Source organism: Lactuca saligna, chromosome 8 (assembly GCF_052625555.1).
Source record: "Lactuca saligna cultivar CGN05327 chromosome 8, ASM5262555v1, whole genome shotgun sequence".
Lineage (NCBI taxonomy): Eukaryota > Viridiplantae > Streptophyta > Magnoliopsida > Asterales > Asteraceae > Lactuca > Lactuca saligna.
In genome coordinates, this window is record NC_136424.1 from 183,162,774 (window position 1) to 183,234,862 (window position 72,089).

At 37.2% G+C, this 72,089-nt stretch overlaps 1 protein-coding gene across 1 annotated transcript; it reads left to right on the forward strand.

Annotated features, from left to right (window-relative positions):
- The first annotated feature begins 17,941 nt into the window (after window positions 1–17,941).
- LOC145011538 (alpha/beta-Hydrolases superfamily protein) lies at window positions 17,942–20,028 on the forward strand. The gene is made up of 2 exons (XM_078970275.1): window positions 17,942–18,214; window positions 18,778–20,028. Exons 1-2 carry the CDS (start codon window positions 18,075–18,077, stop codon window positions 19,796–19,798), a joined length of 1,161 nt encoding a protein of 386 aa, XP_078826401.1. The 5' UTR covers window positions 17,942–18,074; the 3' UTR covers window positions 19,799–20,028.
- The last annotated feature ends 52,061 nt before the right edge of the window (window positions 20,029–72,089 follow it).

The following is a 72,089-nucleotide window of genomic DNA, read 5'->3' on the forward strand; positions in this document are numbered from 1 at the left end:
AAAAATTAGGGTTAGGATCCAACAATAACATTTTCGTATTAGAAAAGGGATGCCGTAATCTAACATGAAAATAAATTGAAGGTAAGTGAATGACGATTCACTAATTCTCCATTACAAAACCTAGACTATTAGTCCTAAGTGTATTGAGAATTCCTAGGTTCGGATGAGATTCATTGAAACTATTCAATGGCATGTTTAAATCTCGATATGCCCCTCTTGTTTGTGACTGGGATGCCGAAGATCACAAAGCGGGTGTGAATTACCATGCAAATTCACATGGTGCCTTCATTGTAACGATCACCTATTCGATGTGCCGGTAAACCACACACGCTCCATCGAACTATGATAAACAATGAATCACCCTTTGCCACCTTTGCTTAGAACCAATTAGTGTGCCGGTAAACCACACACGCTCCACTAACTTCTTAGCAAGGGTGCAAAGTGTAATTTCATGGGATTGCATCAATTCACTTTTCCTAAAGTAACTAAGATTGGGAAATTTTTTAAAATGTGTAGTTACTTTGTATTACTTATTATACTTTTAATGAGAGGATGAGGTTGCCCTATCCTACCCGTTCGGCTAACGACCCTCCACCAATCAAGCAAGCGGTGGGTGTGAGTGTACACCCATTAAGCGCCATTTTATAGGCCGCAACCTTATACCCACCTTATAGATCGGCTTCGTGAATGAGGCCTACTAACGGTAAGACTAGCAATTAGTTATACATATATATATTATTCTTGTAATATCATATTAGTATAAGGTTGTGTTTTAAACCTTTTAAAACGTAGGGTTTGAAATTTAAGCTGTCTAAATTAAAACTTTTTAATCACAAATATAAATTTCAAAACTTAAGGGCAAGTTTTAAACATTTAAAACATGGAGGATCAAATAACAATTAATTCCAATTAACAATTAATATCCTAATTATCTATATTTGATTTATCCAAGATTTCTTTTAAGATAATTATGAAAATAATTAATCAATTATCATATAAGGAGATTAAATATTTTATTAGATGATAAATATCTTTAATTAGATCAAGATTATAGTCATATATATCAAAAAATCAGATTAGGGTTGATCTAATATGATTAAGGTAAGTTTCCATAAGATAAACATGAAAAAATCCCGGTTTTGGCTAATCCTGACGCCCGGACTCACCGAGTACACAAAGGGACTCGCCGAGTCAGGCCTACTCGCCGAGTCCACTTTGGAACTCGCCGAGTCCATGACTCAGAACCCAAAAAATAAAATTTTGCAGGTTTGTTTCAGTTAATCAAGCAACAATTTAAAGAAAACCAAGCAAGGCTCTGATACCACTGATGGGTTTTAGCCATAAGAACTTTCCTATGTGCGCATGCAAAACCCTAATGCTCGAATCTAGGCTTTCTAATTAAACATGCTTTGAATCGAAGACTTCTAATGGCTAATTAGGTTAAATAACAACATTGAAACATATCTAGAACCATACCTTTGATTTCCTTGTTGATCTTGTTGTCTTGGAGCTTCTTGAGTCACAAATGTCACTCCTCTAATGGCTTACAAACACCAATAGCAAGAAAGATGATTTAGGAGAGAGGAGGAGGGAGGAATTCGGTCAGATTATCTCTACTTTAGATGATGTATAGAATTCCCTCACCCCTAGGGTCTATTTATACTTGTAGACTCCTTAAGGATTACAGCTTTAACCCTAATTGGATAACTTAGACTTTAAGTTAATCCATATCCTTTCCTTGATAACCCTATGGACGATTTTGGCTTATCCAAGCCCTAGAAATCGTCCAACCTATCTTGGATAAGGATTTATAGTCTAAAGTGTAACTATCAAACAATTGACAGTTTATACCCTCTTATTTAATTAATCTCTTTAAGTCACCAAATTAATTCCAATTAATCTATGACTTATATTAATCAAATATTATTCCTTATAATATTTACTCTCTCTTAACAAATCATCCATCAAGTTGCTATGGTGAAGGAAACCCAAAAGGACCATGCACAACCAAGTCAAATACTTGCCTAATATAGTTGCAGCCTTAGACACTATTCCAACACTTTTGTGCATAGATCAAGCAAGGTACTCATCTCTACTCCTTGTGTGCATCTTCTGTATCATTTGTGAGTTCTCAAGTTTTCATCTTGATGATGTTTACCTTATAGATCTAAGTTATTTGGTATGTTTTGGTTTATAGTTAAGCTTTGGATGGTTGGAAGAGATAAATTTTGCAATTTTATAGCTCAGTTTGGTCCATTGGTCATCATATATTAAGGATCTATGAATTGGTAAGGTCTTGTTTCCATGCTTAAGATGTTGACCTCTTTTTCACCTTCTTGACCTAACCTAAGCCTAAGACTTGCATAGGACATGCATGTCTAAAAAGGAATGATTTTTAGGATGTTTTAAAAGTATGAGTGGCTTCTAAAAAGTTTGGATATGTGGGTCAATCGATTGAGGACAAATTGATTAAGCTGTCTTAAAGACAGTGGTCACGACTTTGCAAGATGATGCCACAACGTAGCAAATGTGTTATCCACAATCTCTCTGTCTGGTGCACACCACAGTGTGGTGATGGTTTGGACATAGTGTAGAGGAAATCTGAAGCTTAGATTGGGCTTTTGTTTGTTAGCCACGATGTGACCATGCGCTGGCCAGAACATGGAGATGAGCTGATGATGGATTTGACTGATGACCTTGAGGGTTGAATTTTGACTTGGTTGTCTTTTGGCAAATTATTAGTTTTAGAAGGTAGACTAACGATTTACCTTATATGGAATGATAGGAGATGTTAGCACCATTCTTCGGTTGTGGGTGCTGTTAGATGTGGTTTCATCTGCAAGGTGAGTTCTGTCACTATACTCATGGGTTGAAAGCACCAATGCCAGCCCATTGGATTATGTTTGCAGCATGATTGTTGTCTTTGTGACACTTACTATTATGCATGTATTTGCTTGTTGTCTTTGTGACTCTTGCTCATATGATTATATGCTTAGATGTAGGGTGAATTAGACCCGATACCGGTTGAAATAGATCAAAAGGGGTGAAATAGACCCAATACTGATAGAAAGAGACCAAAGGGGGTGAAATAGATCCAATACTAGTTGAAAGATATTGAAGGGGGTGAAATAGACCCAATACCGGTTGAAAGAGACCGAAAGAGGTGAAATAGACCTACTTATATTTTGATTGTTATGTATGTATGTTATGGGGTATTTTAGGGAACTCACTAAGCTTTGTGCTTACAATTTATGTTTAAAATGTTTTCTGGTACTTCTTGTTTCAAAAGGAAGGGCCAAACTTGATCGCACTGCACACCCTGTAGATTTATTCCGCATTGACTATTTTTGATTGTACTATTTTGTTTTGAGAATACTTTTATTATGGTTACCTTTTTGGGATAATGTATTAAGGATTTTGACTTATCTGAAATGAAAATTTTACATGGAAATTTTGGGACGTTACAAGTTGGTATCAGAGCATTGGTTTAAGGGATTCGGGCACACTCTCGGGTGAGTCCAAAATAAAACTGAGGATTTCTAAAATCTTTTAAAAGAAAATGATTTGATAACGAGGGTTTTAAGAAAAATGGGTGTGATGGATGCAATCAGCCGAGCTCAAGTAAGTTTTCCCAAAGTACCCATACATGTGATATGCTTATTGTTTTGGTATGAGAATGTGAGAATTGCATGCTAGATCAGGCTATGGATTTGCTCAGGATTTGCATGATAGAATGCTAGGAGAGATGCCTTTATATGCCTGTTGATTGAGATTTTGGAAATATATGCTAGTATAGATGTTAGATTGTTTGATAGAATAGCCTCTTTTAAGTGAGGTATTGGTTTAGATTACTCGATGCTTGAATTCTGCCTTCTTTGTGATTTTAGAGTCCTACAATATTGGCTAACGATTAAGCGAATACGTTAGGTTACATGTTGCAGGGATTAGATAATTTTAGAAGGTTAGATTTAACTTTATTGCGCAGCTCTTGTTTGAGTCCAACTGTTGTAGTGTGAGACCTTGCACTCTAAGAATTTCTAGTACTTGTGGTATGCAATTGTATTCGTGAGGTAGTTATAAGGTATTACAGGGAGTCTCTTTTGTAGCTGATGGCGGAGAATGGTGTGAAGGGACCATGATTCATTGTAATGTGTTTCTGTCTTATTTTGTTTATCAATTATGTTTGTTCATGATAAGGAAGGGCGTGATGAATTGCTTGGGCCTTTGTGGCCATGTTAGTTTGGTTTTGAATGATGCAGAACTAGATGATTCCGTTGATTTTAAGGTCTCGAGACGCCTTCCTCGGGGTAGTGTCAGTTGAGTCGCGAGACTCAAGAAGAAAGTGATTGTGATGATCGGCTTGAGGATTTCGGCAGGAGGCTATGTGATTGGTACATGGATTAGGATGTCACAATATACGATAGAGATTATGTTCTTCTAACTTTTCGTGTTCGGAGGAAAGAGAGAGATTATGTTCTTCCAGATTTTCGTGGTTTTTGGTGGCAAGTATAAATCAAGGGTTGCCTTGAGATTAAATCAAGGGTTTGCTTTCTTTGGATTTAGTTAGGTCAGGTGCTAGTAGATTGTTTCAGTTAATGAATTAGGTGAAATAGGAATGGCAAATTTTGTTATCACTGATGTATACTGACTAAGAGAATGATGCTTCATATATTTATGAGTAATGCCCGCAATGAATTGTTTGCTAGGGATTTATAAGCGAGGTGTATGGTATTCCATTTTTTAGAGGCGGTTATGATTGGGAGATTTTTGAGGTCTCCATCCGAGATTCTAAATATTTTTGAGTGTTCTTGGTCTTTATCAGGAAGATCATATTCCATTGTGTTATACATTCCAAGAGTTACGGATGGTATGTATATGTTGAGTCAGTTTAAGTATTGGGTTGCTGCAATGTCATCGAGTGGTAGTTCAAATCCCAAGTGAGGGAGAACTAAGTATTCTGCTTGGGGGATCATCGATCGGTTAAAGTACATGGTTTCAGAAGGATGGGTCATAAGGATCTACGGTTTGGGTATGGGAGACTTTGGCTCAAGATATGGTCAAGTCGAGGATGCAAAGTATGTTGTTGTCAAATGTATGTGCTTAGGAATGCATGAGTTGTCTTTGGGGCAGGAATTTGTTGGAAAAAGAGCTTGTTGTAGCCATGGCTTACTTCCAGGGTGTTGAGAAATAGATCAAGAGGTGTTTAGGACGCTCGGTTTGGGTATTGGTTGTTGAGGGATTCGTCAACTTGTTGTAAAGGTTGTTATCTATAGTCTGGGTTGGGTAGTTATTGATCGGTAAATAATATTCAGAGTTTGGTGTGCTTAGTTCAGCATGGATTTTGGTTCAGTGGTGTAATTGATGATTGGATCCGTTGTTAATATATTCTCGATCGTTGGTCATTTCGTTCATTATCAACGGTTGGGGGGTTCTTTGAAGGTTTCGAGTTGTATCGATGGAAGTTTAATGGATGCGTCAACCTATTGTCAATCCTGTACGTTGTATATTTGTTTTCTGGGTATGGGTACCCTCAATTGTTGGTTATGGAAGTATTTTTCATAATGGGCTCGGGCTCAACAACTATCTTTGGTTATTTGGACTTCGTATGTTAGGGTAGTGTTGTTAGTTTTTCAGGTGTAACTCTACATCAACATAGAATCCAATTTTGGGGCATTTCAAGTTTAGTATTTGGATTGATCCGACCCGGTTTTTACTACAATCTTGATAATTTTGGAAGTTTTATCGAGCTAGTTACATATAAGTGGGATCTGTTCAGTTTCAATCAAGGTGTGGGATCTTGTATCGGTTGTTCATGATGTTGTTTCTACTAACAATCGAGGTTTGTAATTTCATTAGATCTGCTAGTACCTCACCGTTTAGGTAAGGTTGTGAGGAAGAAGGAATGCAGTAGATCCAAGGTTGGTTATGTGTCTACCCTTGGGGGTGTACATTGTGGTTGTGCCTTGATTATGGTCATGAGGTAGTGTATGTGGAGTGAATGTGATTGCATGAGAGCACTTGATTCAGATTCTTGGAATGGTTCTTATTTTGTTTATAGCTTTTGAATTGGAACAAGAGTGTGACCTCCTTTGTCATTCTTTGTTTTTCTGTGACCATGTTTTCGTCTGATTCTACATTGATAACAACTTGTACTATGAAATGAATTATGCGTTACAGAAAGGTATGCCTCGTGTTGTGGTTGGTTAGTGTTGAGAAGGATATTGATTGGGTTGCTGCAAGTTAGTCTGTTGGTAGTTGAATATCTTTAGGCCCCTATGGTGTTGGTCGTGAGTCTTCAAGATAGTGATGTAATAACGGCTAGATCGGCATAGTATTGTGAGCTAATTGTTCTAGTGGCTATAGGTTTCCATGATGTATTGTGGACCGGTGGATGTATGATTCATTTGGGTGGAACCTGGTAATCATTTGATTGAGACTCTTAGGTCTCAGATCGTTAGTCTTGTTGGCATGTTTGGGTGTTAGTGCATTGTTGAGAGCCAACTAACTCAGTGACCAACTGTTCTGGATCATATGGCTACTAAAAGCTTATTTGGAGTGTTAGTTGTGCGTCGAGAGTCTCTTACTGAATGTTTGCATTATTAAAAAAAATTTAGGTGAATTGTTTATTTAGAATTTGGTTACCAACATTGAGCTTTGGTTCAGAAACTTTAGGTCATGAAGTTCATGGTGAAATTCTCGAATGGTTTCGTAGATGGATGTACACCTGAGCATATGAAGAATTTGTTGAAGTGTGATATTCTTAGATTGACTTCTTTTATGCTTGTGGGAGAAGTGGATTAATGACGACTTGTTAGGATGTCAAGTGTGTATTTCAAGTTTTAGGCTCAATTTCCGTATTGGGATTGGTTGAAGTTCATGATCAGAATGTTTTGAGTATTCATTATGTATGGTTCGGTGATATTCCTAGTTAGGGGCTAGGAATAGGTTTGAAAGATGGATAATCATTAGTATTAGGGTATGGTTTATGAAGTATGACTGATGGATTCCCGGTTTTGAGTATTACATTGATGGAGTTGGTTTGTATTTGTGGTTTCGAGAGTTACCTGACTGATTGGTTTTGCTATGAGTTGGGTAGAGAATGATAGTTGTTGCAGTGGATTGTTTTCAAGTTATTGGGTTGATTGTTGGTAGTTGTGAGGTTCCGAGTTGTCTTTTGGGTTATTTTTTTAGGGATACATGCATTGGTTTGGTACAAATGGTTGAAACATGGTTTGAGGGTCAATTTTATAATTGAAGTAGGATTTTCGACATCGGTGACTAATCAAGGTTTTGTTTCTCCAAGTTATCAGTGAGATGATCCCAAGGTCGGAGGAGTTTGTTCAATTCAGGTTTTTGAGTGGAGTCATTATGGATATGGTTTGGAATGGTACTGTCTGTTTGGAAGTTAGACATGATTCGAGGTATTTAGTTTTTGGGCAGGGTAGTTGGACTTTCTATCTGATAGTTAAGGGTAGCATGCTAAGTGTAACGACCGAAAATTTCAACACAATTTAAACTTTTCACAAACAACCCATTTTGATAATGTTATTACAAAAAGGTTTTCAATACATTTATTATCAGAGTATTCCTAGAACCATGTCATAAAAATAAACACGAGGAGCGGTACGATCACGCCTTCGCCTTGCCACAGTCTCCTGAAGAACCTGAAAAACATTTAAACCACAACTGTAAGCCCAAAAGCTTAGTGAGATACCCCCAAAATACCAACCACATATGCGCCCTTCCAGGCTACGACCTTCCGGTCCAAAACATATTGCCTTCCGGCCCATAACATATTGCCTTCCGGCCCATAACATAAATAGCATACATAACATAATAGAACATAGAACAGCCATGCATATCGGGTCTACTGTGTGAATGGTCCGCCGCATCGGCCTTCAGTCCACCCTCCGTGTCTAGTCATGTCCTTCGAGTCTGCAGTGTGGTTGGTCCGCCCGCACCGAGCCTTCAACCCACCTGGTCTACTCTCTGAGTCTACAGTATGACTGGTCCGCCCGCATCGGGCCTTCAGTTGGCTGGGTCCACTCTCCGAGCCTCGACACGTCTGGTCCGCCCTCGTGGGGCCTACAGCCTATCCGGACCACTCGCTGGGCCTTTGGAACAACCGGTCCGCCATGGGTATCTTGGCTTACAGCATAAAGCAGGACCCGCCTCAACCCAACTCCAATCCAAACAACCATGTGCACATAACATACAATCATATAACAGTTCATAGTCAACAAACCGATCAACTAGATCACATAACATATCATTACCCTAACCAGGATACTGACCTAACCGGTCACTAGCATAGCATCACTCTACATATCGGGAAACCGACCTTAGCCAGGTCTCTAGCATATACCATCCTAGCTACCAGGATACTGACATATCAAAGCAATATCATAACAACAATATCCGAATCTTAATCCCATAAAGGGCCGGCCTTGGTGCCTTAGACCCTATCGATATAGTGAGGATAACTCACCTCGCGAATGTCGATACTCTGAACTGAAGAAGCAGACTCTTGAATCACCAACTCACCGCAAATCCCGAACTAACCATCATAACAAAATAAACATTAGGCCAATCATACATTCACTTATCGGGCCAAGACCAAAGTCCAAATCTCATACAAAGTCCAATATTGGCCCAATTTACCAAATTGGGCCCACCTCACCAAATGGGCCTAGATCCAATGTCATAACAATAATTGGGCCCAAAATACTCTATTCATAATTTCCAGACTTGGCCCAAACACCAACAACCCACAAATGCCCCAAACTCAAAAGGCCCAAAATTAAAGTCCTCATAGGGGGAGTACGTTGGGCGTACCCCCTTGGTACGCGGGGCGTACCCACTGAAACGCAACTGAGGATCGGGGCTTGGCCCAGTACGCGGGGCGTAATCAAGGGCTACGTGGGGCGTAACTGCAATACTCATTAAGTCCTTCTAACCTCTTAATGGCTTAAGCTCTTAAGCCGAAACTTCAAATCCATAGGCCAAATATGATTAGAATTCATAAAGTCTCAGACTTTATCACTTGGGACGTCCATAAGCTCTTAATCCAAGGTCTTAATCCATTAAGACCTATATATCTCACACATGGAACAACTACAGCCCGTGGTACCTAATTTTTCTCACTCAAGACCTCTCCAAAGGTCTGAAAGGACAGGTAATCTTGACTAATTTGATACATGCAACAAGGTGAGGACTTTTGGGATAAGAATGGTGACAAAGCTTCAAAATACATAGATCTACACAATATGAAGGTCAAGCAAGAAGCTTTATACCTCAAACAAGCTCCAAAGGATGGTATCTCTTCAGATCTACAAGCTCCAATTGTTCCTCTTCTTCCTTGACAACTTCTCTTTTCTCCTTCAAGCCTTTCTTTTGCCAAAATAAGCTTTCCAAGGTCAAACACACCCAATAATGGAGGGAATACGAGTTTTAGGGTTTTCTGAGGTTAGGGATGAGCATAAGGAGGCTAAGGGGTGAACCATCATGTTCCTTATATAGTGGTTGACCCTAAAATTAGGGTTTGGAGTTTCTGATAGTACGCTAGGCGTACTCACCCGTCCACCTGCAACTTCTCGCCTCTTTACGCTGGGCGTACGTCCAGCTTACGCTGGGCGTTCCCAGCCAGACTTCACAAATAATTGCATGCATGCATGCCATGCATGCATGGGACCATTTTCCTCATATTCCACAAAGAGCTAGAACAATGATTAACTTCAAAACACCGCAACTCCTCTAATCTAAACCCGCTCCCAAATAACTTATCATTTATACGAGAGTGACGAGAAGCCCAATGCTTTTAACACATACATCAGCCTGAAACCTTCTCAGATTAAACTCATTTCTCGTAAAAGGACCAGAATTACCCTTCCTCTTAAATCTCAGGGACTCATAATTACACACTTAAAGAACGGGGTGTTACAATTCTCCCCCACTTAAATTAGGCTTCTTCCTCGAAGCCTGCGACAACTCTACTCCGAAACTATCCCTGCAATGCATCGCCTGACATTCACCGAACCAGGCTAACCAAGACTCAACCATCGAAATCCGAAACCCAGCTTACCTTCTTGCTGTCAAGATGACACATGATTCAGCCTCAGAGCAACTCCCACGAGTTCTCTACCGCAAATCTCATAACCGCACCGAACTAGCTCTAGTGTCCTCTGGTTAGGAAAACCTCGATACACTGATGACACTTCCCAAACATCCTTTTGGATGAATCTTCACCACATAAAACAAATCTATCTGGAATTCCGAGATTCCATCCATGCATTCCTGTCGAGCCTTAGCAACCATCCAACCCGGATGTGATCCCATACTACTGCCGTAATCTCGCTGCTCAATGACCATAATTGGACCACTCCTATCATAACCCTGCGCTGCTACTTCCACTTCCGTGAGTTTACATTCCCTTATAGCATAACCGCTATCCACGCAACACACATGACCTGAACCTCCTCGCAAGGACCCTCGAGCCCATGCACCATCTCCACTAATCACAATCAATACCCGGCCAAGGTGGAGGCCGTGATGAGATGGGAGGTTCCGAAGTCTCCATCCGAGATTCGGAGTTTCCTAGGATTAGCAGGCTACTATCGGAGATTCATTCAGGATTTCTCCAAGATAGTCGTACCCCTGACATAGTTGACTAGGAAATCCGTGGTCTTTCGATGGGGGCCTGAGCAGTAGGCAGCGTTCGAGATTCTGAGGCGGAGATTGTGCGAGGTGCCAATCTTAGCCTACCCGAGGGCGTAAAGGATTTTGTGGTTTACTGTGATGCATCTACCTCAAGTTTAGGCGCGGTGTTGATGCAGAGAGGGCATGTCATCGCCTACGCTTCATGACAGCTGAAGCCTCACGAGGCGAACTACCCAACACATGATTTAGAGTTGGGGGCGGTGGTCTTCGCCCTCAAGATTTGGCGACACTACCTCTATGGAGTTCGGTGTACCATTTACACGGACCACAAGAGTTTGAGGTACCTCATGGATCAGCCGAATCTGAACATGAGACAACGTCGGTGGTTGGATGTGGTGAAGGATTATGATTGCGAAATCCTTTATCACCCGTGGAAGGCATATGTGGTGGCCGATGCGCTTAGCCGTAAGGCGGCACTGATCAGGGAGGTGTGTATGAGGATGACGGTGGTGACTACACTGTTAGAGCGGATTCGGGAAGCTCAGCAGGAGGCTATGAAGGAGGAGCATCGGAAGAGAGAGCGAATAGTAGGTCAAGTCGCCTCCTTCGATTATAATAGCCGAGGATTATTGACACTACATCGTAGGGTGTGGGTGCCGTATCACAGAGGCATGCCCCAGATCTTGATGGAGGAGGCGCACAAATCCCAATTCTCTATTCATCCAGGGGCAACGAAGATCTATAGGGATCTTCGTCTAGACTATTGGTGGCCCTGCATGAAGCGGGATGTGGCTTGGTACGTCGAGCGATGCTTAACCTGCAGGAAGGTCAAGGCCGAGCATCAGAGACCACACGACAAGATGCAGCCGTTAGATATCCCGTTGTGGAAATGGGAAGATATTACGATGGATTTTTTCACAAAGCTTCCCAGGACTGCGCATGGAGTAGATTCGATTTGGGTCATCGTGGATCGATTGACCAAGAGCGACCATTTTATTCCGATCCAGGATAGCATCTCGGCCGAAAAGTTGGTCGATATCTATATACGAGAGATAGTGGTGCGGCACGGGGTGCCGATGTCAGTGATATCAGACAGAGATGTGCGTTTCACTTCCAGGTTTTGGAAGAAGTTTCATGATGAGTTGGGCACTCGTCTGCATTTTAGCACAGCCTTTCACCCACAGACGGATGGTCAGAGCAAGCAGACCATCCAGACTTTGGAGGATATGTTGCGGGCATGCGTGCTAAACTTCGGTGGTAGCTGGGATACCGATCTTCCCTTGGCTGAGTTTTCGTACAACAGCAGCTACCACGCGAGCATGGACCGCCCTCCTTTCGAGATGTTGTATGGACGGAGGTGTAGGACCCAGATATGTTGGAGTGAAGTTGGCCATAGGGTCATGGGGAGCACAGAGGTGGTGCTCAAGATGACCGAGAGAATCCAACAGGTTCGAATTAGGCTTCAGACTGCGCAGAGTTGGTAGAAAAGTTACGCCGACAAGCGTCGATCAGACCTGGAGTTCTAGGTCGTGGATATGGTACTCCTGAAAGTGTCGCCTTGGAAGGGCATCATTCGATTCAGGAAGCGGGGCAAGTTGGGCCCAAGATACATTGGTCCGTTCAGGGTTGTAGCCCAAGTGGGCAAGGTGGAATACCGGCTGGATCTGCCAGTCGAACTCAGTCAGATCCACAACACCTTCCATGTCTCCCAGCTGCGGAAGTGCCTAGTGGATGATTCTGCAGTGGTGCCATTAGAGGATATACAGGTTGATGACAGCCTGAATTACATTGAGCGCCCAGTCGCAACCCTCGACAGGAAGTCGAAGGATTTGAGGAACAAGAGGGTGGAATTAGTGAAGGTGCAATGCAGCACCGAAAGGGTTCAGAGTGGACTTGGGAGTCGGTGGAAGAAATGATGGAGCATTACCCTGAGCTGTTTCAGGATCGAGTAGCGGACTTCGAGGACGAAGTCTAAAATAAGTGGGGAGATTTGTAGCACCTGGTTCCTGGTACGTAAAATTTATCTAAGTATTTTGCATTTTTAGCCTTGGACTCGGCAAGTTGTAGGCCCGACTCGCCGAGTAGAGATGGGATATGGAACACGTTTAAGTTGGCAACTCAGCGAGTCCATATTCTGGACTCAGTAAGTCCCCGTTGTCTGGTAAAACCCTAATTCTAAGGGTTTGCACCCTATTTAAACCAACCTTATGCACCCCAAGCTCGCCCCCTTCACCCTCATAGACCCCTATATCGTTCTAACATCGTTCTTGTGAGATTGAAGTGCTTGGTGTGATCTCTTGAAGACTTTGAGAGAGAAAAGAGAGTAGATCAAGAGGAGGGGAAGGAGACCATACATCTTGGTGTTATTTCAGAGATTTCCTTGAGGTATAACTCAATTTCCCCCTGTTTTCATGCTTATAGTCCCTTAGAGCTCCATTAAAGTCCTTCTTGAGCCATTTCCAAGCTTGGGAATGATTTAGGATCTGTAATAAGCTGATTAACCTTTAGATCTAGGCATGTTTGAGCTCCAGGAGCTCGGATCCATTGCCTTTATGAAGCCATATTGCATGAAAGACCTAGATCTACTCTTTTAGTGCATTTTGAGCCCTAAAACCTTCATCGGTGTTTATTTACACGTAAATTTGGAAACTTTACGTGTTAATCAAGCCCTAAGAACCCAGATCTATGTATGGCATGAGCTAGATTCAACCAAAATCGAGTATATAGTATTTGCATGAGAAAGACTCGACGAGTCGAGTCGCGAGTCCCCGAGTTTTCCCCCTTTTCGTGTTTGCTAGGTGGAGTAGTGAGTCATAGGGTGTGACTCAGTGGGTCGGAAGCCAGACTCGCTCATGAAGGAACCCGACGAGTCAATGACCTGACTCGGCGAGTTCAAGGCAATCTTCTTGCCTCAAGAACAGACTCGGCGATTTGTTCATTCAACTCGACGAGTCTCAGCATAGATTGTTCTTCGAATGAAGATGAACTCGACGATTTGTTCATACAACTCGGAAAGTAGGATGAAGGACTATTGGATATCAGTTTAGAAGGAAAACTCGTCGAGTCAATGCCTAACTCGTCGAGTAGAGACAGGATTATGGTCAATCGAATGGATAGGGACTCGACGAGTTGGCGAGCCAACTCGGCGAGTCGGGTCAACTGGAAGTTGACTTTGAATTTGACTCTTAGTTTAGTTAGGGGTAAATGGTCATTTTACGCTGAGGTCGGTTAGCAGTATTTGACTGAGTGTTTTGTGGGAATTATAGCCGGAGGATTTTCGGGGCAGCAGCAAAAGAAGACAATCAGTTCCCACGCAGATCAGCAGCTACTTTGAGGTGAGTTACCTTCTAGTAACAGTGGGTCTACGGCCACAATGTCGGCCCACCAGTAGGAGTTGTATGGTAGATGGTTGTCTTTGTGATATCATCTAGGTTTGCTACTACCTGATATGATTATATGCTGGCATGATATGTTATATGTGATAGTGGTAGTAGGAGGGGAATAGTCCCCAATTTCGGTCGTTAGGACCGAAGGGTAGATTGGACACCCCAGATATGTCTGATAAAAATGTATGTTATGATATATGTGATAGTAGAAATAGGGGTGAAATAGTCCCCGAGGATCGGTTGTTACGACCGATGGGTAGTCAGCACCCCAGAATGGCTTGACATGATTAGTCAGCACCCCAGAACAGCTTGACACAGGTAGGTCGGCACCCCAGAATGGCCGTACCAGGTAGGTCAGGCACCCCAAAATTGCCCGGCAGTATGTCTGATATGTGATTGTATGGTATGTGGTATGATGGGGGAAACTCACTAAGCTTCGTGCTTACAGTTTTCAGTTTTGGTTTCAGGTACCTCTTCTTCGAAGGGGAAGGAGCTGGCGCGGTAGCGACACATCACATACACACTTGTATTATGTACTTTGAGATCTTCCTGGGGATTTGTACTCTGACATTATTATGTTTTTATAAACTGGTTTCTAGACACGCGACATCTTTATGAAACGATATGATCGGTGAATGTTTTATTTCTAATGTTTTGCTAAGTATATGTTTTAAAAATGAAATTTTTGGCTCATATTTTTGGGACATTACAGTTATAAAGTTCTTAGTCTTGATTCAAATCTTGTTTTTGTTTCCAAGGAAATAAAATTTTATGAATCAGTGTTTCCTTTCAAGCTAAAGTCTTCATCTTTAACTGATAAATCTAATGTCCATTTAAGTGATCTTTTCTCCTATGACGAGTCATTGCATTCTAGTACTCTTCTTGATAATAGTAATTTAGAGAATTTGAGTAGTGTCCGTCAGTCGGATGGTGCTAGTGCAGACTAGGACTTGGATGAGACTTGTCCTTCTGATGTCAGCAACCAGACTGGTGAGGCACATGTGCCTTCTTTTGGTGTGATGTTTTCAAGTTCCTTTACTTTGACCGAGACGAATGATTCAATTAATACAAATCCTTATGATGGTCAATCTTCTAGGGTTACTAGGTCTGGACGTAATGTTCATATGCCAGTTAGGTTCAGTGATTATGTTGTGGAGGGAAAACACAAATATGGTATTGAAAGATCTGTTAACTATTCAACTCTTAATAATGAAAATCTTTGTTTTGTTGCTAATCTTAATAAAATTGTTAAACCCAAAAGTTATAATTAAGTTGCTTTAAATCCAAATTGGATAAAAGCTACGGATGATGAAATGGAAGCTCTCTATAGAAACAACACTTGGGAAATCATTAATCTTCCTAAAGGAAGAAAGGCTTTTGGTTGTCATTGGATTTATAAGATTAAATATAAATCAAACGGTGAAATATAAATGTATAAGGCTAGGTTGGTTGCTAAAGGGTATAGTCACAGAGAATTGATAGATTATGAGGAGACATTCTGTCCAGTTGTTAAAATTGTTATTGTTAGAATTTATCTTTCTTTGGTTATTCATCATTCTTGGCCTTTATATCAACTTGACATAAACAATGCTTTTCTATATGGTGATTTAACTGAAAGTGTTTACATGCAACTTCCTGAAGGATATCAATCTAAGAATGATTTTAGAGTTTGAAAGTTAATTAAGTCTCTTTATGGACTTAAGCAAGCTCCCAGGAAGTGGAATGAGAAATTAATTTGTTCACTTTCTTCATTTAGTTTTCAACAAAAGTATTAATGAGTACTCCTTATTTGTTAAAGATGTTAAAAATACTATTGTCATTTTATTAGTTTATGTGGACGATATTATTATCACTGGCAATTGCAAGATTGAATTGGAAAATGTTTTTTAAAGTCGCAATTTTTAATTAAAGATTTAGGAGAGTTAAAATATTTTCTAGGAATTAAGGTAATAAAAACAGATAAAGGAATTTGTCTTAATCAACAAAAGTATTGTTTGGAATTGTTGCATGAGTTTGGAATGTTGGCTTGTAAACCTGTTAAGACTCCTTTGGAAGCTAATCTTTTTATTAAAAAGGAATGTTATTTAGATAGTTCTGATTACGTGGTAAATACTATTGAATTTCAGAAATTGATTGGTAAATTGATTTACCTGACAATGACTCATCCTGATATCTCATACACAGTTCAAATTTTAAGTCAATATATGCACAAAACTTATAAGTCACATCTAGACATAACTTTTAGACTATAAACATATTTGATAGATAGTCCAGGAAAAGGTGTTCATATAGCTAAAAATGATTCTCTCTGTCTTGTGGGTTTTATTGATGCTGATTGGGCTAAATATCTATTCAATAGAAGGTCTGTTACGGGATATCTTGTTTACTTTGCCGGTTCACTTGTATCCTGGAAAAGCAAGAAACAAAGTATTGTTTCTCGTTCTTTCACTGAGTCTGAATATTATGCTCTGTAACCTGTGAAATTGTTTGGATTTTAAAATTACTTTTTGATTTGGGAATAAAAGGTTTAACTCCAGTAAATATTTTGTGTGATAATGAATATGCTATTAAACTAGTGTTAAATCCTTTTTTTCATGAGAAATCTAAACATTTTGAGGTAAATCTTCATTTTGTTAGAGAAAAAGTTAAATATGGTGTTTTAAAAGTTAATAAATTTGATTATTTAAATATACTCTTAATCTGTATTGGGTATATTGTGTAAATATGTAGTTTCTGTGTGGGTTAAGTTGTAATTTATTCATGTGTGTTGGGTTTGCACGCGGGTCTTTGGATGCTCCATGGAGCTATGTATGATTCGGGTTTACCCGGTGTATATAATGTTGAAGAAGAGATATTTTGCATCATTCAGTTGACAATCTCTCTTCTAATCTTCTCTCTGAGTACTGTACTTAGGGTTTGTAGATTGGAAGCTTATTCTTATGATTTAATTTTGTTTCCGATATATGTTTGAGTGTAAGTGATTGTTTGTAGTGAGATTTTATGTTGTATTCAGTATATGTAAACCATCTGTTTCATAGTGAATGAAATAATGATGTTGGAAAATCTTAAGTTGTTTACGTTTTTAAGACATTGATCTTAATTTGAGCTACATGGACATTTCGCAACAAGGCTATTTTCAATGATGTTATTAAAACACAAACGACTTTGCCAAAGGAGGTAGTACAACTACTCTCACATCTTTAGATAATTGCCCAAAAAAAAAAAAAACAAACAAAACAAAACAAGGGACATCTACATTGGTTGGAATGGAACGCTAACCCGATGCTCGAATGCAAGATATTTTTTGTTTAAATTTAATGCATTCTTCTTTTTGTTAATGTTTCTGTAATTGTATACCTAGCTTAATAGTTTCCCTATTTAATATATTTCTTGCCTTGACAGGTCAATTTATTACTATGCACGTTTTTCCCGATCAAGAATCAACTACTTTGTTTTATTTTATTAGTCAAGCATGGTGTCATCAACTAGAACCCCATCACGTCTATGTCATATAATTTGACGATTTACCTTTTAATGTCATTATTTTTCAGCAAATTTTACATTTTTGTACAAAGGCGTTTATAAAACACAAAATTTATTAAATGAGAACTTAAAGTTAATATAATCGATTAAATATGTTACCCGACCCGACCCATTTAGAAAAACTATTCTAACATGTCACCCAAAATCCTTTGACCCACCTCTAGTTCGGACCACAATAGTACAATAACATTTTTGTGGACTGAATATGTAAAATGACGAATGCTCGAGGATGAAATCTGTAACTTAAAGAAAGTCAACATGAAAATATGACCGTTGGAGACGGTCCGTTTATTTGGAAAAGCGATTTGATTATGGGCATCGAATGATCGAATCACATGCTCCTAAAAAGCAATTACGAAGCTTCACTAAGCAATAAAGCTGTACGCGTACCCTCGTCTACTCTACAACCCATCTCTCTCCTTCTCTCTATTTTGATTTCTACTTTTAGTGTTGATAAATTATCAAGAGTTGAATCTGCAACCAACAACAATGGCGAATCAGAGAGTGGTTCTGACGGAAACAGAACTTGATGAAACGAACAATCAGGTGCATCATCCTTACGCGTTTCATGTATCTGGACCTCGTAAAGTTTCTGCCCCGAATTGGCGAGATCTCATCAATTCCAGTTGGTTAGTTTTTCAATTCAACCCTTATCTTCATCAATTTGTTGTTCTTCAATCTGGTTTTGTTTCCCTTTTTTTTTTTTGAAATTGTGATGTTACTGTTATCGAAATCAGAATTGATTCAAAACTGAAGTATCGGATGAAAACCATTGGAAATCTTCGGATTTTGTTAGGGTTTGATTCTAATTTGGGGATTCTGTTGAATTTTGGGGGTTAAACTTAAAGATCATTGGAATATTGTGATGCATAAACAGAGAATCGTATGCTATTCTTTCTTTATCGCTTTGGTAGTTCCTGTTCCAATTTCAATTGGCTTTTGAGGTTCAATTTAGGGGTTTCAACCTGAAAATAGACATTTATACTCTGTTTCTGTAACATTTGGATTTTCGTCTAAAGTGATGATGAAGGTATTATATTTATAGGTATGATTAGGGTTAGATTTAGATAAGAGTATCCATATGGAAACTAATTTGTAAGATCTAACGAAGCTAATTTTCAGATTATGATTATATATGATCATCTGATTTTGAACAAATTGTTAATAGTACGTTGCTATTTCTTACTTCTAGGAAAGATGGAAACTACAAGAGAACAGTTATCGCCTGCTTTATCCAAGCCGTATACTTACTAGAACTCGATCGACAAGAAAACAGACCCAAAGAAACAGCTCTAGCCCCAAAATGGTTCATCCCCTTCAAATACAAACTCTCCCAAACCCTAATCGACGAACGCGATGGATCAATCTACGGCGCAATTCTCGAATGGGATCGCTCCGCCGCCTTATCGGATTTCATCCTAATTCGCCCAAGCGGCGCCCCTCGAGCCGTTTTAGCCCTAAGAGGCACGCTTCTCAAATCCCTAACTATCAGACGCGACATTGAAGATGATCTTAGGTTTCTAGCGTGGGAGAGTTTGAAAGGCTCCGTGAGATTCAATGGCGCGTTGGAAGCTCTGAAATCGATTGCGGATATGTACGGAAGTAACAACGTGGCGGTCGCCGGACACTCGTTAGGCGCCGGATTTGCGCTTCAGATCGGGAAATCGTTGGCGAAACAGGGGTTGTTTGTTGAGACGCATTTGTTTAATCCGCCGTCGGTTTCTCTTGCGATGAGTTTGAAGAACATGGGGGAGAAAGCGGTTTTCGCTTGGCAGAAAATGAAGTCGATGATGCCTTCTGCTACTTGTGTTGTTGATACTGATGGCGGTGGTGAGGGTGGTGGTGCAGGTGGTGGTTTTAGTAATCCGGCGGCGTTTAACAAATGGGTTCCTCATTTATATGTTAATAATAGTGATTATATATGTTGTTATTACACGGATCCAGCCGGTGGTGATGGTGGAGAAGGAGGCGGTGGTGGTGGTGGTGAAAAGGAGAATGTGAGGCCGGCGATGGGTGGTAATGGTGGTCATATGGCGGCGAAGCTTTTTGTGTTGTCGAAAGGGAAACAGAAGTTTTTGGAAGCGCATGGATTGGAACAATGGTGGTCGGATGATTTGGAGCTTGAATTGGCGTTGCAGAATAGTAAGCTTATTAGCAAGCAATTGAAGTCATTGTATACTGTGCCACCTAACACCACCGGAAACCGCCTATGACTGGTGGGGGAATTGGTGGTGGTGGTCGGAATATCTTTGTGATTATGGGATTTTGATGTAGAAAGTTTTCAATGAAGACGTTGGATGTTGAAGGGTGGAGATTTGTTTTGTGTTTTGAAGTTGAATGATATTGATTTTTTGTGTAAACAAAGTATCATTCATGTACAATCGCAATAAGAAATGAAAAGCCATGAGAAAATTTTCAATTGAGAAAACAATTTCACAATGAAGATGTTGGATGTTGAAACTTGAAAGGGCGGAGTATAATAGTCTAAAATAACATTTTTTTTCTCGTTTTAGCTCAATGCCCTTTTGGAAACTAGTGTTATATATAGGTCATTTAGACATTCTAATTTTGAAATGTTCATTGGATTTAACTTAATAGGCATAATACAAATATTGACCAAACACACAAATAACACAAAACAATGCAAGTCAACATAGACCTGCAGACCAACATTCTCAGACCAATTATCTTTTGTATCTTTGTTGAAAGCTCGAGACTAGTCTTACACGGTCTTATTTGGTCTTAGTCTAGTTAGACCATTTCAGTCTTTCTTTGAATTTTTTTTGTTCGGATTCTAGGTGGTCTGGTTTTTGGTTTTTAGTTTTTTTTCTGTTTTGGCTAGCACATTACTCGAACAATTTCTAGATTATATTTTTGTCGCCTTGTTGGTTCCTTTATAGTCTAAAAACGACTATGATGCCCTTATTTAATTTATTTTCTAATTTAGTTATAATTTGTATCTTATTTATATTTAAAAAAAAAGTACAAATAAACCACCCCCACCCCCACCCGAATCTTGGTATATCTAATTTCTTTATTCACTGTAAAGTTAGTAATCATTCATTTTTGTTGTTAATATATTAAGTTCAACTTCAAATTACATATCTTAATTCCAACTCCAAATCATATATCTTCCATCCTTCAAACCCAAGAAATGTGTTCATCCGCTTTAGAAATTCTAGTGAAAATTCAAACTCTGAAATCGATATGCATGTGTAGCGCACACAAACAAAGATGAGCAAACCCTAGAAATGTGTTCATCTCACACACAAAGATGAACAAACCCTACAAATGTGTTCATCCGCTTTAGAAATTCTAGTGAAAATTGAAACCCTGAAATCGATATGCATGTGTAGATTAATCGATAAGGATTTATAGATATTTGGAGCAAAGCCAAAAAGCTAACACCCTAATTAATATACTAAAACTGATTTGTATGTGTTCTTCTTAAACAAAATAGTTTCTAGAGCAAACCCAAATACGATAATGGTTTTATGTTACACAAACCCTCAATCAAAAGTCTTGACAAAAGCGAAAACCTTGAAATCAATGAGGAAAACGATGAAGATTTATAGGTCTTCATGTTAAACTCAGGGATCATTTCTTAAGGAACACAATAAGGGTCTTGAAGAAAACGAAATCTATTAAATCGAATCTTGTTGTGTGTGTTTGTTTTTTTTTTTCTCAATATTTTTTGTGAGGTTCTCGGAGGAGGTGAATGGCACAAACAATGTTTAAGGGTGAAGGATGCTGACAAGATTGAAAGAAGGCGTCGACAATGGAGTATTCCAATTTCAGATTTAGGGTTACAGTTTTAAAGGATGTTTGAGAATGCTTTTCAAAATGACTTATTAACTTATTGTTTTTTTAAAAAGTCAAGAAGTTAAAAAGATGTTTGGTAAACACCAATTTTTTAGTGTAAAAAATGACAATTTTAAAAAGACATGAATTCCCGACTTTTCCAAACGGCCAATAAGTTGATTGAAAATCACTCCAGAACACCCCTTAGAGAAGAGAAAATCTCGGGATTTATTACCCCAAACCACGCAATATAAATATAACATAAGGACCGTTTGAATTAAAAAAATAAGTTAGACACCAAACAATTATATCACCCCAAACCACAGGAGTCATTCATGTAATTCACTATTTATTCTATTAAAATTACATATATATTTTTTCTAGTTCTACATATAGAAAGAATATTTTTGCTAGAAATATAAAAAAAATTATTGTTTGAAATTGATTTTTTGTTTTTTATTTCTTTAATTTTTTATAGTTTATAGGGTGTTTTTTAGCCAATCCTTTTTATACGGATGTTTGTAATTAATAAGGCTTTTAAATTAATCGAATGTATTAAAATAGAATGATATGAGGTTTCTAAAAAAGGCTAGACTAAACATTGATGGAAGAATTACTTTATTGGGCTAATCAATGTCGGCCTCTTTCTATAAAATCAACTTTTCCAATGAAACAATATTTGGGCTTACTGGAGTACTAAAACTACACCGAGCTTGATATTGGGTTGGGACTGTTTAAAAGACTCTTGGGTTGTATACATCCGAGGCTAACTCTATAATGTCGGTCTAAATCAGTTTTGGACTCTTCGGTCCTAGACCGGTCCGGTCAAACCTTTTTTGTAACCGGTCTGAATACTGCAGGTCTAAATCAACACATGAAAATGTTAGACAAAGTTATAGTTTTATATGAATCAATATCACGTCATACTTCTAAAAGTACTTATGGTTTTAAAAATGATAATAACATTTATTCGTTTATACACAAATTGCTAGAGTGTGTTCATTAACATTAAATCTAGATTACTAATACTTACTATGAATCCGTTCATATATTGAACTTCAAACAATTTAAGTCTAAATATCAATCTGTGGTATTTAGTTCACTTAAATTATGGCTATGATACCATGATTAAAAGGCCCGAACTTTCGTATTTCTAAAAGACCAAAACTTTCGTATTTCTGAAAGATCAAAACTTTCATCATTGATAATATGGTTACGTCAAAACATGCTACTTGCATATCAATAAAAAAATATTTTACATTGATAAAGAGATTACAAACGACTGGATACACACCGACTATTACAAAGTGTTATATATTACACAACTACCTAGGATACTATATTATCATACATAGATGATCCCTAAATACAAAAGTAATATTACAACTATTCCAAACCTTCCAACAATATATGATTATATTGGTTACTTATCTCTTGCAAATTTAGTAAACATTGAGAGGGTAAGCGGTGAAGCTTAGTGAATTCAATAATAGATACAATATAATATTATGCCATATATATACCAATATAATAGAAGCAAAGAGGAATGATAACAACAATAGCATATGTGTATCATATGTCAGGCTTTCAATATCAACTCAAGATTTGATTCAAAGATTTACGATCAATGAGACTTAACGATTTCAATACTTGATATACATCAATAAAACTTCAGCCCAAATGACATAGAAGACATACAAATTTCTGATTATCATTCTGATAGATTTCAGGTTTTTACACCCATGTTTCGCATTTCGGTAGATTTCAGGTTTTCACACCCTGTTTAACATTTCGATAGATTTCAGGTTTTCACGTCCTGTTTAATCTTCTGCCAATGCCATTAAATAGAAGTCATTCACTTACGAGGGACATGTTCTACATAGCCAGAGGCTTCGTACCATTACTAATGTGAATCTAAGTCCTTTCACTGATCACATGGTCAAAGGTATTACTTTTGTTATCAAAATAGCAGAAAATAATAACACAGGAAAATAACTCGGAATAATAACATATCAATACCACTGTGAATCTAAGTCCTTTCACTGATCACAGGGTTAGAGGTGTAACTTTGCTATCAAAATAGTGAATAAAAATATCACGGGAAAGCATATAACACGTAACATATAATGGTTCATATATATTGAACTCACCTTTAAATAATTGGGGGTTAAAATAGTAATTTGTGCAACACTTCGTTCCTATAAATAGCTTTTTTCTATAAAAACCAGGTGTTTTCTTAAAAACCTGGGCTTGCGAAGGTAGAGCTTCAAACGAAAAGATAAATTTCTCGGGCTCTCTGTGCACTTCGGGGCGTGTTTCAGGTGTTAAAAATAATATCGGGGCTTTGGGGGAAGTGGAAATAGCTAAAATATGAAATTTAGTGTGAAAAAGTGGCAAAAATCCAAACTTAGGAGGTTTCGCATGCCATTTATAGGGGTGAGAGGGCTCAGATTCGTGGGTTGAGAAGGCTGCATGCGGCAGCAGATGCGAGGGCCAGGTGGCTCGTGCTAGGCTCTGACACACAAAAGGGAAGGAGGATAGTGAGGCTCGGATCTAGCACGCGTCAGAACCGGATTGGTCAAGCGCTTCGGACACGGGGCGGAGTAAGATGTGAGGCACGTCGGAAGGTCATTGGACCACCTCTTTTGTCAAATAAGCAGGCGAAACAAGTCGAACACGAGGTTGATCGCGAGAGTGGTGACGTGGCCGACACTATTCATGCGAAAATTCTCGAAAATTGTGCCAAAATCTTCTAAAATCCATAACTTTTGCATACGAGCTCCATTTTTGACGTTCTTTAGGCGAGAGTATATTCTACAACTTTCGTTTAGACTTAGTCGGCTAATTTTGATTTGAATTTTAATATTATTATTTTTAACAAACCGAGAAAATAAAATCCGTTAAAATTCATAATTTATTCATCCGACGTTCGTTTTCGTCAGACTTTTTACCGTTGTACAACTATTGACGAGACCTTCAATTCTTGTTTAGGTTGTTGTTGCTAAATATCGTTCGATCTTTATTTCGAGTTTTTAGTTGTCTATTGCTACTCCGAAACATAGAAAAATCATAACTTGTCATACGAATTCAGATTTAAAAGTTCTTTACATGAAAGTTTATTATTTTAACGAGTTGTACAATTTTCATTTAGATCACTAAGGCTAAAAAATAGTTTATCGGAATTTCGGCGAGGTTTTTGCCTAAACTTTTCTAACGAGATTATCTAGAACTTTCAATCATAAGATTTTACTTATTTCAAGTTTTATATTTTCGCTAAATTTCACTATTTGGCTTTTAATTGGAATCTTATAAGACTTTCAATAATTTCTGAATGATTCTAAGCATAATTTTACTTCATTTCTACTAAAAACCATTTGTTAGAACTCAACATTCAATTTCACATAATATTTCATAATATTATTCACTTTTATAATTTACAATACACGATAATTGAATGTATATGTTACAAATTTAATCTTTTAGAAGCGCACACCTTTTTTCAATTTTACTTATGGGGCATGCTTTTAAGGGATATACGTATTATAAAAACTAATCCTAAGTGTCCAGTAAAAGAAATCATGTTAAATAATCCTAAGTGTCCAGTAGAAGAAATCATGTTAAATATAGTATTCCTTTTAACATCTTAATATAATATATAACAATAATAAATTTATGATAATATTATCTAAAATCTAATATAACTTAAAAGAACATTTCTCCATCACAAGGGTGATATTTATTTATTTTTTTTCAAATTTTGACTTAGAAATTGGAAAACAAACATATATAATCTAATAATCTACTATTCTAATAGTCTAATAAGTATTGTAGTCCTCATGATCATGTCTAACAATTGAGGAGCAAAATTTCTTGTACGAGATCCATATTTCAAATCTTGATAGAGATTCAAAATATTGTTAGTATCCTGCAGTTGACCTCTAACATTCCTCTTTATACACGTTAACGCGGGTCGCTTAGATGGTTCAATTTACATTTTTTAAGTATTGTAAATATTAATTGCTTTTGATCAACTGGTAATAATAAGAAATTAAGAATGCTAAGATTATATATATATATAAAATCCATAGAAACCACAGCATGCTATTATTAATCAAATAATATAATTAAGTTATTAATGAATAGCTATTTTATATAGTAATATAAAATTAAAAACCGTTGATTCAAATAAGTATGTGAAATTAAATTTCAATATATATAGTTTTATTTGTGAAATAAAAAAAAAAAAAAAACTTACGATATATATAATGAAATATTAAATTTATTGTAAAAATAAAACAACACCAATAAGTGAAGTAAATTAAAATTTGTAAATAAATCAAAAAATTACTTTGTTAAAATAAACATCTATTATAAAAAAAGTTATAAAAAAAAAATTAACAAAGTCTTATTAATAATAATAAGAAAACATGTCATGAGGATTAATATTTTACAAACAACTTATAAATTTCTAAAAACTTTTTTATAAACAACATTAGAAGTTTTATTTGTAAGTGTACTATCGTTATCTAAAATTAACAATTTTAGAATAAACGTCTTATTAATAAAGTCTTAGTAATAATAATAAGAAAACATGTCATGAGGATTAATATTTTACAAACAACTTATAAATTTCTAAAAACTTCTTTATAAATAACATTAGAAGTTTTATTTGTAAGTGTACTATCCTTATCTAAAATTAACAATTTTAATCTTTCTCTACTTTGAACTCTAAATAGGACAACATATAATTAACCATGTGTTAAAACCGGGTTTTTAAAAAACGAACCTATATTAGACTAGGATTGTCCTTGACTCTTGTTAATTGTCATTCCAAAACAAACAGTTAATGGTAATTCTCTTTTTTGGAATTTGAATAATATTTTTTAAATGGTGTTAAGGTCCTTCTTGGAATAAAGGTCCAATTTCCAATATTACTTTCCGCTATGATAACTGTCTCAATAACACGTTTGCCCAAAGATATCACCTGTAGTCTAATGTCATTACATAAGTCATTTTTTTTTATCAATGTTTCTTAGTAACATAACTGGAACCCCGACTTTCAAAACTAACTTATGATTCGGTAGACTTGAAACTTTAAGACTATTTAAAACATCAGATGAGTATAATTGACATCATAGTGATCATGGACAAACTCACATTCATATAGTTTATCCACACTTAATTATTTGACTTCATCTCCTAGAAATAATGCCAGCAAACGATCATTTATTTTTGCGACGACTTCATTTTTTGGAGCAAACATTGTTTTTTTTTTAAAGTATTCTGGAATGCTAGAAGCTTCAAGAATTGAAGGATATACAAAGTTAATTAATGAACCTATAGAATCATAAGGAACATTAATTAGAAAATCCTCCGAAATTTCAATAATCGTTTCGCCATCGTTAGAACCACCAAGTTTCTATTCTCCAATATCTAAAAACCATTTTGCAAAATTCATTGTTTGTTGAAAAGCAGATGTATCACTTCTCGACAGTTAACGTCATATTCTTGGTTAGTTGATAGACTTTGCATTGTTGCCATAAATATGATAAATTTAATGAAGGATTGACAATGTCTTATCTTCAACTTGGAATAACCAAATACTCCATAGAAGTTGATTTTCATAACCTCCCCAAATTCTCCCTTTTCACCACTTAGACATTTACAAATGCTGATCAACATATTAGCAAATGATTAAATCGGATCTTTGAAGAAGAATAAATTAAAATCATCAATCTTTTCATAGCCTTAAATTCTAAAGTATAATTCTTTTTGGAATAAAAAAAATCATAAAATCTCACCCTATTATATAAAGGATGAAATACCTTTTCCCCTTGTTTGATGGGTTCTTGTTTCGCTTTCGAGCGTCCATTGAATTTTGCCTTTCAACTGTAATATTCGGATTTGGTGTGGTGGTACAAGTATTGATTATTCTCGTCATCTTTAAATATTCTCAAGAAAATAATAAAAAAATTAATACAATAAATAAATAATGTATAAAAGTACTTTTTTTAATTTTATATAAACTGAATGATAAATAATTAAGGTAAACATTTCCCAAAAGTCGACCAGAGAATTTATGGTTAGAAAATTAAGGTCTTTTGCAATCATTTAAGAACTTACGCTCACCTGCTATGCTTCTAAGCACATGGAGGGGTCGGAATTCTAATTGTCCCTGCCCTTTTGTTTAAATATTTCAAAAAAATGATATTAATCTCTGAATTGTTTTCTCGTTCTAAAGGCTTGAGTAAGTACGCATCACTTTTTATTCTATAGACATTACATCCTCGCGGATAACAAAACACACAAATATATATATATATATATATATATATATATATATATATATAATCAATGAATTGTTTACTCATTCAAGTGGCTTGAATATATTATCACTTTATATTCCCAAGAGACATCACAACGATGGATATATATATATATATGTAACGCTTCAGTGTGCACACACTTAATCATATATGATTATACATGTTTATATGTATATGCTTAATCACAAATGATTATTCATATATGTCTGTTCGCAAAATGATGAATCATATATGATTATGGTGGTTGGTGGCGAAGGAGATGGTAGTGGTAGAGAAGACATAGGTGAGAGTGAGATAAATCGTGACTTGTATTATTTTAACAAAGATTACATATGATATTGAATATATGCTACTAGAGAAATAAAACTCGGTACCCTTTAGTAAAAACAATGTAATATTATGTACTAAATTTAGTCTAACCTAATCTAAGATTCCCGAACAAGCTAATCTTAGTAAACAACCTATAGCTTGGATCATAAAAAGAGAAATATTTGAATAGGCAAGGAATTTGTAAAATTAGAGCTTCGATCAACATAGTAGATGAACTGAAAAAATAAATGACTAGATGTCACCTGTAACCACAAGCACGTCGAATAGGCAACGAATTTGTAAAAACCTCAACTAATCCATCTTGGAAAACAAATGTTACAGACCGTAACCACAAACACGTTGATATAATGAATGTCTAAATATGATTTTTTATAAGGACGTTAATGATTTTTTGATGTTCAAGGCAATACAATCTACGTGTCATAAAAAGTGAGATAGATATCGATTGTTCATTAGACAAAATATTTTAAATAAAATTTGTAGTACTCTTCGATATGAAATCGGCGATATAAAGAACGTCGAAAGTGAAGCTCGTATGCGAAAGATATGAAGGTTACCTGGTCACGAAGATTGAGGTGCAACATCTTTCACAGAGTAATATGTATAGAATTGTAAATTTAAAATAAAATGAGAATTACGTGATACAGTTTAAACAAAAGTTGTACTGGTTGATAAGAAAGTTGGGATATAAAGAACGTCGAAAACGGAGCTCATGTGTGAAAGAAACAAAGGAAACTTGGTCCCTAAGCTGAGGACGCAACGCGTCCTAGTATAGGTGTGACGCGCCCTCCCTCTAGCCTCCTATAAATAGCACCTCAAGCCTATTTCATTTCTTTCCCATTCATATTTCGAGTTTCTCTATTTAGAAACACACTTTTCTCTCTAATATTCTGACTTTTAAGCCCCGAAGTATTTGCGACGAAATGTTGCAACGATGGAAAGCCGAAAGAAAGAAGTGTTCGGTATCGAAGTTGTGTTCATGACTTTAGATGTTTTTCGGTGAACAATCCGTAAGTTGAGTTATGTGTATCATAATTTAAGTATAACTTATATTTTTGTTCGTAGTAGTTATTATGGACTTATAAATAAGTTTCAATAAGTAATACATATCATTATACCGATCGATCTATTTACGGGAGTAATGTATATGCTAGATCTGTGAGGTGTTTTAAGTAGATTTTCCAAATATCTCTATATACTAAACGGATCTTACATTTGATACGATCTTACATGGTTATTTATTATCAGCTATACATTAGTATTCTTTTGGGATTATTGACAAATCCGATAAAAAAAAATTATAGCGCGTAAACTTGACAAATACAAACGAATACTAAAGCTTGGTAATATTCATATTTAGGTTGTTTTAAAGAGAAATTTGAAGTGTCAGTCAAAGAGTTGATTTTTCCGCGGTTATTCCACCTAAGTTAGGTGAGTGCATAGTTACTTTCATGAACATTATTTTAATACAAGTATTTATTAAAAGTATTAAATATCTGTTGAAAGTTTATAATTGAATTAATTGCTTATTTTATTGAATATTTTTTAAATTTATATTTGATAACACACACTCTTTGAACAAAATGTGGTTATATATGTGTTAATTATATATATGGTACTACTACATGATGATTTTAAGAAAAGCATTATTATCTAGTTGACTAATGCATATTAAATACATGATATTTTGTGTTAAATATGTACACTAAATTAAAATAGGGTTTTCTGAAAAAGACTGGTATTGAAAGTTGATTACGTGGATTGTGGTCTTGTTTAAGTTTTAAACTGAGATGTATAAAAGATTTTTAGATCCTACTAAGTTAGATAAAAGTGTACTCATACATTTTATTGCGATAGGTATTGTATAATTAGTAATAAGCTTTTAAAAATTGTTTACACGCATTATAGACTTGTCTAGTGATAAAAGAAGACTTATAAGAGATGCTTAGTTTGAAGTAAGTTGGATAAATGCTTAGTTGTACCATGTTTCATAATGATATAGAATTAACATGGAATCCTTATTGAAAGTTGACTATTTATATTATTGTCTGGTCTAGTTATACACTACATAATTAGTTCGAGTTAAATTGAAAGAGTTGTTGGTTATACCCTATATTGTAAAGATATTACATTAGTAGGAAATATATGTTGATTATGCATATTGTAATCTTGTTTAGTTATACCTTAAGACATATCGAGGATGTTTAGTTCAATTATGTTTGGATTTTAAGTAGCATCATAGTAAATGTATGTGTAATATTGGGATGGAGAGGAGAACTATGTTTTTGTGCCACTGTTACAAGCCCGAGGCGGGTTCCATGTAAGTCATCTGCCAGAATACTATACTAGAATTCCTTCATTCTTTTAGATAGTCGGATAAGGTGTATCTATATAAGATTACTGCTAGGTATGTATGAGTCATCTGGTAGAGTATATATGACCACCCATGACTAAACCTGACCTTGTGGTGTTAATAAATCATATTGAACTATGGAAAAGGATTGTGTTTTCACTTAAGTACTCTATTCCCTCATGGTTGCCTTTATTGACTTAATGTCAAGGAATCCGTGAGGCAATATAGTCTACTCATTGCTTACTGGGACCCGTCAGGTTAGATCTTATATGAATCTTTGTATGGGATCATGATGTGAGGATCGACGAGATGAGTAACTAATTGTATAGTGCCTTCTTGATATTATTGAGATATTTATTTGGTAACAGCTAGTTTTGCAGGTCATTGATTATAAATTGTTATCATAATAATATCTTAAGATTGAAAAACCTATGTGTCTTAGTAAGTTTCTCAACCTGACCTACTCAAATTAGATGCATCATAGGTAACATGGCCAAACTATTGCAAATTGATTAAAATATCGAGTGATTAAGAGACAACCTTCAATAGTGTTAGGGACCATTAGAACTTTACGTTGTCGCATGTGTTTTATATTGATTATGACATCATTTTGGTTTTGCATTTAGATACAACATCTTTAATCCAAATATTTTAAGAAAATGATTAAATTTCTGAAAAATGTTTTATTGTACTGAGATGTATCCACAAACAAAGACTTTATGATTTCTAAAGTGTAAAGAAAACTTTTTTTAATTTTTTTTTTGAAAAATCGGTGATGTCACACACACACACACACACACACACACACACACATATATATATATATATATATATATATATATATATATATATTTGAAGGAGATGTGAATTTTATAGGATATAAAAATCAATCGCGTAATTAGAAACTATTAACGTTTTAAAGGTACAAAGTGAATGGTTGAATTTTGGGTGAAGTTACCAAAATGAAAATGGTAGTACTATTTAAGATAGGAATTTTGGCAAAAGGAACGTCATGATCGGAGTCCGTACGAGAGAGTTATAGTTTTTGCAAAAAATCATTAAATTATATAAAAATAAGGGCTAAAAATAAGATAAAAATTAGTCGATGGAGCCTAAAGGAATGTTGTGGTACTCGTTGAGAGCTATGCATGGAAAAAATAACGTCAAAAATGGAGTTTATATGAAGAAGTTCTGGAATTTACAAAATCTGTGTTTTGTGTCTCGTGCGACACACTTCTAGACGGTGAATATGACACATGCACAAAATGGTTGAGGAGATGAAACCTTAAAATTTGCTACGTACACCCCTTTTTCACGTTGTGCACCCTAAAATCAGCTATAACAGGAGGCTAAGCCTCATTCATTCTCCCACAATTTCCCAAACACACTCTCTCGATTTCTTCCAGGTATAGCCCATTTTATCTTAGTTTTAGCCTTCGGCGAAGCCCTACGATCCCTTAAGAAGTAGTAGCTAGCGAGTAGCTACTCTGTAAGTGCAATTTCGTTTCGTTTGTCAGGAAGAACCTCTACAAATTAAGCTACACTCTAGTTAGTTCAGTGTAACTTATTTTTATAGTCATAATTCATTATTATGAACCTATAAATAAGATTTATCACTAATTCCATATCGTTATACTAATTAATCTACTCGAGGGAAAAGTGTCTAGAAATGTCAGTTTGGCTTGGTGGTTAGATTTCAGAAAGGCTAGACGCTGAAATGATCCTGCCTCCTAACTATCCTCCTTGGCCGATCCTTACTTCATAGATCTTGATGTAGACATTGGGATTAGTGAGGATCTAGACTATTATTAGTCTCCGAGATCATTATACTAAAACTTTGTGTTAATATCACTTAGGTCACATCAAGGAATATCTAATGTGTTAGGTGAAACTCTTCCCATATGACCAGTCACTCACCTATGTCAGGTGAGTGGATAATCTCTTTCATGAACATTATTTAATATAATTATTAACTAAAATATTAAATATTTGTTGGAAGTCATATGTGAATTATGTGCTTATTACCTGGATTATTTATTAGGATATATATACATAACGTGCTATGTGCGAACTAGATATGGTTCTATTTTATGTTAGGATAAATGGATAATATTATATAGTGATATTAAAATATAATTGTTCAGAAGATAACTTATTAATAATACCTAATATTCTTATGGAATATATATACACTAAGATAGGTTAGTGCCACCCAAGAATGGTGTTGGTATTAAAAGTTGGTTACAAGAACTGTAATCTAGTCAAGGGATAAAATTTAGAATAATGGAAGATACTTAGTTCAATTAAGTTGATATTAGGTTGTGTTATTAGGAGAATGTGTGTAACCTAGGAATGGGGAGTAAAGTTTTGTTCCATGACACTATCAGGTGTCAATGTATAGTAGCTTCATACGAGATGACCAAAAATGGTGGGTACCGATCAGACAACTGTTAGCAATACATATGGCCGTATCTTAAAGAAGGATGACAACACTTGACTATTCTAGGCGGTCTTGTGAATTATGTTCTTGGTGTAGGCTCAAAACCTATAGACATAGATGAAAGGTAGTACCCTATTCATCAAATTACTTTGATGGCTTGGGTTCCTTAAGACTTACAACGACCAAGGGAGCCCCTATCTATGTAGTCAAAACCTTACCTTAAATGGCTCGTCGGGGAGATAATTCCCCCTGATAATCGTGGACTAGGGTCTTTGAGGATCGGTATGAAAAAATATGTTGGAATGTAAGCCTATATAGATATAGAATAGTAAACAGTTGGTTTTGTGGGTTTCATAATTAGGGAATATTATCATATCAATATCGTGGGATTGAAATCCCTATGTATCTCACTAAAAAATCCCTGACCTGGTGAATTCAATTTATATGCATCATAGGTATCAAGACTTACGCTATTGGAACTTGATTAGGATGCTGAGTGTTTAAGAGACAATTTGCAATAATATTCAGGACCAGTAGGTCTTTATGTTATAACTTATGTGTCTTTGTTGATTATGACATCCTTTGGATTTTAACATTTTAAAAATATACATTTGTAATCAAATGATCTTTGTCTTGAGATTTTCCACAAATATAAATAAATTATTTTTTTAAGTGTAATTTTAATTGGTTCTGAAAATTAGAGGATGTCAAAGTTGATATTAGAACATTAATTTAAACAAACTAGTAATTTATAGGATTTCTAGACTTAAACTTAGAGGTTAAGAAATGATGGTTAGGTGTGTGTCTAGGATAGTTTAGGTTGTAAACCTGAATAAACATAAGCACTAGGATATTTTAGAGTATAGGCTTTAAATAATATTAAATTCTAAATAAGAAATTAATATATATATATATATATATATATATATATATATATATATATATATATATATATAGCATAACATAAGTTAAATACCTTATTTTTTTATATCATGCATTACCATACTTTACAAATGCCTTATATATGCTAAATGATATGTATAAATGGCCTTAGGTTTTCACCTAGATTGCTAAGTAGTGGAAAAGTTAAGGTCTGCTGCCAACTTAGTATTAGGAAATTTCATGTGTCCAAATTTATAAATGTTTAATTACAGTATTAGAATTATCATATAACTTTTCATAGTAATAACAAGGATTTTGCGTCTAAATCTTCCTTACCTATATTCTCTTCTTGGTATGCTAAATGATTTTGTGGGTATATAAAATGTCATAAAAATCACAGGGAGTGGAACAATCATCAATAACAAAGGAGACCTATCACCTCAGAGTAACGGAGAAGCTATTATTTAAATCCCGATGAATGAAGCTCGGGAAATAATGAATGAAATGCTCGATCAGCAATGACATGAGTTTAGGTAACCCTTAGCTCAGGAACTAGCTAATTCTAGAAGTGGAGAACCAATAGTAATGGAGCAAGTCAAGAATGGAACAATTCCTTCGCATGCTATGACGATCCAAGAATGAAACATTGATGACTCAAAAAGTTATATAGGACCGAAGAAACTAGAGGTCCAGAGAAATGATGAACCTAGAGGCAACTGTAAGTATCAGGATTTCATGAATCACAAGCTATCATAATTTAACGGGAAGGAAGATCCCGTAGGATTCATGGATTGGATATTGTAGTGGAGTCTACGAAATTTGTTGTGTGTGATTTCTTGAACACATCTATATGTGTTAAACTGCTTTTGTGATCTTTAGGAAATAGTAACTTAGGAAAATTGTGAGACAAATTTTGGGACTAGTATAAGTAGGTGTGGAAGGTAGTATCGACCTGTACTACTAAAAGCACATGACTCGTACTTGGATCAAGATTAGTTACGAGGTTACTAATGGCACTAGTAATTGTATTCATTCTTGTTCATTTCCATCATTACCTTTATTTCAAGGATGATTTTAATTCCGACCCTAGTAGTCAAAGTGAATTAAGTCTGACTAATCTATAAGGTAAGTACAACATAGCGTCTGACTTTTGATTGAAGGAAAAGATAATCAAAGCAATCAATATAAGTATTGCCATCGCTGTTAGGATTAAACAACTTAAAGCTAGAAGTGATACTTACAACAGTGTGATTATATCACATTCGAACATTAAAGAAGGTATCCTTAATGTAAGGATCTTACTCAAAGAGACATGAGTCTAGCCATTGCATCATATGATGACAGGTCATTACAACATGAACCATCAGTTTGTTAATATAGTCAAAGTAAAGACCTTATCTTAGGTTAAGTCAGATCTAGAAGGAGTAGGAATCTCTAATAGAGATCAAATATAAAAGGAAGAGAAGGTGTAAGATAGAGTTTTTGGATTAGGTGTTTAAACCCATAACTATAATTGGTATATACTTGAGTTGATAGTAGCATAGTCCTTTTGGGTTGCCTTCACTCTTGAAACTTGAAAGGATGACTTTTTGGAGAGAAGTTGAATTTATTATTTGGAATAATAAGTTGATATAAATGATTTATTAATATGTTATGAAAATAATATACTAACTGGAAATCATGTTGATTTATTAATATTTAATCATAGATTAATTTGGAATTAATTTTGGGATTAAAGAAATTAATTAAAAGTACATGGGTTGTTTTGTAAATAATTGAAAATTACGAAATAGGGCTCTTGGACTCATTAGATAGGAGTGGATGAAAATTATAGGGAGGTCCTATAAGTTTTCATCCAAGGCTTCTAGAAGAGGAGTCCAGAGGCTGCTTAGGCCTTAAAGAAGAAATTAGGGTTTACACTTGCAAATCCTAGCTTTGGGACTAAGCCACCTCAAGTATAAAAGGGTTCTAACCCTTGGAATTTTTGGACATATGCTTCTAACCCTAGAAGAGCTAAGTTTCTAAGATCAATCCCTCCTCTCTCCTCCTATCCTCTTGCAAAGAGTGTTTGTAAGCCATTAGAGGTGTCACATTTGAGGCACTTGCTTTCAAGAGTTCGAGATCTACATGGATTAATTGTTATTACTAAATAACAATTGAGGTATGCATCTAAAGCCTATATTTAGGCTAATTTCGATTATATAGATGCATATTAGGGTTTCTATTTTGTATTCGAGTTTTCATGTTCAACTAGTTAAAACTTAGATCCAAATCATTAGGGTTGCATGAACACATAGGATTTTTAGTTATGCTCAAAACACATCAGTGGTATCAGAGGGTAGGATGTTTTTTCAGTTAAATATGATTCAATTGTGAATTGTTCAGAGGAGAAGGGAGCAGAATCGTCATTTTGTTCATTAAAGTTGATGAGTTCATATTGGAACTCGACGAGTTGGCTCCAACTCGATGTGTGCATTGCCCCGACTCAACAAGTTGGACTGTCAGAACCCAGATTTTCGGCTTTGACATGTCTTTCATGGATTGACTAGGATAATTACCTTAAAGTCGTTTTAATGGTTTAAAATTGGAAATTTTAATCTGTAATCTTGTATCCTTATCGTGAATTCACGATTAGGTTAAATTTTTGATAAAGATAAAGTTAAATGTTAATTTAATTATTAAAGATTTAACCTAGTATTTTTAAAAAGTTTTAAAAATACACCCTTTGGCTTTATAATATAAAATTTAATTAACTATTTTAAATTTTGAAATCTTAAATTTTAGAACCCTAGTATTTTAAATGTTTAAAATACACCCTAATACTATATAAAATTAAAAGTCTAATAGTATATATGTATAAGACAAATTAGTCGAACCGCTAGTAAGCCTCATTTACGAAGTTGGTCTATAAGGGGTGTTTAAGGAAAGTAGCCTATAAAATAACTACCATTGGGTATCCACTCTTACCCACCACTCTCTTAACTAGTGGAGTGTCATTAGTCAAATGGGTTTGATAGGACATTAGTCTCTCATTAATAAGTATAATGAAATAAGTAAAGTAACTAAATGTTTTTTATAAAATTTCCAATCTTAGTTACTTAAGCAAAATGTGAATTTGATGCTAATCCATGAAATTGTACATTGCACTTTATAAAAGTCGTTAGTGGGTAGCTTGTAAATTATCATTTATCAATGGAGCATATGTGGTTAACTGACACATTGATTAGGTGATAAATTACATCGAGAGTACCAATCTAATTTACATGGTTGTTAACACCTTTTTTGTGATCCTCGATATGCCAGTCACAAATGGAAAAAGGCATAATCGAGATTAAACATGCCATTGAATTGTTCAATGAATCTCAAAAGATCTGATAGTTTCATTTAAAACCTAATTTGTTTAAATTTCATTTTTCGTGGTGAAATTGGTAAATCATCATTTACATACCTTCAAATAATTTATAATTGGATTACGGGATCCCTTTTCTGAATTGTGAATTATTGTGTTTGGTCCTAGCCTTAATATTTCATTTGGGTGCTATATTAAGGATTTCCCTATCTAATCAAAAACTTGTCTTTCTTCTTTTGTAGATGTCAACTTCCAACAATGCTTCTAGTTCCTCCAACAAGAACTCTGCAAACACCTTCTCGCTCTTGAGCATTTTTTCCAAGGTCACATTCGATGGCTCCAACTTTAATGATTAGATGCGCAACATTAGGATGGCCTTGTGATTCAAGTACAAGGAATATGTCCTTGATAAAGAGCTAAACAATATAGATGAATCAAAAGCTCCTTCTAATTAAATATTTCAATATAGGACCCATTGCAAAGATGCGGCCAAAGTGTCATGTAGCATGGTGGCCACTTTGACTCCTGAGCTACAACATTTTTATGAAGACTATTGGCTCTATGAGATGTGTAAGGAATTGATGGAGAAATACTATCAAAGATCACGTTAAGAAAGGTATGTGATAGTCAAGTCATTGATAACCACTTAGATGAAGGATAGAGAGTCTGTCACAATCCATGTGCAATGCATGCAGTGCTATGTGGATTGTCTTTTAAAGCTTAATGTGAAATTCGATGAGGAATTGGATATTTACATAGTCTTGAATTCATTGCCTTCTTGTTATGATCAGTTCATCATGACTTATCATCTGAACAAGGAGGAAGTCACATTGAGTTAGCTTCAGAGCTAGTTGAGAACCGTTGAGAGTGGAATAAAGGGAAAAAGTATTGCCTCCACTCCTTCTGCTAATGCTGCTCCCATCATAGACATTGGACAGGGAAGGGAGAAAGAGGAAAGCTTCCTCAAAACAGAACTGGAAAGGAAAGTCCCAAGTCAAGTCGTCTAGCAATGACCCTAAAGGCAAGTCTAGTTCTGAAGCTCCCCCTGCCTCTGATCCTAAACAGGCTACTTGCTTCTGCTTCCATGACAAGGGGCATTAGAAGAGAATTTTCCCCAACTACTTGCAAGATATAAAGGATGGCAAGATCAAGCCAACCTCAGTAGGTATTTACACTGTTTAATCTAAAAACTCATTGTATTCTAATTCTTTGGCCCTTGACACAGGATGTGGTTTTTAAATTTGCTCTGACTTGCAGGAACTAAGAAGTAGTGAGGATTTGGAGTATGGGAAGATAAACCTAATTATGGGAAATAGGAGATCGTCGGCTGTTACCAAGATTGGGATTTACTCTTTAGTGTTTAGTAGTGGATTAAGTTTAGATTTGAATGATTGTTGCTACTCTTCAGAAATGACAAGGAATATTATTTGTTTTTATGGTGCGTGAAGACAAGGTTTAGATATTCTTTTAATAATGAGAATGGTTCTATTAATGCTTATTATAATGATGTATTTTATTTTGAAGCATTACCTTGTGATGGTGTATATGAAACTATGATGGATGTAGACAAATTGATGCATATAATGGTTTAGACAAAGCATGCTTGTGGCTTTGTCATCTTAGACATGTCAACAACAAGAGCATTGCCTAACTCCAAAAGGATGGAGTGTTGGAATGATTTAACCTAAGGTCAGATGGTACATGCAAGTCCTGTTTGTTTGGAAAGATGACTAAATCATCTTTCACGGATTTGTGTGAAAGTGTTGAGAGATTGTTGGAATTCATACCACAAGGGATGAAAATTGATTTTATGTGACTTTTACCAATGATTATAACATATATGGATATATCTACATAATAAAGCATAAGTTAGAAACTTGTTAAAAGTTCAAAGATTTTAAACATGAAGTCGAAAATCAATCGGGAAAGAAGATCAAGATGCCCATATCCGATAGTGATGGTGAGTATCTTAGTATCGAGTTCAACGACTACCTCAAGGAATTTGGAATGTTTTCACAATTAACACCTCCTAGGACACCACAAGTTAATGGTGTGGCTGAAAGTCATAACCGAACCTTGTTGGATATGGTTCGTTCCATGATTAGTCGAGCTTCGCTTCCGATGTCGTTTTGGGGTATGCCGTGGAGACTTCCACGTATATTGTTAATCTAGTCCTGAAAAAGAAGGTTTCCAAAACACCTCATGAGATGTAGATAGGGAAGGTTCCCTTGTTGGCACATATCAAGGTTTAGCGCCGTGAAGCTTTAGTTAGACGAGAGACTCATGACAAGCTTGAACTTAGAAGTGAGTGATGTATTGTCATCAATTACTTATGAAAGTCCTTTGGGTACTTCTTCTATAGACCTAGTGAGAACATGATCTTCGTAGAACGAAGGGGAGTCTTTCACAAGAGATAGCTCATATGCAAAGAGGACAATGGGTGTACAATTGATCTTCAAGAAATTCAAGATTCAAGCGATGAAAGAACCTCTAACACTAGCGCTCAACTCGAGGAAGAGATTCCTGTTGAACCAATTGATGAGTCATTACCTCTTAGGCATTCCACTTGAGTTAGAATGACACCAGAGTTTTATGGTTTCCATATTACTTCAGATGCTGATATGTTTATCAGTGGTAGTACACTGGTAAATTTGGATGAGCCTTCTAACTTTAAGGAAGCCATGACAGGACCTGAGTCTTATAAATGGAAATAGAAAATGGATAGCGAGATCAAATCCATGTACGACAACCAAGTTTGGAATTTGGTTGATAATGTGCCAGGTAGTAAGACAGTTGGGTGCAAATGGATCTTCAAGAAGAAGACCGATATAGATGAAAAGTTACACACATTCAAGGAAAGGTTGGTTGCGAAGAACTTTACTCAAACCCACGGGTTGACTATGATGAGACCTTCTCACTAGTGGCTCAGATTAAATCTATTAGGATTATGTTAGCTAGAGATGTGTTTCATGATTATGAAAACTGACAGATGGATGTCAAAACCGCTATCCTTAAAGGAAAATTGGTTGAGGATGTTTACATGAGTCAGCCAGAGAGTCTTGTAGATGCTAAGTACCCTAATATAGTGTGTAAGCTTGAGAAATCAATCTATGTATTGAAGCAAACTTCTCGCAGATGGAATCTTTGCTACGATGAGGATGTCAAAGAGTTTGGCTTCTCTAGGAGTGAGGATGAGTCCTGTATATGTCAAAGCTAGTGGGAGTATAGTAAGCTTTGTAGTATTGTATGTTTATGACATACTACTCATAGGAAACAACGTTCCAACACTGTAGGAGGTTAAGTCCTGGCTTGGAAAGTGTTTCTCTATGAAGGATTTGGGAGAGGCTGCCTATATTATGTGAATAAGAATTTTAATGAGTAAGAGTAGAAGACTAATTGGTTTTAGTTAAAGTACTTACTTGGATAAGGTGCAAAAGCATTTTAGTATGAAGAATTCCGAGAAAGGAGAGTTACCTATCCAGATCAATACCAAATTGAGTAAGACTCAGAGTCTGATCATGGACGATGAAATAGCAGAAATTAGTCGAGTTCCATATGCTACCACTGTTGGCTCGATCATGTACGCTATGCCATGTACTCGACCTGACATAGCTTTTTCTTTGAGCATGGTTAGTCGATATTAGGGAAATCCGGGTGAAGGTCATTGGATAACGTTTAAGAACATTCTTAAGTATCTGCAAAGGACGAAGGAATAGTGTAACACTCGTAGATTCGGGTTAGTCAATTAAGATATAATAAGCGTTAAAAATGATTTTTTTTATTATCTAGGATAAATAATCTTAACCAAAGTAGTAGTTAGGGTTAACAATTGTAACTTATTTGACGTAATAAAGAAGAATTATTTCAATATTATATGTTCATGATTCTTATAATATAATAAAATATGAAAAATCAGTCGAATCGAACGTAAATCGTAAAAATAAATGCGATAAATATATATATATATATATATATATATATATATATATATATATATATATATATATATATATAGGAAGTACACGTCGTCCTGATCCAAAAAATATAAATTTCGTCGAAATCCGAATCCGTATGAATTAGATATGATTTTTATAAGATATAAAAGTCAGCCGCACACAACAAATGTATAACGTAAAAAGCTACAAAGTGAATGGTTGACTTTTAGCTAATGCGACCAAAATGAAAATCGTAGTACTCCTTGAAATAGGAATTTTGAGAAAAAGATTGCAAAAACGGAGTTCGTACGAGAGAGTTATTATTTTAGCAAAATTAATTAATTTTATAAAAATATGGAAAAAAATATAAATTCAAAATTAGCTGACGGAGTCTAAACGAAAGTTGTAGATCTCGTCGATAGCTACGCATGGATGTACAGAACATCAAAAAGGAGTTTGTATGAACGAGTTATAAGTTTTAATAACACATTTACATATTAAAATAAAGTGTTAATCATATATACGTCTACATATATATACATATGCATATATCATTACAAAGGTATCGATGATGCGGTCGTTATAAGACTAGTGTTGAGTACTTTTGACATTAGTTAAGTACAAATATCATTAAATCTATTTAAAATAGTATTATAAAGGGCTGTTTCTCTACTTATCCCCCGAGCATTTCGGTCCCTCGTGATTCTACTTCTCATTCTGTAGTTTTTAGTATAGTAAGGTGAGCGCTGAAGCACTTATAGAATCTTTCTTAGAAAGATTCATCAACGAAGTTCTGCCCTTGCAGAGCCCGGCTCCTAGCTAAGTAAGTTATGCCACGCTACTTTAAATATAGCTTATAATATCGTTATTATGAACCTATAAATAAAATTTATTAGTGATTCAAAGTCGTTATACTGATTGATCTGATTATAGGGATGATATCTAGGCTGTGATTTAGCGAGGTGTTTAAAGTGGGATTTACAAACAGTATACTTCGTATACCAAACAGACCCTACCTTCGATGTGATCCTCCTTGGTTGTTCTTTACTTGATAGATCATGAAGTAGACTTTGAGTTAATGATGAATCTAGACTAACAATTAGTTGCAATAAAGATTAGGCTAAAACTTAGTGATAATAATGCTAGGTTTCATCGAAGTAAAATAAAATCATTAAAATCGAAGCACTGTCCGAGTTTGCAATCATCACTTTAACAAGTGAGTGCATAGTTACTTTTATCTTACACATAGATATGAAGTATTTTAAGCCAATTTCATGCTATTCATGCATATTATCTGTATACTTGTTATCTATATTGGATAAACACTATTATACATGTTTTAAGTGATTTAAATTGTATACATATTTTATACCTTTAAATTACAAGGGGTAAAGATTGGTAGATGAAAGATGAGTTGGATGATGAAATGAAAGGTGAAATAGATAATGAGATGAGGGTGAGTGGTGAAAATGAGAAAAGCCTTTACACAAGAGTTGTCCCTGTCATCTAGTAGAGTATAGATGACAACCACATACTATTCTAGCCGGTCCGGTGAAACACTAGCAGACTCGTAACCTGTAGGTGTTATGAATGAGACGTTCACCTGGTGTACTCTAAAAACCCATTGACATGTATTGCGAGTGGACTCTCGATAATAACACTGACAATAAACGAGATAACCCCTGACGACTATGGACTTAGTGCCTATTATATAAACCCTAGAGACTATGGACTTAGGGCCTATTATATAAACCCTGGCGACGATGGATTTCGTGCCTATTCCTTATGAATAAATAATGAAGAGTAGATGATTCATAGAGAAGACACTTAAGGATAAAGAAGATAATGGGGATGGGTAAATGGGTTAATTATTTGATGATGAAACATAATAACTATATTATTTTGGGTTGAAAACCCTATGTACTCACCAGGTTTCCCAACCTGACCCACTCAGTTTATTTGTATCACATGTGTCAATATGAAGCTACATTACACAAAGAGATTAAAGAGATGTAGATCACTAGTGTAAATGAATGTAATATGTAACACCCCGATTATGGTATGTTATTTAATATTATTATTTATTCAAGTTTCAAGAGGGACTCGACGAGTCAGTAGCCCGACTTGTCGAGTATAGATGGGATTTCGAGCATGTTTGAGTTGGCGACTCGGCGAGTCGATATCCTGGACTCCATGAGTCCATCAGTCTGAATGAAACCCTAAATCCCTGGGTTTTGCACCCTATTTAAGCCATGTTATGAGCCCCAACCTCATCCCCTTTACCCTCAGAGCATCATTTAGCAAACCCTAACCTTTCCTTGAGCATTTTGAGCATTTATTGTGTCAATCTTGAAGTTTTGGAAGAGAAAAAGTAGCTAGATCCAAGGGAGTAGAAGAAGGTCCAAGATCTTGCATCTATTGCAGAGTTATTAAGGTAAAAACCAGATCCCCTCTGTTTCTATGATTCATTCTCCTTTTTTGAATCACATTTAGACCATTTTATCCATTTCTTAGCTTATTTATGGTAGAGAAATCACAATGGGGTGATTGGACTCTGGGTCTAGCCATGTTACATCCTAAAGTCGTGGATCTAACACCTTTGTGGAGCCTTTTTGCTTGAAAGCCCTAGATCTATTTCTTTAAGTTTCTTTTAGCCTTTAAATCCATTTTCATGCATTTGTACACGTAAAGTTGGAAACTTTATGTGGTAGCTAAGCTTTATGAACCCAAATCTATAAGTTGTATGCATTAGATTTGAGCAGAATCATCGGAGTAGTGTTGCATGCGACCGACTCGGCGAGTTGTTCTTCAGACTCGGCGAGTCGGGTCGCGAGTCCCCGAGTTCTTGCCCTTTTATGTGTTATTCCGAGTGGAATCAGTAAGTTATGGGAGGACTCAGTGAGTCGGAGATCAGACTCATTCTTGAAGTGACTCGGCGAGTCAATGCCCTGACTCGGTGAGTCCAAGGCAATCTTCATACCTCAAGAACAGACTCGACGAGTTATTCATACAACTTGATGAGTCACAGCCAGAGTATTCATGTGTTGAAGGAGGACTCGACGAGTTGTTCATACAACTCGGCAAGTTGGATGCAGACTGACAGAGTGTTAGTATCGAAGAGGAACTCGTCGAGTCTATACCAAACTCGACGAGAAGTAGCGAGTAGAAGGAAGAAAGTGAGAGTAAAGACTCAACGAGTTGGTGACCCAACTTGACGAGTCAGGTCAAGTGAATGTTGACTTTGACCAATAGGTTGACTTTGACCAGGGGTAAAATAGTCATTTTATCCTCAGTATAGTTATTAGTGATTGATTGAGTGTACTTATGGAAATAGTAGCCGGGGAGATACCGGAGCAGCAGTAGACAGTTTCCCGAGCAGTTCATTCAGCAGCCAGATTACGAGGTGAGTTTCCTTCCAGTAGGAACAGTAGGAACAGGTCTAAAGCCACAATGCCGGCCCGTTTAGCTAGCAGTAGTTTTCGGACTTCGGTCCGATGCAGTAGTTAGTATGTTTGATGCCTTCATGGCTCAGACAGGATTTATGTGTTATGTGTTTCGGGTTACGGCCTGATGCAGTATGCAGTATATGTGTTTATGCTAGATGATATGTGTTATGCTAGTTGATATATGTTTATGCTATGCTATGATCAGTTAGTTCCAGACTTCGGTCCGATGCAGCTAGTTTCGAACACCGGTCCGATGCAGGGGACAATGTCCTAGTCAGTTCCAGACTTCGGTTCGATGCAGTTTCCGGACATCGGTTTGATGCAGTGGGCAAGGCCCAGTATGTGATTTATATGATATGTATGGTATGTGGTAGTTTGCGTGAGCTCACTAAGCTTCGTGCTTACAGTTTTAGTTTTGGTTTCAGGTACTTCCGCAAGTAAAGTTAAGAGCTCGGGATGATGGAATCGCACATACCACAACTTCAGTCTTTGTCTTGGGAGTTTGTTTTGATTCATAGTCTGATTTGATACAGTTGTTTCATGATATTTTATTATTATTTGAGATATTTGGCGTATGGTTTTATGATATGACGTTCAGTATATAATTATTATTATTATTAAAACAAATATTTTTGGGTCGTATTTTTGGATGTTACATAATGTCTACTTATGCTTATGTTTCTGTATTGACGACCACATCCCAAAGTTTTAATATGAATAAAATACATTTCTTAGGAAATGCTTTGATAACATATTTATCATGTTTTAATGGGAAAAAATTCCACAACACTTTTCTTTAAAAGGTTACTCTGATTTTAAAATAAAGCATAAACAAATTGGTCTTTTCTGGCAATGAAAATGGGGATGTTACAACTGGGTCCCTGTGCTTGGTAGCAGTGATGAATTAAGAGTTATTGGGTATAGTGACGCCAATTTTCAAACAAACCAATACAAATTTCATTATCAGTTTGGTTGGTGTTTACCTACAATGGTGGAGAAGTAACTTGGAAAAGTTCCAAGCAGGAGACTGTAGCTGATTCAACATGTGAATCTGAGTATATAGCTGCGAGCGAAGCACCAAAGGAGGCTATATGGTTGAAGAACTTCATGTGAGATCTCGGAGTTATACCAACCATTAGAGAGTCGATGGATATTTTCTACGATAATGAAGTAGTGGTTGCCTTAACCAAGGATCGAGGGATCATGTTAGATCCAGATATATCGACAAAATATACAATTTCATCAAACATCTAGTAGAATAAGGACTCAATGTCGTGAAGAGGGTATCATCAGAAGAGAATCCTGCAAATCCCCTCACAAAAGGTCTGAGTAGGGTTAAGCATGTTCAACATGCAAGGAACATTGGTCTAAAGGATAATATTAGTTTTAGTGATTAGATAAATATTTAGAAACTTGCAAAAAATAAATGTAATTGACAATTTATGATTAAATAATGGAGATTTATTTATGTTTATTGTTTAGTATCTTTTTGTCAATTATTTATCTTTGCGTTTCAACTTTGCATGTTTTACTTCCCGAATAATTGGATTATTCAAATTATCCAGAGTCGATCACACTTTGGAAGTAAGTAGTGAATTAAAACTGTCATGAATTGGCATATAGATTGTCTAAGTATTTAGATATAGCAATTTGCTGCAACGTTCATGAGTATTTTTGAAATGGGGATTAAAGTATTGGATTAAACACACGCTAATAGAATGACTTAATGGAATTTATCATGGGTAATTATGAGACAATAATATCGTATAATCTTTAAACCGAGATATACGAGTTGTTGTTTGCGAGTTGGTTGTGCATTGATAATGCGTAAACGCATCACTAACTTGATGTTATAAAATGTATTGTTGTGTATGATTTGATGAGTAAATAGTACATGCATATAAGTCAAAGTTTATATGTTCCTTTTCCCTAAGGGGAAAAAGCAATATCTTGGGCCCCTCAATGATTTGGTGTTGACTTATGTGTCAGGCCCCATCAGAACTGAATTAATGTGTTTAATTAAGTTCTCTGTCATTAAAAATCAGAAATCGGGAAAAAACTATTGGAAAATGAGAATGATTCTATTCCATGTCATTTTTCCACATGATATCTTGCAGAATGGAGGATAAAATGATCCCTTATCTTAAGACACATAACTGACTAGGTCAGAGTTCGACATTGACTTTTGAAAGCTACAGTGTGTTGCTCAATTTTTGATGTTGTACTTGCAGTTATAGTTACTAGACTTATCCAAGTGGGAGATTGTCGAATTAGGTGTCTAAACCCGTAACTATAATTGGTATACACTTGAATTGATAGTAGAACAATCCTTTTGGGTTGCCTTCACTCTTGCAACTTGACAGGATGATTTTTTTTGGAGAGATATTGAATTTATTATTTGGAATATTAAATTGAAATAAATGATTTATTAATATGTTATGAAGTTAATATATTAGTTGGAAATCATGTTGTTTAATTAGTATTTAATCAAAAATTAATTCGAAATTAATTTTGGGATTAATGGAATTAGTTAAAAGTACATGGGCTATTTTACAATTAATTGATAATTGTGAAATAGTGCACTTGGACTCCTTAGATAGGAGTGGAAGAAAAATTATAGGGAGGCCATATAAGTTTTCGTGTAAGGCTTCTAGAAGAGGAGTCCATGCGTTGCTTAGGAGTTAAGCAGGAAATTAGAGTTTACACCTACAAACCCTAGCTTTGGGACTAAGCTACCTCAGGTATAAAAGGGTTATAAAATGTGAGATTTTTGGACATATGCTTTTAACCCTAGAATAGTCAATTTTCTAAGAGCAATCCCTCTTCTCTCCTCTCATCCTCTTGTAGAGACTGTGTGAAAGCCATTAGAGGTGCCATATTTAAGGCACTTGCTTTCAATTGTTTAGGATCTAAAAGGATTAATTGTTATTACTAATTAATAATTAAGGTATGCATCTAAACCCTATCTTTAGGTTAATTTAAATTATAAAGCTGCATGTTAGGGTTTCTCTTTTGTATTTATGTTTGCATGTTCAACTAGTGAAAACCTAGATCCAAAGGATTAGGGTTACATGAACACATAAGATTTGTAGTTATGCTCAAAACCCATCAAGAGAATCGACAACATTGAAGAAGTATAAGAGTTGGAAACCCAATAAAAATGACCTAGGAGTTACGGTTAACACCTAGGATGGAAAGGTAACGTGCATAGTCATTTTACAATCCTAATTTTTTTTGATGATACCGGGACGTAATTATCTTAAGTGGGAGATAATTGTAACGCTCGTAAATTCAGGCTACACATAATAAGTAATAACTATTAAAATTAAAATCCTTAATAGGATAATCTATAGTCGTGCACGCCACAGACTACATAATATAAGTTTCATATTAGGAAAAATACAAAAAATCAACCGTATCATCTGTAAATCGTAAAAATAAGTGCGCCAACATACACACACATACTCTCTCTCTCTCTCAGACACACACACACACACACACACACACACACATATATATATATATATATATATATATATATATATATATATATATATATATATATATATATTCTGAAAGTATACATCCTCATGATCCCGAAAATATAAATTTCGTAGAAATCCGAGTTCATATGAAGGAGATATGAATTTCATAAGATATTAAAAACAACTGCGTAATTAAAAATTATTCATGTTAAAAAGTACAGAGAGAATTGTTGACTTTTGGTTAGAGTCACCAAAATGAAAATCGTAATACTCTTTAAGATAGAAATTTTAGTCAAGGTTTATGGCACCCTTTGGCACCATTTTAGTCAAGTCTCTAAATTAACTAGGAACTAAACTAGGCTTTTGTACTTGTATTTATAAGAGTTTATGGCACCCTTTGGCACCATTTTATGGAGTTTACAGCCCTAGAACCTTTTGGGCCGTAAACTCCCTTACTCTTGGTGTTCTAAGTGTGTTAACTAGTCCAAAACTCATTTAGGTACATGCCCAAATTGGTTTCTTGGCTTAAGGAAGGAGTTAGGGTGTCATTTGACCCCTTTATAGGTGTTTACGACCCAAGAGTTTGTCTTGGCCGTAAACTCCTTTTTCCTTGTGATTTCTTATGTTTGCTAGGTTATAAACACTTTAGGGTACATGTTCTAATTTAATCTTAAGCCTTAGGAAGTGTTTCAAAGCATTGTGGCACCTACAACATGGAGTTCACGGCCTAAGAAGCTCCTTGCCCATGAACTCACTTCTAGCCATGATTCCTAATTGTTTTGTGGTGTAAAGCATGAATTGGAGGCTTCTAGTTCGAGTTCTAAAGCTTTGAGGGTCATTGGAACCCTTTAGGACCTTAAAATGGAGTTTACTCCCCAAGAACGTTCTTGGGCGGTAAACTCCCGAGTCTAGTTTTTTTGCTATCAATTTGATATTTCTAAATATAATCTAAGCTATATAACATAACTAGATCGAAGTACTCACAATTTGGGATAAAAACCCGAAGATCCGTGAGAGAGAATTTTGGCTTTTCTCTAATTGGAATTCAACTAATGAACTATTTGCTTCAGTTTTCTATATATTGTCCTGGGATTTTTGGCAGAAAATATTTCTATTCTCAGAACGAACTCTAATATCCTAGAGTATTGGAATAACAGTGTTGCTTGAAATCCTAGTGCATCCACTCTCCAAATATCTCCTTAAGTGTAAAATCCTGAAAACTGCCAAACTTATACTCGAAATCTGAGTTTTCACTCTAACTGTTCTACTTCTATTGGCTTCAAATGGTTTGTTCATAATGGAAATTTTGGGTTGTCACATCATCCCCCTGTTGAAGGGAATTTCATCCCGAAATTAGAATTTAGTCAATGAAGTATGTACGAATAATCGAGTCGCGAGGAGGAAACTTCCTAATCGATTGATTCTAGCGTACTTAAGTGAAATCGGGTTCTCGGTTGGAATCCCAATGAACCTTCACTATCGGGCGGTGGCACTGCTTCGTCCGCTTGACCTCTCGGTCGAGGGTCACTACGATTCTAATACGAAGGCGAGGATCTCGACGAGTGGACTGACAAGAGTCCTAACGGAAAGGTATGGTTTCATGATTGAGACGCGAAGAGTAAGATGTACGTTACTAAGTTGGCGGAGTAGGTCTAGTTTGTGTGAGGCACATGACCGATTCTGATAAGAAGCTCGGAGGTCCTGTCTATCTTGGATTTAGCTTTCCACGCTTTACGAGGCGTATTAATCTGTTTCCGAGTGAGACTTCCTAAAGAATTTAGTCACTCACTTGGAGTCTCCAAGGTTTCTTTTTCTTGTTTAACTTCCCAGACCAAGGCCACCCCTTGCTGGGTCAAAGTCGTACGGGTTTCTATAGTTTGCGCGAAGTTCTGAATGAACTATGATAGTAGGTCAGTAAGACCTCGAATTTGTCGAAAGGCTGTCGGTGTCTCTGGTATCGATAAATGCTCAACGGTTTTGACAAATTGAAAGAGTACTCATAATTTCCCACGTTACTAACAGTGTGTCATAGAAATTTGACTTTTCAATTTCAAAATTCGTGCCTAGAGAACCTCGCTAAAAGTTCCTCTGAAGGTACCCTATTCATTTAGCTCATGAAAACTATGGGTGTATTGGTCCTATCCGAAGGGTATCACTTCGGACTTGAAGTGTCCGCATCGAAGGACGTACCCTATTCATTTAGCTCATGAAAACTATGGGCGTATTGGTCCTATCTGAAGGGTATCACTACGGACTTGAAGTGTCCGCATCGAGTTCGGAAGGTAGTCTTCCGGACATCCTTCCCTAACACTCGAACTGGTGATATTCGGATCTCAGATCCATTTATGAAAGTAATTCTTTCCTTGCGTTTTCTCAACCATTTCATCTATGCGAGGTGGAGATAACAATTTCTACTGAAAATCTTGACGGAGTCTTCGATATCCGAGGCACATACGATGCAATCCGTCGATCTCTGGGAGAATAAGACTGGAGGTTCTCCAGGGTGAGAAGTCTAGTCTTCTTATTCTATTGTTGTGCAGTTCGTTAAGTTGTTTGTACTGTTCTGATATCTCCGTAGGTGTTTAGACTATAGGGCGATCTGTTTACCAGGGTCGTACTGGGTTCTAAGTTTGTTCACATGACAATGCGATTACTCGTAGGCTTAGGAAGTTCTCCGTCCTGAAGTTCATATTAGGATTCATACCTGGTTTCACAATCACAATTTCGTGTATACGAGTCGTATATAATTAAGATTGAAAAGGTAGTTGAATAACTGATTCTTCTTTAAGCTCACATCCCAAAGGGGAAAAAGAAGTTAAAGTGGAATCATCAATTCTAAACCTGTAGAAGCTTGATTATATATCACTCTTATGTATACCTTCCTCAGTGATAGATTCAATCGCATGAATCCTTGGATTAAACTTGATGTACTGTACGAGTGGTACTTCGGGATTTCTTCGGAAAGAAAATAACTAAGAGGTACTCCTGGCATGAGTACTTCGGTGTTCTGATATGACGGCTTCGCTAGAAAAAGGCGTTTATTGAAAAGGAGACGTACGCATGAAGCTGTTTTTGTGAGGATCAAATTGAATCGATTCGTATGCTAATGTCGGAATCATACTAAAATTTAAAGATATTAGATTTGAACATAAGACGTTTTACAGACAAAACACAACCGTGCAACTATGACCAGAGTTACAGTACTTTAGATTTACCACCAGACTATTGCTGCGAATAAGGTATACTACAAATGACAAGTATACGCAGCACGGAAATCCCTATACAGATAGGATCTCGCAAAAGGTAAGACTCTAGTTGCAGTAGTTCTGGATAGTTTATAAGTCTTTTTCAACAAAACGCCTAAATTACATTTAACGTGGTTCCGGAGCAGGCTCTCCTGCGGCTGTGATCCTGAGAGCTTTTCCATCTGTGCCAAAGTTCTTTGTTATAGGGCAATCCTTCTTGAGGTGTCTAATTTCACCGCATTGGTGACATATCTGGACAGCACCCCCATCAGTGGAGGAAGTGAAGTGTCGAGTAGGAGTTATGGGGACACGGTTGCTTTCGTTGATCTTCCCTCTTGGGCAATTTTTGTAATAGTGCCCTACCTCACCACAACTATAGCAAACTAGGCTTGCTCTAGTGGTGGAGGTATTTCTACAGAAACGAGCAATGTGTCCCATCTTGTTGCAATTATTGCATTGCCAGGCTCGGAAAATTCCCTTGTGGTGGTGGTTGCATCGGTCGCACTTCGGGAGTGTTCCTTTATATGGTCTGCTCGGTACTAGGTTGGCATAGGTTTCTACTTGTGGTTGTTGCCTGGCAATTCTCTAAAATCGTTTGCGTTCCACTTTGGCTTGACGTTTTCTTTTCTTGAACTCTGGGTTGTTGTTTTGGGTGGTGGCGACTGTTACTATTTGTTGATTCTTCGGATCGTTAATGTGATCGGGATTGTCAACTCCTTTTTCAGTCTTGGTTACGTTGACAGTGTTGCGATTTGCTAGGACAGCTGTCACGGCAGCCATCACGGCAGCTGTAACGGTGGCTTGGAAAGTAGCAGCGTCTATAGGAAAAGTAGAGGTCTCGTTGCTGGGCTGGTTGTTTCCGGATGACGACATGATTCTGTAACACGAAAGACAAGGAATTTGTGAGCGATTCTGGTTGGCTCTAGACGTAGTTCAGCTGTTTATGTAATGAATAAAAGTATGTTCTCGAAAGTTTGACCTACATCCCTATGATGCAGTCCTAGTATAGATCGAAGGTATGATTACGAAGGTTTAACCTACATCCCTATGATGCAGTCCTAGTACGGAATGGAAGTGAGTTTGTAGAAGGGTCTCAAGACGATTCTCGTTCAAGCCGAGGGATCGATGGTTGGTGAATAACAAGATCCAACCATTGAAAGAGTCTTGGAAATGTCTCCATAGCTAAATTACTATAGTCCAATGACTTGACTAAAGCATGTTTCAGATAGACCCCATTGAAAGTATGATATGAGTACTTGAATAAAGAATGACATAGAAGTTAGCCGGCTGTCAATATCTTGGATATTCACGACGTAAAGGTTCTGGAAAATGGCCTAGTAAGGGTCTTACATCATATCCACAGAAGATAGTTCTTGACAGCATAAAGACCTAACTAAAGTACTTACGGTACAAGATAATTTCATAGAAAATGCCACATCAGGCATAGACAGAAAACACGATTCCTTTTTAATAAAGAAATAATGTAAAGCGTCTATTACTGGCGACGGTCATCCCTCTGGTGAACTCTTAGTTCAGCCAATTGATGTACCATGTCAAGTAGGTGTCTGCTGTACACCCTATGGCGTACTCGAAGTTCTAGGACTTCGGCTCGTGATTCAGCTAGTGTTTGCAGTAGGGTTTCATGGTTTCTCTCTGATCTCTCATGAGCATCTTCTGGACGAATGGTTCGGAGGGTATGCATTCTAGCATAGGCGAATACTCCTGTAATTTAATGTAGGGCTATCCTGCCTTGAATCTCATTTCGGGCCACTCTGCGGACCAAGATTGGCAAGACTCTATCTGCTGATGTCACACCCCCGAACCAGACGGCGGAAACGTCCGGGGGCTGTCGTGACTCATTGAATACCATCACAATGCATATATATGAAACATAACATTATACATCACCAACATTTGGGATAATACAACCGGTAGCGTTTACATTGTTCAAAACATTACATTCTCAAAAAAAATAACTGTTTGATACTACTTAAACCACAGCAAAACGTCATAGAGTACATATCATCCTTCACCTTATCTGTTACCTGAGAATACAAGTATTTTGAAAACGTCAACATATGAAATGTTGGTGAGTTCATAAGTAGTGTTCGAAATCCAATGTATTGTTTGAAAACCATCAGAAAATCCGATATTTTCTAAAAATAGAATAGTGTAAAAATATGTGATGATCCATGAGTATGCTTGTTTGAATTCTATAGATGTAAGCGTAAGAATTGTGAAATTCGACCGATAATTCATAATTGTAATTGTTGAAAACCCTAGGAAAACCCGACGTTTTCCTATCACTTTGCTTTACTTAGTTTGTATACCGTTGTTTCGTTGCGTTAGAGGATACCGTTGAGCTCCGGAGGCATTGAGAATACAGTGGGTGGTGAAGTGTTGTGACATGCGTTAATGAAAACGTCCAATCGACAACCTTACAAGCGATCCCTTAGGCGTCACTCGTAATTCTTCACACCACTCAATCCTCCCAGACTTGTGTAGTCCCACGACCGGAGGGAAGAAGAGAAGGTGCGAAACCCTCGGTATTTCCCCGCGTCGTTCAAGACCATTGCAATTGCGAAGGGCCCGAAGCCCAACCCGCAATCGTGAGTTACAGACTTTACTAGCAGCACTGAAGGACCCTTGGGGACCAGCAGCATGTTTGCCATTGAAAGTCCTTTTACGTTATGTCGGATCGGTAAAACCCAACACTTCGTAAGAGAGAGGTCTTCGGGCCTTAAGATCAGGTCATTGGGCTAGCTAGGCTCAACAAACAAGATTTTACACTTTTGGGGCCCAAAGATGGTGCGTAGACGTCTGTGCACACTCGCATGTATAGTGATTTCCCAATCGTTATTAGTTATGAATCGTAATGTCGTAATGTCATAGTATCGTCGTGTTAGTAGTTTCCGATTGTTATTGGTTCGAGACCGAACCAATTCGTTTGACAACGACTTTTGGTATTGTAATGTATTGTATTTCGTCGATAGGCGTGGTACCATCATTTGGTTAAATTGCATGTATTGAACTAGCCTTGAGAATTTTCTGTTTTCAGTCCCTCCTTATTTGTAAAATTTACCCTTTTCACCCCTTTATTTAAAAACTTTCCGGTTTGGTTCTTAAATCAGTTTTCTTGACATTTTAACACCAAAAATTATTGAAATAAGTATTTTCCAGCATATTTTTCATAGAAAACAGCTTAAGTCCTTGAAATTGCAGTTTTCTTGGTTATAACCCCTCTTTTTCGCAATTTTTACATTTTTGGCCCAATTTGGAAAATCTTTGCAACTTTGGTCCTTTTTAAATTTGAAAAGCATTTTAAACCTTTGAAAAGTACATGGAACACTTATAGTCCACTGTTTTATAGAAAAATGTAGTTTTGGTCCTCCAAATTAGAAAATTTCGCATATTGGGCCTCATTGGGCCGAAAATGTCATATTTAGCCCAATAAGCTTGGAATTTATGTTTTTAACCCTCCAAAGACCACATTTTCAGAAAATGCATTATGTAAACTGTTTTGACTCATCTCACCCATCAGATTTCGAAATATTTCATTTTAGGCCCTTCAACTTTGTATTTTTAACATTTTATGTCAAAAAAATGAGTTTTTAGCCCAAAATAAGTGTTGTCAAGCCATTTGGCTATTTTTCTTAGTATACTTTGCATGTAATAGTATATTTTATGCTAGAATAAAACATATATCTCGGGTTTTAGCATTTCATCACTAGATCTAGCATCAAAATCATACAAAACACACATATAAGCATAGAAATCAACCACAACATACACATAATGATGGATCTACACCTTTTCTTGTATTCTCCCCCACAAAAACTTATAAAAACCGAAAATAAGGGGGTATGAAACTCACCTTTGGATGTTGATTCAGTTTTTGAAGAAGGGATGGAAGAAAACTTGGTGATTTTCGACCCTAGCACCCCTTGTTGAGGATCTCGAGTTTATGGAGTTCTAAGACACAAGTTCATGATTTCATGAGAGTTAAGAAGAGGTTTTTGGATATAAGAAGAAGTCTAAAGTGTGGATCCAAGCTTCAACTTACCTAGATGATGATCTTTGTGGAAGAACTCCCTTGAATTCCTCTTGGATCTTCAAAAATTTGGAGAGAAATGGAGAGAGCTCTTTGAGAGAAAAGATGAGTGAAATGTTTGTGTGTGTGTTTGGGATTCGGCCGAGAGTGAGGGAGAGGAAGAAGTGAGGTGATCTTTGAAGTGATACTTGCATGAAAAAATGAGATACAATGCATGGATGTCCTTTGGGTATTAGTGAGGTGGCATCCAAAGTCAACACTTCCATTTCTCTTTGGGTTTGGGCCTTGGGCCGAGAATTGGAAAGGGAGAAGAAAAATTTGGGCTTTTTCCCCTTAAGCCCAAAATTAGAGTTAGTTAGGGTGTGTTTTATACCTAAAAGAATGTGGTAGGATTTTCATATTTTTATTGGACTAGTTTAGGTTATTCATGTATCAAGGCTTTTAGTTCATTTCATTCTAGGTCCAACATGACCTAAAATGTTGAATAAAATAAATGTGGGTCCAATTTGAATCCAATTAGGGTTCTAAACCCAAGATAGTTAAATTGGAAGCTTATTGGCCCATTAGGTCCAATAAGGAAGTTCTAGTCCCAAAATGGACCTAATTAAGAACTTCTAGTGTTCCCAATTGTTTGATGACTATTTGTAGTATTTGTACGATGTATTTGATTGAAGTTTTTGATTCACATAAGCTTGAATGTATAGATTACATGACACAAAATTTCCAGTTGTGACATCATCCCCCCGTTAGAGGGAATTTCGTCCCGAAATTCTGTTCGAAAGCTAGATTTGAGAATGCTAGAATAGGTGAGGGTACTTTTGCTTCATTTGATCTTCGCGTTCCCAAGTGAATTCTGGCCCACGCTTTGCGTTCCACCGTACTTTCACAATCGGGATGCAACTCTGCTTAGTACGCTTCACTTCCATGTCCATGATTTCAATTGGTTCCTCAACGAACAGGAGTTTCTCATTGATTTCGATTTCGTCAAGAGGAATGACGAGTGTTTCATCTGAGAGACACTTCTTCAGATTAGAGACGTGAAACATGGGGTGTACTCCGTTTAGCTCTGCGGGTAGTTGCAGTCTGTATGCTACTGAACCAATTCGGGCGACGATTTCGAAAGGTCCAACGTATCGCGGATTTAGTTTTCCCCGTTTTCCGAAACGTATAACCCCTTTCCAGGGCGAGACTTTTAACAGTACTCGGTCACCGACCTGAAATTCTAAGGGCTTCCACCGTTTGTCAGCGTAGCTCTTTTGTCGGTCACGCGATGCTTGCAGTCGAGATCTGTTTTGAACGATCTTTTCCATGGTTTCACGGATGATCTCTGGTCCCGTTAGTGTTTTGTCCGACGTATGGGTCTTTGCTAGCTGGGTGTCACCTACTTCAGCCCAACATAGCGGTGATCTACATTTACGCCCGTACAGTGCTTCGAAAGGAGCCACCTTGATGCTCGAATGGTAACTATTGTTGTATGAGAACTCGATTAAGGGTAGGTGGGTATCCCAAGACTTTCCAAAGTCTATCACGCATGTGTGGAGCATATCTTCGAGCGTTTGGATGGTTCGCTCGCTTTGACCATCCGTTTGTGGATGATAAGCGGTGCTCATATCGAGGTTTGTTCCCATCGCCTTATGGAGTGATTGCCAAAATCGGGACGTGAACCTACTGTCCCTATCCGAGATGATAGATGTTGGTATTCCGTGGAGTCTCACGATCTCTCGAATGTATAAACGCGTCAATCTCTCCATCTTGTACGATTCTTTAATTGGCAGGAAATGGGCAGATTTCGTTAGTCGGTCGATTATTACCCATATAGTGTCTAATCCATCCGACGTTTTGGGTAGCTTGGTCACGAAATCCATAGAAATCCCCTCCCATTTCCACTCAGGGATTGCCGATTGTTGTAACAATCCTGAGGGTTTTTGGTATTCCACTTTTACTTTGGCGCACGTAAGGCACTTACTGTCGTAGGTCGCGATTTCCGCCTTCATGTTAGGCCACCAATAGCGTTGCTTAATATCCAAATACATCTTATCGGAACCGGGATGAATGGAGTATCGCGTCTTGTGGGCTTCCTTCATGACAATATCTCTAAACCCTCCAAATTTAGGGACCCAAATACGGTTCATGAAATAGTATACTCCATTCTCCCTTGCCTCCAGGTTCTTTTCCATTCCGCGTAATACTTTACTTGCTCTGTTTTCTGTCTTCATGGCCTCTGACTGGGCTACTGCAATTTGAGTGGCCAGGTGTGATTGAATGGTTATCGAGAGAGTTTTCGTATAACGATTAGAGTACTCCTTCCGACTTAATGCATCAGCTACCACGTTGGCCTTGCCTGGGTGATACTTAATCTCACACTCATAATCATTTAGCAACTCAACCCATCTTCGTTGCCTCATGTTTAACTCCTTTTGGTTTAAGATGTGTTGGAGACTCTTGTGATCCGTGAAGATGGTGCACTTTGTACCATAAAGGTAATGCCTCCAAATTTTTAGGGCAAAGACTACAGCTCCCAACTGTAGGTCATGGGTCGTGTAGTTTACTTCATGCGTCTTTAGCTGGCGGGATGCATAGGCTATCACTCTCCCACGTTGCATGAGAACGCAACCTAAACCTTGATTTGACACGTCGCAGTAGACTACAAAGTCTTCCGTTCCTTCAGGCAGAGATAGTACAGGTGCGCTATAGAGAGCTTGTTTCAAGGTTCGAAATGCGATCTCTTGTTTGTCTGTCCATTTGAATGGTACGCCCTTTTACGTAAGCGAGGTAAGTGGCTTGGCGACCTTAGAGAAGTTTTGAATGAACCTCCTATAGTAGCCTGCTAATCCCAAGAATTGACGAATTTCTGTGGGCGTTGTCGGGATTGCCCATCCTTCTACAGCTTTGACCTTAGAGGGATCCACATGGATTCCATCTTGGCTGACTACATGACCTAGGAAGTTCACGCTCCGCAGCCAGAACTCACACTTGGAGAGTTTGGCGTAAAGTTTTTCTGATCGTAGAGTTTCTAAGACTTGTCGAAGATGTTGGCCATGCTCTTCCTTGCTTCGAGAATAGACTAGGATGTCATCGATAAAAACAATGACAAAGTTGTCGAGAAACGGTCGGCAGATTTGATTCATTAGGTCCATAAATGCGGCAGGGGCATTCGTTAGACCGAAGGGCATTACGATAAATTCATAATGTCCATAGCGAGTTCGGAAAGCAGTTTTTGGAATATCCTCTTCCCGGACTTTGAGTTGGTGGTATCCGGACCGTAGATCTATTTTAGAAAAATAACTAGCTCCTTGGAGCTGGTCAAATAGGTCATCGATTCGTGGGAGTGGGTAGCGGTTCTTGATTGTGAGTTTATTTAACTCTCTGTAATCGATACACATTCTAAAAGATCCGTCTTTCTTTTTGACAAAGAGCACCGGAGCTCCCCATGGCGAGTAACTAGGTCGTATAAATCCCTTATCCAGAAGTTCGCTGAGTTGGCTGGATAATTCCTGCATTTCGGCAGGAGCCAACCGGTAGGGTGATTTAGCGAGAGGAGTTGCTCCTGGAATGAGGTCGATTCGAAACTCCACCTGTCTCTCTGGGGGTACTCCCGGAAGATCTTCAGGAAACACATCCAGAAATTCACATACTACGGGAATGTCTCGAACGTTAACCTCCTCCTTGGTTTTGTCCACCACGTGAGCCAGGAACGCCAGATTGTTCCTTCGTAGATATTTTTGTGCTTTGATACACGAAACGAGGCGAAGGTTCATGCTAGATTTGTCTCCATAAATTACTAGGGTTTCGTGATTTGGAAGGCAAAGACGGACGGCCTTCTCATGGCACATAATTTCGGCATGGTGGGGGCTTAACCAGTCCATGCCGATGATCACATCGAAGCTCCTAATTGACACTGGCATTAGGTCTATTCGAAAAACGTGTTGATTAAGAGTTAGGGTACATCCGGTGTAGATTTCCCCAGTGGATTCGGTTTTCCCATTGGCCATTTCCACCGTATAGGCTTCATTTAGCTTTTGGGGAAGTTGTTTTAATAAGTGCTTAAACTTATTGCTTACGAAACTTCGCTCCGCTCCGGTGTCAAATAAGATGCATGCATATGCGTGGTTTAAGAGAAACGTACCGGTAACAACAGAAGGGTCTTGAATAGCCTCACTCTGACCCATGGTCAACATCCTTCCTGTTCCTCCATTTCTTAAATTATTGTTGTTGGGACAGTCTCGGCGGATGTGTCCAGTCTTCCCACATCCGTAGCAGGTGTAGCTAGGCCCTGCGCTATTGCCGTTGGCATGGGCGTTGTTGTTGTTGCGAGGGTTGTTGTTGTTGATTCCCTGATTTTGGTTATGGGATGGATAAGCCTTGCAGTACTTTGCGGTGTGACCCCTTCGGTTGCAAATGGTGCACTGAAAATCCTTGCATTCTCCATAGTGATGGAAACCGCACTTGTTGCATTTGGGAAGATTACCGGAATAAGGTTTGGAAGCATTTGAAGTGGCTGAGGTTGGAGCATGTGGTGCGGCTGGAACCGATGTGGTAACAACATTAACCGCCACTGTCTGCTGCTTCTTGGAGGTGTCGGGGCCCTGGCGCCCCTTCCTCTTATTGTTCTTTCCCCTCTTGACATCTCCTTCCTTCGTCTTCTCAGCCTCCACTGGCTTCTCTCCCTTTTTGTTGTTATGGTCGTACAACCTTTTTACCAGTCTCTTTGCACTGTCAAATGTTTCGGGGTTTGCAGCTATCATATTCCCTTGAATTGGTGATGTGAGTCCCCAGATGAATCGCTCAATCTTCTTTCCTTCCGAGGTGATCATACCCGGGCACAGCCGAGATAGTTCGCTAAATCTCGATATGTAGGCATCGATATTCGCGTTCTGCACCGTGAGGTTCCATAGCTCTTGTTCCATCTTCTGTATTTCGCCTCGTGGGCAGTACTCTGCCATTAACATTTCTTTCATCTCCGTCCACGGTATAGAGTTAGCTACAGGGAGTGTCATGGATTCTACATGTCCGTTCCACCAGGTGAGTGCTTGATCCACAAAAGTGCAGGCTGCGAACTTCACCTTCATGTGCTCAGGGCAGTCGCATATCTCGAATACCGACTCCACCTTTTCGATCCATCGCTTCAGAGTGATCACTCCTCCAGTGCCATTAAAAGTTCGTGGTTTGGCGTTTGTGAAGTCCTTGTAGGTACATGTCTTGGTGGGTCCTTGATTCATTCCATTGTTTGAACTTCCGGCTCCTTGCCCATTGACTCCTCCATTGTTCCCTTGTTGAATTTGCGCAATCGCTGCAGTGACTGCTGCAGATACAGCTGCCTGGAAAGCGGCTGAGTCAACTTCAGGTGGGGTTGGTCCTGGGTTTCCGCGAGTAGGTCGGAGAGGCATCTTTCTGTGACAAAACGGAAAGATGTTGAGGGTATGTGGTTTCGGTGAGGTCGTGATCCTACTGACTAGGTGCATGGTACAAACTTAAATACTACTACCATTTACCAATCAATAATAATATCTCAACACATAGCAATTTGCAATATCGTAATAAAACACGTAAAAATTTATTAATATTATCCGCATTTGATACATGAAAATTTGCTCGTAGGAGCACACATGAGTGATACTAGTTCGACAGCATAACGACTCTATGAGTAGTGTAGTCACTTAAACATAGAGTCGGAGTACATAGCATATTTCCTAACGATCTACTAAGATAAGTCTATCCCTAACCGCGATGAGTTGCGTCCTACTATAACGGTGAAATCATATGCCAAAGTGCTGAGCCAACAGTTGCGCCATCTCTGTCATGTCTACTATGACCTCATCCCTCTCAAGCTCTGCTTGCACGGCTCGTGCTTCCATGGCGAACAGTTGTTGCCGTAAGTCGGTAATCACGGCTTCTGGGGAGCGATTCTCCCTCGTGGAGTTCACTGGTGGGACGTGGGGATCCTGTTGCACTTCGCTAACAGGAGATGTGACGTGACCCATGACCGGGGCCTGATCCTCCTCCATGTCATCGTCGGTCTCCTCGAACTCGTAGTCGGTGTCCATGTACTCGTCAGGTTCAACGCCGTGGACTCCCTCTTGGTTCCCCTCTGGTTCGTCTTCGAGTACCCCGTGTGCCCCTGGGACTTGGAGGAACTGAATGCCCTGATGCTCTCCCTCCATGAAGACTGGGAGAATTATACGAATAAGCTATCACTTTCCTATGATTCTAACGCTATGGCACAAGCTAAACAGACGTTCTCTTTTCGGTGGTAGGGGTATAGTTTTAGGTTCCCTAGAAATCCCGATCTCATCAGGACGTGTGTTAGTTTTACTTTGGAGAGAATGTAGTTGATCAGGCTGCATTCACTCCTTGGTATTACTAAGAACAGTCCTGAATTAACCGAGACACTAGTATTATTTTTGTTTGGTTCGGCGTTATGTTCCTCTTCCTAGTGCAAGCAAGGGTGTTTTATTTACTTGTTTTGTTCAGAGTTATGTTAGTCCCTCTTTTTGGTTTATAGTTGCATATCCATATGTGGCTAGATATGCTAGTTCACTATAAACAAAGCTCTGATACCAACCTGTCACACCCCCGAACCAGACGGCGGAAACGTCCGGGGGCTGTCGTGACTCATTGAATACCATCACAATGCATATACATGAAACATAACATTATACATTACCAACATTTGGGATAATACAACCGGTAGCGTTTACATTGTTCAAAACATTACATTCTCAAAAAAAATAACTGTTTGATACTACTTAAACCACAGCAAAACGTCATAGAGTACATATCATCCTTCACCTTATCTATTACCTGAGAATACAAGTATTTTGAAAACGTCAACATATGAAATGTTGGTGAGTTCATAAGTAGTGTTCGAAATCCAATGTATTGTTTGAAAACCATCAGAAAATCCGATATTTTCTAAAAATAGAATAGTGTAAAAATATGTGATGATCCATGAGTATGCTTGTTTGAATTCTATAGATGTAAGCGTAAGAGTTGTGAAATTCGACCGATAATTCATAATTGTAATTGTTGAAAACCCTAGGAAAACCCGACGTTTTCCTATCACTTTGCTTTACTTAGTTTGTATACCGTTGTTTCGTTGCGTTAGAGGATACCGTTGAGCTCCGGAGGCATTGAGAATACAGTGGGTGGTGAAGTGTTGTGACATGCGTTAATGAAAACGTCCAATCGACAACCTTACAAGCGATCCCTTAGGCGTCACTCGTAATTCTTCACACCACTCAATCCTCCCAGACTTGTGTAGTCCCACGACCGGAGGGAAGAAGAGAAGGTGCGAAACCCTCGGTATTTCCCCGCGTCGTTCAAGACCATTGCAATTGCGAAGGGCCCGAAGCCCAACCCGCAATCGTGAGTTACAGACTTTACTAGCAGCACTGAAGGACCCTTGGGGACCAGCAGCATGTTTGCCATTGAAAGTCCTTTTACGTTATGTCGGATCGGTAAAACCCAACACTTCGTAAGAGAGAGGTCTTCGGGCCTTAAGATCAGGTCATTGGGCTAGCTAGGCTCAACAAACAAGATTTTACACTTTTGGGGCCCAAAGATGGTGCGTAGACGTCTGTGCACACTCGCATGTATAGTGATTTCCCAATCGTTATTAGTTATGAATCGTAATGTCGTAATGTCATAGTGTCGTCGTGTTAGTAGTTTCGGATTGTTATTGGGTCGAGACCGAACCAATTCGTTTGACAACGACTTTTGGTATTGTAATGTATTGTATTTCGTCGATAGGCGTGGTACCATCATTTGGTCAAATTGCATGTATTGAACTAGCCTTGAGAATTTTCTGTTTTCAGTCCCTCCTTATTTGTAAAATTTACCCTTTTCACCCCTTTATTTAAAAACTTTCCGGTTTGGTTCTTAAATCAGTTTTCTTGACATTTTAACACCAAAAATTATTGAAATAAGTATTTTCCAGCATATTTTTCATAGAAAACAGCTTAAGTCCTTGAAATTGCAGTTTTCTTGGTTATAACCCCTCTTTTTCGCAATTTTTACATTTTTGGCCCAATTTGGAAAATCTTTGCAACTTTGGTCCTTTTTAAATTTGAAAAGCATTTTAAACCTTTGAAAAGTACATGGAACACTTATAGTCCACTGTTTTACAGAAAAATGCAGTTTTGGTCCTCCAAATTAGAAAATTTCGCATATTGGGCCTCATTGGGCCGAAAATGTCATATTTAGCCCAATAAGCTTGGAATTTATGTTTTTAACCCTCCAAATAGCACATTTTCAGAAAATGCATTATGTAAACTGTTTTGACTCATCTCACCCATCAGATTTCGAAATATTTCATTTTAGACCCTTCAACTTTGTATTTTTAACATTTTATGTCAAAAAAATGAGTTTTTAGCCCAAAATAAGTGTTGTCAAGCCATTTGGCTATTTTTCTTAGTATAATTTGCATGTAATAGTATATTTTATGCTAGAATAAAACATATATCTCAGTTTTTAGCATTTCATCACTAGATCTAGCATCAAAATCATACAAAACACACATATAAGCATAGAAATCAACCACAACATACACATAATGATGGATCTACACCTTTTCTTGTATTCTCCCCCACAAAAACTTATAAAAACCGAAAATAAGGGGGTATGAAACTCACCTTTGGATGTTGATTCGGTTTTTGAAGAAGGGATGGAAGAAAACTTGGTGATTTTCGACCTTAGCACCCCTTGTTGAGGATCTCGAGTCTATGGAGTTCTAAGACACAAGTTCATGATTTCATGAGAGTTAAGAAGAGGTTTTTGGATATAAGAAGAAGTCTAAAGTGTGGATCCAAGCTTCAACTTACCTAGATGATGATCTTTGTGGAAGAACTCCCTTGAATTCCTCTTGGATCTTCAAAAATTTGGAGAGAAATGGAGAGAGCTCTTTGAGAGAAAAGATGAGTGAAATGTTTGTGTGTGTGTTTGGGATTCGGCCGAGAGTGAGGGAGAGGAAGAAGTGAGGTGATCTTTGAAGTGATACTTGCATGGAAAAATGAGATACAATGCATGGATGTCCTTTGGGTATTAGTGAGGTGGCATCCAAAGTCAACACTTCCATTTCTCTTTGGGTTTGGGCCTTGGGCCGAGAATTGGAAAGGGAGAAGAAAAATTTGGGCTTTTTCCCCTTAAGCCCAAAATTAGAGTTAGTTAGGGTGTGTTTTATACCTAAAAGAATGTGGTAGGATTTTCATATTTTTATTGGACTAGTTTATGTTATTCATGTATCAAGGCTTTTAGTTCATTTCATTCTAGGTCCAACATGACCTAAAATGTTGAATAAAATAAATGTGGGTCCAATTTGAATCCAATTAGGGTTCTAAACCCAAGATAGTTAAATTGGAAGCTTATTGGCCCATTAGGTCCAATAAGGAAGTTCTAGTCCCAAAATGGACCTAATTAAGAACTTCTAGTGTTCCCAATTGTTTGATGACTATTTGTAGTATTTGTATGATGTATTTGATTGAAGTTTTTGATTCACATAAGCTTGAATGTATAGATTACATGACACAAAATTTCCAGTTGTGATAGCTGAGCCCCCATTGTTCAAGTCACAAAAGCTTCGGTTGCCATTAAATGGAATGGGCTGATCTTGTCCTTGGCTCCATGTTTCCAAGCATTCCACACACTCAGGGTCGGGCCATGAAAATCCGGACAAGGGTTAGGAATTGGAAAGGGAGCTGCTCGGGGTAGGTTCTCAACCTCTGGTTCGGAGTTAGCATCATACGAAAGGTCTTCATCATGGTGATCATTCAAGGGAATAGGATGATCATTCTCTGGTTCTTCTCCAAACCAGCCAGTTATGAGCTCACTCAGAAGGTACTGGTTGCCGTGGGGATGGAGTCCAACTATGTTTTCTATGCGAGAATTTAGGGTGATAGAATAATTATTAGACGAACTATCTAGATAATTATTTAGAAAACCTTCATCAGGTACATCGCTATTTGTGAAGTGCAGACCAGCTATGTGTAATCTAAACAGGATAGACCTTCGAATAAGTGACCTTAACTCCGTATTCACACAGAATAGGGGTGAAGTAAAATTTCCACAGATTCTAAGTCTATAACATCCTAATTACATATAGCCTCAGTGTATCCACTTAGCAACTATCAACTTAGTAATGAAGATCCCGTTTTAGTTCTCAAGTATAAAGTACTTATAGTAGCATCAAATACTCTTATAGTATTTTAATTTTAATGTTATGTTCTATTGTTCTCATTGTGGTAGGGTTGGTAAGATTTTGGCATTGTTGCAACCACACAATTAAACTTAGGCACATGCTAGTCAACCCTCAGATAATATAGGTGATCAGGCTATATCTTCCCAGTTTTGACCATATGTCTCTAAGCCCACTTGTGTTGCCCAACAATCGTAATTCTTTTGTACTGTCCTAGTGACACTGATTTTAGTATGAATGCAGGCACGTATGCTTTATTAGGTATTTTATTATTTAAAGTATAAACTCTTGGTTAGAGTATTTTTGATCCCTTATGTATTTATAGTTAGTATATCTTTTATGGGTTGATATACTTAATTCACTATAAACAATGCTCTGATACAAATCTGTCACACCCCAAAACCAAGAACGGCAGAAACGTTCTGGGGCGGAGGACGTCATGTATAATATTACAACAATGTAAAGTAGTAAACAAGCAACAACATCATCCATTGCATTAATAATATAATTATTTATACAAATGTGTTCTATCAAATTTTGATAAACACTAAAGCATAAATAAAAATGAAAGATAAGTCTTGAACAAGCTCCATCTTCCTTTCTCCTTGCATCGGTACCTGTCTATGATGACCTGAGGATACAAGTAATTTTGAAAGCGAGTATCAGCTTTAAAGCTGGTGAGATCATAAGTATTTGGTGTCTTAATTTGTATGTAAGTATTTGTATGTAAGAATTTGTATGTGAACTATAAGTATGAAGATGTTTGTAAAACAACTGTAAACGTTTGAAAAACTCTAGAATCCCTTTGATTCCTACTATTGTATAAGGGTGTCTTCTACCAAGACCTAACTGTTCTCAATGTTCGTGTCATGTAAAAGTGTGTAATTTTCCCAAGTGTAACTATTATTAACAAAATATAGTTTTTACATTACCGTGCATCGTGTGAAAATTCACGAAGTGAATGTAATGGGAAAAGAAATAGTACTATGGTGTAGTGTCGAACTACAACCGTACCTATTACCTTAAATCTAGGGTAATACTTCCAAGTACTGTAGTATTTGATATAAATAACTACATCGGTACTCAACTGCCTTATTTGAGGGATAAGGTATAATGTGATGTCTAGATACCAAACTATATGCTCCCCTATCAAAGGGATTTTGGGACCTACCCACGACCACTGCATGTATGCAAGCTGTGAGCATCCACATTACTATGATCATGTATACTTGATATAACTATCACAATTGCGTTGTGATTCATCAGTATAGTTAGATCCTGAACTGACTCCGTGCTATAGCACCTAGTGACGTCTATTCTAAGTATATGTAAGCGTACTCATGTAAGTGTGATCATGTATTAGTATAGTAGTGCACTGTAATGTTCTACGTGTGCTAGCTGTAATGTGTGTTCTCCCTCTATCTAGCATGTATAGTAATGTACTGTAATGTTCTAGCTGTAATGTATGCTCTCTCTATCTATCAAGTATAGTAATGTACAGTAATGATCTAGAAAGTATTGACTCATGAATGAACTGACTCATTATATGATATTGCGTTCTAGTAATAGTTCTAGTATCTTCCTAAACTACCCATATGGTAGTTTACTAGTAATCTAACTGGTACGTATGGACATGGATGTATACCCTTGCTACCCAAGGGCATGGGATGAACTGGAAAGACCTTTTATGACTATATATCTACATATGTTATATAACTAATATTTAAACAACCTTCGGACGAGTACCCGATATCCCACCAGACCACATCTCAAGCGCGAAAAGGAAATAGGGTGGATAGCCTTCCTAAGTCTTTTAAACATTTCTTATATAACTATACATATAGAGGCATGAAATTTATAATATAAAAGAATAAATAAGTTTTGTAAAACATTTGAACATAATTATTATCTTTAGAAAAGATCAACTTGATGTCAACCTATAAAACAGTTTGAAGGCATAGGTTTGATAAAACAATTTAAGTATAAGGAAACATTTGTTTGAAACACAATTGTAAATAAATTTGAAATGTAATATACAGAGTAAACTGTACAGTGTAATAAGGAGTTTAAAACATATAAAATGTTTATAAAAATCATTTGAAGTAACGGTTTGGTAAAACGACTAATGAGTAGCCAAATCATTTGAATGCTGTATATTAATCACATGTGAATGAGGTAATAAGTAGCATAATTCTACTTACTAATCACATGTGATTGACATAATAAGTAGCATGATTCTACTTGTACCCCCCCCCCCATAAAACATTTAAAAATAGTTTAAAACATTAGTTAAGGGGTATGAACTCACCTGCAGTAAGTGACTGAACTTGAACGGACTGTTATCGTAAGGAAGGATCGGACAAGTGCTTGGTGTCAAGTGAAGACTTAGACACATACAATGATCCTAATTACGTATGAAAACATATGTATATAAATAATTAGTGATTATAACACTAATTATACAAGTATTTACATTGAAACACAAAGAAAACACTTTTGGTCAAGTGCTAGGAGGCTAATGGGTTGCAACAAAAGAGTGCAATGCCCCTAATGGGAGTTTAAGGTCTAATGACCATGTTCTTTGGAGTTTATGGCCTAGGGGAGTAAACTCCTGGATGTAAACTCTCAACTAAGGCTCTAAATGAAGCTTAGAATTATTACAACTCATGTGGTGAATTGTTTCAAGGCTATAACAAGTGTTTGGGTGCCATATTAACTCCTTTGGGGAGTTTACGGCCTAGAGACCATATTCCCTTGGAGTTTATGGCCGTAAACTCCCTTGGGAGGGTGATTATGGTGTTTTCAAGTCTCTAAATTAACTAGGAACTAAACTAGGCTTTTGTACTTGTCTTTATAAGAGTTTATGGCACCCTTTGGCACCATTTTATGGAGTTTATGGCCCTAGAACCTTTTGGGCCGTAAAATCCCTTACTCTTGGTGTTCTAAGTGTGTTAACTAGTCCAAAACTCATTTAGGTACATGCCCAAATTGGTTTCTTGGCTTAAGGAAGGAGGTAGGGTGTTATTTGACCCCTTTATAGGTGTTTACGGCCCAAGAGTTTGTCTTGGCTGTAAACTCCTTTTTCCTTGTGATTTCTCATATTTTCTAGGTTATAAACACTTTAGGGTACATGTTATAATATAATCTTAAGCCTTAGGAAGTGTTTCAAAGCATTTTGGCACCTACAACATGGAGTTCACGGCCTAAGAAGCTCCTTGGCCATGAAATCACTTCTAGTCATGATTCCTAATTGTTTTGTGGTCTAAAGCATGAATTGGAGGCTTCTAGTTCGACTTCTAAAGCTTTGAGGGTCATTGGAACCCTTTAGGACCTTAAAATGGAGTTTACTCCCCAAGAACGTTCTTGGGCGGTAAACTCCCGAGTCTAGTTGTTTTGCTATCAATTTGATGTTTCTAAACATAATCTAAGCTATATAACATAACTAGATCGAAGTACTCACAATTTGGGATAAAAACCCGAATATCCGTGAGAGAGAATTTTGGCTTTTCTCTAATTGGAATTCAACTAATGAACTATTTGGTTCAATTTTCTATATATAGTCCTGGGATTTTTGGCAGAAAATATTTCTATTCTCGGAATGAACTCTAATATCCTAGAGTATTGGAATAATAGTGTTGCACAAAATCCTAGTGCATCCACTCTCCAAATATCTCCTTAAGTGTAAAATCCTGAAAACTGCCAAACTTATACTAGAAATCTGAGTTTTCACTGTAGCTGTTCTACTTCTATTGGCTTCAAATGGTTTGTTCATAATGGAAATTTCGGGTTATCACAGATGGGTCTTTCAGAACAAGCAAGATGACTCATGCGTCATTGTACGTAACAAGGCGAGATTAGTAGTTTGCGGGTTTTGGCAAGTTGAGGGTCTTGATTATGTGGAAGTTTATGCTCTGGTCGCTCGCTTGGAAGCCATTTGTATCTTCCTTGCATATGCTTCCTATATGAACTTCAATGTATACCAAATGGATGTAAAGACGGCTTTCTTGTACGTCAAGGTCAAGGAAGAGATTTAGTTGACCAACCACCTGGTTTCGTTAACTCAAAACTTCCTAACCATGTTTACAAGTTAGACAAAGCTCTGTGTGGGCTGCATGAAGCTCCTTGAGCTTGGTATGCTACCCTAACTCAGCATTTGCTCAACCACGGTTACTACCGAGGCACCATTGATCAAACCTTATTCATCAAACATGTCGGTCCAGATCAAATTCTTGTTCAAATCTATGTGGATGACATTATTTTCGGGTCGACAAGCCAACAACTTTGCAAAGAGTTCGAAGTAGTGATGGAGAAGAGGTTCGAGATGAGTTCGCTTGGGGAGATGACCACGTTTCTGGGGCTTCAGGTCCAACAATCTTCAACCAGAATCCTTATTCATCAAGCAAAGTATGTGGATGATGTGCTGGAGAAGTTCGGGTTCTGGGACGTGAAACCTGCTCTTACACCCATTGCAAAAAGACTTCTACTGACCCCTGATCTTGACGGTGAATATGTAGATCAGATGCATTATCGATCAATGATCGGATCACTCATGTATCTGACTGCCAGTCACCCAAACGTAATGTTTGCGGTATGTCATTGTGCTCGCAACCAGGCTAATCATAAACTCTCTCATTTAATTGCTATTAAACGGATTTTTCTGTATCTCAAAGGGTGCGCAAAACTGGGTCTTTTGTATCCGAAAAATCCAGAATTTGATATTTATGCTTTTGCAGACAGCTGTGAGCTTGACAGAAAATCGACTTCAGGAGGATGCCAATTTCTGGTTGATAGATTGGTTTCATGGCAGTGCAAGAAGTAACATACCGTTTCCACCTCAATAGCAGAAGTGGAGTGTGTCACTACGTCTACATGTTGTTCTCAACTCATCTGAATCCAACATCAACTGTTGGACTACGGTTTGAAGTTTCAAGAAACCCCTCTTTTCTGTGATAATGAGGCTGCGATCCAAATTGCCAAAAACCCGGTCCAACACTCAAAAACCAAACACATCGACATCAAAATTCATTTTATCAGAGAATGTTATGAGTGTTCGCTCATTCGGCTAGAACAAGTCCGCTCTGATAATAATGTAGTGGATCTGTTTACCAAGTCGTTTAACAAAGCTCGATTGAATGTGCTGGTTCATTTTCTAAAAATGATCTGTTTTGAGGATTTTTTTTTGGTGTTTAGTTTAGGATAAATTTGCGCATTTTTTTTTATTTTTTATTTTATGCACAAATTTAGGGGGAGAAAATTTTGAAAATCCAAAAACATCAGAAAATAATTAGAAAATCCAAAAACATTAATATATATATATATATATACACACACACACACACACACATATATATATATATATATATATATATATATATATATATATATATATATATGTGTGTGTGTGTGTGTGTGTGTGTGTGTGTTGATTTGGGAAATGATATTAACAAGTGATAACGGGCAATCTGAGTCTATGTAAAGTACCAAAAGTCGATTGTCTAGGATCTGCGTTCGATGCGCTGGTAAGCACGAAGAATTTAACAGACTTGACTAGGTGTACATGAGCTTAAGGAATCTAGAGACTTGATAAATCCTGACCTTGATAGTTCCGTTTAGCCTGGCAATATGATGCTTGGATAGGTTAAGCAGGGAGATATATATGGGAATCTACTCGACACATTAAACAAACCCGTATCTGGAGCCGTGGTTTAACCTTTCCTCGATGTGCAGATTCTGTCCTTAATTCAGGTATTGATGGGGCGACTGGTAAATTCCGATGAATTAGGTCTGTAGAAAATTATTTTCTTTCTTTCTTATAGTTAGTCATATGTTGCCTCCTCTACGTGATTGGAAGAGATCCGATCTGGATTGTAACATACGCAACTCTATTTCTCTGCATATATATATATATATATATATATATATATATATATATATATATATATATATATATATATATATATATATATATAGTTAGCCATATGTTGTCTCCTTTGCGTGACTAACAATCCGACCTGGTACACAGCATATGCAACCTTCTACTTCTCAATCCCTCTAAAACTATAAGTGATAATAATCTGAATCTATCTTCTCTCTTAATGATTGTCTGCTCACCTGATGTAAGGAGTACTCTGGAAGTTCTTGATTACTGGGGCATATCAAGAAGCAGGAAACATGTTCCACTACAATTAAAATTGAACACTCTTATCTGTTAGCCATATGTTGTCTCCTTTGCGTGACTAACAATCCGACCTGGTACACAGCATATGCAACCTTCTACTTCTCAATCCCTCTAAAACTATAAGTGATAATAATCTGAATCTATCTTCTCTCTTAATGATTGTCTGCTCACCTGATGTAAGGAGTACTCTGGAAGTTCTTGATTACTGGGGCATATCAAGAAGCAGGAAACATGTTCCACTACAATTAAAATTGAACACTCAATGATTGTCTATAGATCTCGCTGCTCAATTTAGGTGGACAACAATATCCTTGGTCGTCGTCAGATAGACAGTCCTCAGAAATTTTATCTAGTAACTTAGGGTCAATTTGTATTGTCTCTTATAGCATGTCCAAATTTGTCACAAATTTTTTCGTGTTTAAGTGGACCACAATACCAGCGATCGACCAGATATATTCATGAAGGAGAAGAAACTGATAAATGAACAACGATTG

What these genes read in the sequence shown, in the direction of transcription:
- LOC145011538 (XM_078970275.1), top strand. Translation starts at nt 18,075, where the DNA reads ATGGCGAATCAGAGAGTGGTTCTGACGGAAACAGAACTTGATGAAACG. An exon ending in GATCTCATCAATTCCAGTTG is followed by an intron (nt 18,215 to 18,777) that starts GTTAGTTTTTCA and finishes TCTTACTTCTAG; the next exon opens with GAAAGATGGAAACTACAAGA.